This window comes from Thermobia domestica, chromosome 11 (genome assembly GCF_964235325.1).
Source record: "Thermobia domestica chromosome 11, izTheDome1.hap1.1, whole genome shotgun sequence".
Taxonomy (NCBI): Eukaryota; Metazoa; Arthropoda; class Insecta; order Zygentoma; family Lepismatidae; genus Thermobia; species Thermobia domestica.
Genome location: NC_137464.1, coordinates 42,433,005 through 42,505,093, shown reverse-complemented (window position 1 = coordinate 42,505,093; position 72,089 = coordinate 42,433,005). Strand labels below are relative to the sequence as shown.

Sequence of the window (72,089 nt, the reverse complement as noted above, 5' to 3'; positions counted from 1 at the left end):
TATGAAGTAATTCAAAAAGTTAACAAACATGTCTTCTCTGGACCATCCTGACTGTGTTGCATTACCAAGGGAGCCAGAGAGAGCACCTTTCAGCATGTGGTATTTGAAATGCACTCTTAGAAATATAAACATAGGAGACATACTATTTCATATTGCACTTTCAGCTGCGATCATTGTTGCATTTCCCCCCCCTTTCTCCCGACGTCATCCCTCCGATACTCTTTACATCTTTTGGAGCGAGAACTTTTGGCGACACATGAATAGTTGATATGTTGCATTCATACGGGATTTCAAAAACAATCCGGATTTTGTTTCTTTACAAGCTTCTTGAAGTAAATAGCCCGATTCTCTTTGATCCTATCTTTATCGTTAAGTACCAATGTTTGGTCATCATTCATTTGCCTTATATGAGTAATATCAATTGTTGCATTGTCTCTAGTTTTTTGCTAAATCTTACAATACTTGCTACTCGAGTCACAGTTGCTATGTAACTAGATATCTTAGATTACAGTCTATAGCTAGTTCATTCCACTTGGTGTTTCAGGTTTGCTACATATTTCTTTCCAGGCTTGCGGTTTTGAACTAGTCACTGCCCTCTATGCTGCCTTATTAGCCATCTTGAACTTATACTAATCTTCTTCTGTCCCAGAAACATCATACTTTTCTGTGTTTATTGTTTCGCGTTAGTGGCACTTGCACTGTCTTGTTACACCAAACCGCCTCTTTTCCAGCAGGAAAACTATTTTCTCAAGTTCTGCACAAACTCTTGTCTGCGGCCATCAGTATGGTTCAAATGTTTATACTCCACAATTTCTACACATTCTCTTCCTGCAGGTGTACTCCTACCATAGCACTTTTTTTAAGCAATCCCTTTAATTTCTTCTCTTTCAGTCTTATCTATCTAATTTAATTTTCATGGTACAGGCATCGTGAACAGGATCTCCTATCATTCTTTTCAGAGTAAGACTATATGGTGTAATGTTCAAATGTAAATGGTTTAAATTATCACTTTGGAATAAGATACAATGTTCCTAATTAGAAATTGTTTATAGATTCCAATAAAACAAGTTTAAAAGGAATTATTCTTCAAACGGAAACACATTACCATTTATCCTTGTGGCATATTAGGTAGTAATGGAGGATAATATGAGAGTGTGCACTGTTTGTTGGAGAATGTGAAGTGAACACAAATTACTTTGTGTGGTTATTGGTCTATTGCTGGGCTACAGACTAGGCTACAGGGAGGATAGAAAATGCCTTGCTTCCTATGTGAATGGGACAGCAGGTCAAAATCCATTCACTACTGGGAGCAACATTTATGGCCAACCAGTACTACATTCTTCCCTGGCGAGAAAAATGTTCCCCATTTACCATTAGTGGAACTTTCTAGGGTCTTACTTCCGCCTTTACGTATAAAAGAGGCGATTATGAAACAACTCGTAAAAGCTTTGGGCAAAAATGATACAGTTCGCGGCATAGAAGTTGTTACACAAATTCTAAGACCAATATAATAACAAACTCTTGCCCCGTTTTCTTATGCATCTAGAAATACATGTCTCAATCGATTAGTTGCATCTAGTATTCAATCCAATTCCTCCCCCTCCTCCACCTCTCCTTGTCTAAAACAGTGTGTGTGACTTAGTGCACTCTGAAAAAGAAACAGGAATCAAGTTTACAACGTTATAGCTTTACAACAGTCTTTTCCATTCGTTTGTTCTGAAATATTTTAAGAGCCTATTTTTTTAAAAAAAAAAAGTCACACAATGTTCCCAGAGGTTCATAAAGACCTTTAGTTTCATTCTTTCCTTTCTTTAAAGACTGCAAGCAAGTAAGATGCTACCTAAGAAATCTATCTAAATTGCCAATACCGGCAGTAGGTTTTGTACTTCCTAAAGTCTGTAATGCACGCACAGAGCTCTAAAATATCTACTGACAGAAATGAGTGTTATTCAATGATTCATTTCATTTCTTTTCAGTAATTGGAATCAAATATTCCAGGGGCGTTTTTTGGGCAGGACAGGAGGGTGAAATTACCCTCTCTTGAGCTTCATAAATACGTATGGGAAATACCTACAAAAACAAGAATAACCGAATATAATAGAGATAAGTTACGGAGATACCTTTAGTCTTTTATAAAATTTAAACTTGAATTCTCTCGACTATAGTATTTTATCATGACCGAAATCAGTGTTTTATAGTTAATAAAATATTGGAATCGTAAACGTTTGCAAATTTGCTACTGAGACGAGTGTTTCTTGACTCTTACTTAAAAGAGCGGTCTTGGGGTAGTGTCTTCAGGAATAGTTTCTTGAGATAGATGTCTGCGGTTCGAGTCCCACCGAGGATATTCAGAAAAATTCTACAATTTAGAATGTAGATATTTCTGATGTATAATAACATGAAAAATAGTCAGTTTCTCTTATGCTTATAATTTAGAATTGAAACGACTTCATTCACAAGGACAAAACTAACAACATGACCTCACAGTCTACAATCTTCCTACTGCCTGAAAACTTCGCGTGTTTCGCAAACAATTCGTGAATACAAACGGGTCATCCTTCAGGCCTAGTATGAATCATAAATTTTTCTGAAACGTCATTGTGGAATTGGTATTAAATTCTTCTATTCTAACTAGAAATAATAATATTTTCGTTCGCCATTTTCAACACGTTCCATATATTAGTTCAACAAAAACTGGTAAATAGGAACTATTCCTTTTTATATTTGTATATTTTGTTAAAATATCAATATAACGCATACATAATCCAATGTTTTTTTTTACCCAAAGAAAGGGTGTTACTATGTATCGTGATGAAAACAAATCCTACTTAGTTTCTGTTAAGGCATCCGAAGGTTCGATTTTCATATTGTCCAGTAGCTGACACCTTCTTTTCTCCCTCTTTTCTTTTCAAAGTATCTCTTATAAAGCAATTAATCCTTATAGAGGATTCAAAAAATTTCTTTTTATTTTTCTAACCTTCAGTATGCTTATTGGCATTGGAATAGGTCGTAATATTGAAGTCTCAAATATACAATAATAATAATAATAATAATAATAATAATAATAATAATAATAATAATAATAATAATAATAATATCGAAAACAAATTCTGTGTGAGGACACATTGTATTAAAATCTGTAAAATCGCCCGTAGCGTTAGGCGTAAGTTACACAATACCATCAGGACATACCCTCTGCATACGTCCCCACAACTAACTAAATGTTAAAACGGAAAGTTTCGAGGCAAATTTCATATAGAAAGTAGGGATACAGAACTCACAAGAGCCGTAAGAAAATTTGTTTTTAAGTACCGGTAATGGTTGAGCCGGCTAAGCTACAGAATACGTCGATGATGAAAATGAAAGATATATTGGAATAAAGAAAGTGGGAGGAAGCGGAGCCCGGAGAAAAACTACACACAGCGTGTTTGTTCAGCACAATACCCACTAGGCGGGAGCTGGGTGGAACAGGGTGAACCATTAAACTACCCACATTTTAAACAAAAGCTTAGCACTATAGTTTCATGTAGAAAGTATTCTACTGTATGCTGTAAGGAAAAAAAAACTGTAATAAAAATAACTGAATATCAGTCATCAGTAAGGCATATAATAAACTAATTTTTAGGATATGTAGAGGTAATTATAAAGCGTCGCTACAAAAATAACTACACAGACCATAATTCAGTGAGCTCCGAAATACAAAGTAAAAAAAAAAAACCTATAAGATTCTGTCTACAGAGCAATTGTTACTTAAAGAATGGACATACAGTATTTCGAGAATTGAGACAAGACGAGAAATGTTTACGATACTTTTCGTCTCGTTTCGATTGTCATCTCCAAACCGAGACGATAATTTGAGTTAGCTTTGTCCCATCTCGAATGGAAAATGTTAATTCTCGTTTTTGGTTTGTTTTAGAAACGAGATGAGAAATTCCTCTTCTCGTGGGCAACATTAAACCAAACCGAAAAATTCTTTCCAAATGTCACGTTTCTGCTTGTAATTGTATGACCTGAGCGATAATTAGCTCCTAGCTTTTAATCTTCTACGAGATAATAACAATTATTATTAGATTATTACTATTACTATTTTTATTCATGAAGATTTGATAGTTCAAATATTGAAACATCCGAGTATTCAAATATCTGAATATAATAAAAATGTGTCATCATCGATCAATCGTCATCAAAAATCCTAAAGTAAAAAACATGCCCGACGTGGATTCGAACCTGAAGCTCCAGATTACTGGTCCAGCGCCTTGACCACTGAACTACGAACACTAGGCGCTAAATAATTTGTCTTTAGTCTCATAACTTTAGGTTTTCTTTTTTGCTTCCACTTGCAAAGTTGTATGTTATATTCTTTTCAGAACGTCTTTCGTATTTCCTGTATGGTGATATAAGTGAATATTAATAATTTGACGTTGTGTTCACAAGTTTGTTTCTTCTCCACACGAAACCACAGATATGACTGATTTAATTCTCATCCTCTGCATTTGTTTCAAAGCAGTCGCCATTACCTGATTAATGATTTATTTCCGCCACGATACATTGGAACTAAGTTACAACAGGTTTACGTCCTATCTGAATGGCGCATCCACCGAGTCCACTTTTGGAATATTCCCATTCAGTTAGCTTTCAACGTAGCTAAAGGAATTGTATGTGTAAACGTACATAGAGTTCTCCGTAGGAGAATGGATAAAGTCATGGTTCGATAACTACAAGGTTCGTGGTTCGAAACCCGTCTCGGTAGGTTCAGATTTTTTCAACTCTTAGTTCCTCAATTCTCAAGATCTGTCTCTGCCTTCGTAATCATCTGATACTCTAAAAGGTGTTCTCCATCTTAGTTCCACAACTGCCTAATGTGATCCTCGCAGTTCGAATAACTTAAGTAGGTAACAACAAGGCTAGAACTATGAAGAACTGGTCATTGATATATTACTACACTTCCGACGATTGGGATGTATCTTGATTGTGAAACTATACTTTCTGCATAGTCAATTGAGTTAATTCCTAAGTAACTTGGGACAGTTCAGTGGAGGAGTAAAAGTGGATCTGAAAAGGTAGGAGGATGGTAGGTAGCGGCATGGTAGGTAGCGGTGAATTCATGCCGTCCCCTTGCCTATACTTGCCCATTGTAATTTTTTAGGAACTCGGGGGAAGTCGCACATATTTTTCGGAGGTGGGAACAGCGTACCCCCGCGTTCCCCTCACTTTTACACCTTTTTCAGTGAGAAACCCGGAGAGTGATTTCACCAGATAAAAACACGGATAAAAGTACCAGGGAAGGTGAAATATTAACATCCTTGCTGATTTTTGTTGGGTTCTGAAAAGGGAATGACATTATGTATTCTTTTCTTTCTGAATTAGCTTCACTAATTGGTTTGTTTCATGTGTATGTTTAAGTAACCATTGCTATTGCTTTTCTAGGTGTTACAAGTCGCGGAACTACTTTCTTTTATGCATCTGTGTTACATGTCTATTTTCTACTATAGCAAATACCTAGATATTTAACGTTATTGGTATAGTAAGTATTTGGTGTTACGATTGGTACTGTAAATTTTACCAACAACAACAATGGTGATTAAAGCATTGCAGAAATATGTTTAGATATTTAACATAAAATATATTCATTGGTAAAATTGAAGTATTTATACATAGGGGTTGAAATTTTTGTATATTCAATATACAAATACAAGTATGTGTATGTAGATTTCAACACTTATATGCGTAGGTAAAAGTGGATCTGAAAAGGTGGGGGAACGGTAGGTAGCGGCATTACGCCACGCTGTTTCCCTGAGCTGGGGAGACGGTGTACGTAATTTTTTCGAGGTGGTGGGACGGCGTCCCTCTGCGCTCCTCTTCACTTTTACTCCTGTTTATATGTATAATTTAGCTGTAGGTTAGAAAACAAATGTGCTACGGTACCGAAACAGTAATTATATTTTGCAAATGTACGTAAATTTCTAATTTCAAATCACCCAGAACATTCGATTTATCTCGTATTTGAAATTTTCTATATATATATATATATATATATATATATATATATATATATATATATATATATATATATATATATATATATATATATATATATATATATATATATATATATATATATATTAAAATACACAAATTTCGTATTTTTCCGTGTTTAGGCACTCTTTCTGAAGAAACATAATATGTTAGCGTAAAACATAGTCCAGTTTCGTCATCAACCTCCTCAAAGTGAAGAAATATCTATCACCAGAACCTTTATCTCAAGATGTCGAATTAGAAGAAAACTCTATCACCAGCAGTGTTGCCACAGTTCTAGCTCTGGAGTGGGCTGAAAAATAGTACCAAAATTGAAACAAAAAGGGCTGAATTCATTATTTTATACCAGTAGCATAATGCATGACTTTATAACACGAAACTAAAAGAGGTCAAGTTCTAGAACACTCGCCCCCCTCTTCCAAGAGTCCAAATCAAGAAAGTGCTCTTTTTAAAAATATTTAAATAGGAGAACCCCGAACAACCGTGGAAGAGGAAATGGAACTTGGAACTTTTCTCGCACGTAGGAAGTATAACAGAGGCCGCATATTAATAGGGAAAACAGTTATCTTCTTTACGTATTGTAAGGAAAACAAACGCACCTCTATTTCAGTGACCAATAAACCAAAACCATTTGGTATTATGGCCATATATGAAAAAATATATAACGAGGCTATATATGAAACGAGGAACAAATGAATCATCTCCGAGTTCATGTGTAACCAGTGCGTTATAATAAAATATTACGAATTTTCCACACAAAATTCGTAGCGTTATGCGGTGCAACGTCACAGAATGAACGTTCAACATTTTATTAAAAGTTCAATGCACAGTGACAAGTATTTGTTAAATGGTGCTGAATTGGGTAGAATTGTACCAACTTTTTCACAAAAGGGGCCGATGAATGACAAAAAGAGCTGAATTTGGTACAATTGTACCAACTGTGGCAACACTGATCACCAGAAACTTCATATCAAAGTGTCGGATGGTGTTACATAACCGAACTTCATTAGTATTTGCATTCCATAATTTTAACATTTTTTTTTTTTCACAAGGCTTTCATTCCCATCCGTGGATGGGCGGGCCGCAGACGGTTATGCCGTCTCTCTGGCCAGTGATAGAAGAAAATGTTGGAATAAAAATATATTGAACTTAGTGCAATCTTTATTATCGCGAGCTGGATATATGTATTTTTCTTAGAAACACTGTCAAGTTTAAATCTTACTTTCCTGTTAAAACACAAGATAAAGAAATTACAATGCCTATTAACTAGAGTACAATGTTTAAGGTAGAAGTCAACAAAATAAGTAATGGTTGTAAAAACTGATTTGACTAATTGTCTGACATCTGTGGAAAACATTTTGAGTACAGTTTGGAGTTGACAAAACTCTCCCAAGTACACCAAATGACTAAGTTGTTAGCGTACGCGGTAAATGTTTAGCAGAAGGGGTCCAGAAGTACGTTAAAAAAATGCAAAATTTACGGGAGAAATTGAAGATGCAAGTACTTAGGTTTAACATAGCCTAACCAAATGTAATCTAAAGTAAACTAAACTAACTTAAACAAACTTGAACTAACCTAATATTAATAGAAATAAGCTAAATTCCATCATTTTTTTTCGAAAATTACGCTGGACTCCTACACTAATATAATCTAATACAAACTAACTTAATCTAACCAAAACTAACCTAACCTAACCTGAACTAACCTAAACTAACCTAATATGAACAGAAACTACTGAATTTGTAACACTTTTTAGAAAAAATAGCTGGACCCCTTCTGCCAAACATTTTCCGCGTACGCACCTTTGGTGTGGGATACCTGTGTTCGATTCCCGGCGGGAGCTAATGGTTCGGACTCCACGTTAATCATTAGGTTCCGTCTCATATAGCCTTGTTGCTGAAATGGACGTTAAACTCAAAATCAACTCAATGCAAGTAGGCTAAAGAAGATGTTATCATTATGATGTACTCTCGAGGGATCCACACGTGCGTTTACCATATATTTACATTATTTATGGCTAATATATTATTTATTGACATGAAAGTTTGGGAGTTTATTTATTTGAATTTATTTGAACTTCTCTTGCAAATAGTGCAATTGGGCTATCTATGTGTTCATTGTAAGAAATACAAGCAGCATCCTGACAAATTGCTTTTCCTTCCTAACATTCATATAGGGCCTATAACTTTGCTTCAGTCGAAGGTTCTGAGGTGTGAAAATGTTACTACAGATATTTAAATCTGGTATCTTGTTCATGGTTTTCGTAAGATCCTAACTAGTTAATCCTATTAATTGTCTTATTTGAATTGCTTACTTTACTTGTTAATACCATGTGTGACTGCTGCATGAGGTTTTATCACTGTGCAAAAACTCAATTTCTAACCTCAATGTATGCTTTTTAAGTGTATAAAAAGAAAGTTTGAGTACAACTTAAATAATAAGTACTTCGCTCCTTAGAGCAAAACAACCTTGACGATTTTTGCAACATTATATAAAGATACTTATCGATATAGCAAAGAAAAGTGTAACTTAATTGGATTAATATAGCATTCAACCAATTTTCGTCCTCAGAACAGTTTTGATACGACGTAGATTGCGATCGTTGTGGTCGTGAGTGATAGGAAATGAAATATTAAGGAATTCCGCGTGCAGAATATCATTCAGTTCTGTTAAAGAAGACAGAGACGAAAATCTGCGCCGGATTCATATCTCCAAAAAGATTCACAGATCTTCAGTTATGTACAGATCCGTGGATTGGATGTGGCAGAGATCCATATGTGTCTTTTCGCAACAGCTCGAGCTGTATGGATTAGCATCTTATCTTTCTGGAATATAAGATTATTGCTTTAAAAAAATCTGGACTATAGGATGTACATGGTTATCTAAAATTGCTATAAAATAACGCGCAGGAAAATAACCGGTAAGCATCTGCACTGGATCAATTGAAAAACAGGATATTTATGGCCAACAGTATTATAGAGTTGTAGACATATTTCAGGGTTGAACAGAGACGCTGCGAATCATGCGCTTCTTTCAAGCATCCGCCACAAAAACACGACAAGCGGTTTTAAATAAGGTGAACGATGATTCAGTGATCGGTGATAAGGTGATCAGCGATCCATGTCGCATATCCATGGAACCGTTTGTGTCATGCTAAAGCGTTATGGTTTCTCATCAGCGGTTTCTCCTGTGTAACCTGATCCCGTAGGTTTATGTTATGTAACTCGTAACGTATTATTACCCTCAACACAGGCCGTGGGAAATGGCGTCTCCATCATTTACACCACAGTCACACGACGGCTGTGACAGACAACCCATTTTTTAAGCTCAGTCGAACCTGTGATTGAGGGTTCTCTTCTGACCACTGTTCCTCATCGTTCATGTTATTTTACTGTGAATTTTGTAGATACTGTTCCTAGCGAAACACCTCAAACTCTTCTCACTTACGTCACGCCCGCCCCAGATAACCAAATGTCAACAATTCTTCCTTTTTGAAAATCAGAACTGTCGCCTATTTTACACTCTATCACTACCTGCTCATTTTGCTGCACATCGACGTTCTACTGCTCCTCATGTAGTACAGAGTTTGCTCTTGTACACCATCATCAAGAGCTCTGCGCTGCGGTTATATATAAAATGGACTCAGTAATACTGAACTAACCTTCTAACTTTTAAACTAATAGACAAAATACGATGAGTTTTTGTTACATGCAAATATCAATACATACAAAAAAAGAAACGTATATGGCAGGCCTGTCCATGAATTGGCTCCCGGAGCCGAAGCGTGAGCGAGCACGAGCGAAGACAAGAACAGGTGAGCACAGGTGTTGGTAGGTTCGCCCCTTCCACTGCATCCGATAAGTGTTGCCAACCACACATGATGCAAAAAACCTACGGCCAAGCCTGGTCAGAACTTCGCACGATGTTGAAGGATTGAGCAGACGCAAGCGTGAAATGTGCAGGTGTGCTCTCCCCCTTCCCATTTCGAAAGCAGTGACACGAAAACACCGCAGGAAATAAAATTGGTACGTTTTTTGGTCGAGGAAGACGCATGATAGAAGTTACAGTTAGCGTTGAAGTAACTAGCAAATGAACAAGAAAGAAAGAAACTAATATTAAACATGTGAGCTTACAGAAGTAAAAACGACTGCAAAAATCGGAAACAAATTGTTTCAGACCTTTTTAGCTTGCCTTACACAATTCGTGACGTTGTATTACATTAGCACTCAGTCTGTAACTTGTCACTCGCTTCACGTTTGCTGAGTTGTAAACGCCTTTCGTTGCTAGATTGATAGCAGAACGACGGGAGGTTGAAAATAATAATAATAATAATAATAATAATAATAATAATAATAATAATAATAATAATAATAATAATAATAATATCGTGTTCGAAATATGCATAATACCTGCTTGAGTTCTGCCGTAAATTGCCACTGGATGCTAATGTAGGCAAAGAAACAGAGATGAGGAACAACTCGAAAATCAGATTATTTGAGTATATTTTATTCGAAAATATATTATTCAATTAAAACTCATCCAAATAGTCTATACTTATTAGATTTCCGTAGCTACAAAATATAAACATTGTAATAGCTTTTATAACTTATTACAGAAATCCGAGATTGTAGACAAAGGTCCCAAAAGAAAAACACTTGTTGCGCATTCCCAAAAGTTCGAAAAATGCAATCACATTTGCCGAAGCGTACACAAGTATCTTAACGTCACAAGATACAAATGTCTGACAGTAGCAAATCAAAATTCAAACCAACAGAACACGAAAACTCACAAAGAGGCCGAATGTGTATAAGGTTAGAAACGCAGAAAAAAGAAAATACACTATAAACACTAGTAACTGACAAGTTTTTTTGCTTCAAATCTTGTTCTCTGAGGCAGATGTACCGCACAATTTCTTCGTAAGTGTCTCTATACGAGGTGATATTGTTTGCACACAGCTTAGACGTAACAAACATTCCAGGTGATGGTTGGACAACGAACTTCTCTGGTTTGATTTCGTCAGTCGCATTTTTGAAAATAATTGCTCACACAGATACGTCGAACCAAACATAGACATAATATTGGCAACATTTCTATGCAGTCGCGGAAATCGACATCGAGGGAAATTCCTATAGAACTCTTGTAAATTGCTTTTCTGATGGAATTTCTCTTTAAATTCCCTGTCGCACACTAAGTCTATAAGTTCCAACTGAACATCAGAAGGAGCGTCTTCAATGTTTGTAGAGAATGGGGTGGCAAATACCCTGAAGCTCATTTCCAAACATGTTATGTCCTGAAATCTGGTTTCAAACTCGTCTTTAAAGCTAAGCAGCAAACTGCGGTAATGAGTCAAGTCAAGAAGTTTACCGGACTCTTGTAAGGTGTCTAAGCTGGAAAAGTGAACCAAAATCTTGTTTTCAAATTGCTGCGCCCAAAGGGATAGCTTCATTTTGAACGCTTCGACGCGATCGCACATATTTGTAATTAGCAGATGTTGACCCTGCAATGAGAGGTTAAGAGCATTGAGATGAGTAGTTATGTCTGCCAAAAACGCAAGGTTGCATCTCCATTGGTTGTTTTTCAGTTCTGGCACGGAATGATCGTTCATATCGAGAAACATATCAATGTCGTTTAGTAACTGAAAGAACTTGTTTAACAAGTTCCCCCGGCTCAGCCAGCGCACCTCAGTATAATAAGGTATGTCTCCGTATGCACTATTTAGGTCTTCGAGGAAGGATTTAAATTGGCGATGTCTCAGTCCATGTTTTCTGAGGTAGCTGGTGGTACGAACTACAACGTTCATGACATCGTTCATTGTTACACTCTTTGCACACAACTGTTCCTGATGCAGCATACAATGAATTTCCCTGATATCGTGCGACACCCCAAGCTCTTGCAGTTTTTGTTTTAGTCGTGCCACGAACCCGGCTTGCTTCCCAACCATAGCAGGTGCCCCATCGGTCGCAACAGAAACCAGTGCATTCCACGCAAGGCCTGTATTTTCGACACTTTCTTCAACACACGCAAGAATGTCAGCACCCGTTGTGGTGCCCTTCATAGGTACTATGTGCAACAGTTCCTCTTGAATATCCAGATCACTATGTACACCACGAATAAAGATAGCAAGCTGCGCAGTATCTGTAACATCCGTACTTTCGTCGAGCGCCAGGGAAATCGCAATAAACGTTTTCGAAAGTTCCGATAGCTGATTCAAAACATCATCTGCAAGATGTTCTACGCGTCGCGTAATAGTTTGTCGGGAAAGTGGAACCGATTCGAACTGCTGTATTCGAGATGGACAAAAGTCTTCTGCTGATATTACTATACACTTCTTTATTATGTGTCAGTCTGTGAAAGGGCGCAACAATCTCGCAATATGCAACGCAATTTTGTAACTCACCAGCACAGAGGCTTCACAGGTTCTTTCCCCGTCTTCCTTTTCCGATGCGGCCTTATTCCCTTTCAACTTCTTCAATTCTTCTTTGCGAAGATGTCCCTCAAGTTCCCCGTATTGCTCCACGTGGTAAGTATTGTAGTGGCGTTGAAGGTTGAACTTTTTAAATCCGTGTAATGTTTTAAAGCACACTAAACATTTGGCTACACCGTCTTCTTCGACAAAGAGATATTCCTCCTCCCACTGCGTGTTGAACTTAAGTGTAGGTGTAGGGCAGCGTCGTTTCGCCATCTTACCGCTTTCAACTCTTTACAACGACTGTGCTCGATACTGGTCTCTATAAGCAGATGTACACAGGGGGAGTTGTTGCTAGATAACTAACGTATTATGTATGCAGGTGCCAAAACTGGAAGCACGGATGATAGTAGGCTGAGCATAAGTGGCACTAGTCGCAGTCTGCTATACACTAGTAAAGGTGTTTCGTCATGTACTTAATCTTTACTTTTGTTACTACTACTACTACTACTACTACTACTACTACTACTACTACTAATAATAATAATAATAATAATAATAATAATAATAATAATAATAATGCGTATTATTATTATTATTAGTAGTAGTAGTATTAGTATTAGTATTATTCGGACCAAAGAGAGATGAAAATGGAGATTGGAGGAAATTCATAACGAGGAATTGCATAGTTTATACCGCTCACCCGACATTGTTAGGATCATTGAGTGTAGAAGCTCAGGTGAGCAAGCCATGTAGCCAGAATGGAAGAAATTAGAAACGCTTTCATAATTTTAACTGAAAACCCAATTGGAAGAAGACCACTAGGAAGACCTAGGCGTAGATGGGAAGACAATATTAAGATGGATCTTGCAGAAATAAGAGTACAGAGTAGAAACTGGATCCAGTTGGCTAAGGACAGAAGTTAGTGGAAATATTTTGTAAACGCGGCATTGAACCTTCGGGTTCCATAGGCCATAGAGTTAGTTAGTTAGTTAGTTATTATTATCTAAAAGAAATGTTTAAATGTTGTTAAGAGACAATTACACAGAAGAACTGAGTTCCGACCAAACACTAATTTGCCGGAAGGAAATTCCAGTACAGTCCAGCCCACTTTAAGCGTTATCCGTGCAACCCACGTTTCATGTTCAAGACATTGGGAATAATTGTTCGTATCATTCAGTTGGAACGTTTCCTTCCGAGTTTACGCTGTTACAATAGGCCTACAACATTGTGACTTTCAAAATCAGTCAGTAACTATCGAAGAAAGACAAGCGTGTAGCTTCAGTCGTTGATATGATTTAACATTCTTTTTTACTTTTAACAAGCCACCGGCAAGCAACCAGCCAGGGACAATATATTTTTCATTATTAAAAAGACACTCCTTGTTTAAAAAAAAAAAAACACTAATGGTAGTCACTAATGGTCACTCTTAAAAATGGAATATCTCTTTGGCTCTCTTAATATTTTGTTTGATTCTTTGCGATCAAAGTAACTTTAAAAGTGGAGTAAGAAATACTATTCTTCCTATTGATAGTGTAATAGTGGCTTCTAATCTCCACAACCAACCCCTTGCTAAGCCAATTCGTACACACATACATGCATAAGCTAATATTCTGGAGATAATACTTACATAATTACAAACAAGTGCTACAGTATTTTTTTCGTATCAACAGATTATCTCTTTTCCTAAAAAGCGAAACAACTAATATAACAAACCCACACTCGGATTAAGAAATTGATTATATATATATTGAAAACTAGTTTTCCATTGGGCAAACTAGCAATTTTTTATAAATGTAAGAGATGGTTTGAAAATCTTTGAGTTTTACGTCCCACGATTATGCCGGTTAGGCTAAAGGAGACTATGACTATGAGAAATGAGTGAAGTGATAGAATGAAGAAAGTGGGAGGAAACAGGAGAACCCCGAGAAAATCCACGAGCTCGGTGAACGCTCTACCACTGAGCCACCGCGCTCCCCAAGCGATGGTTTGGTTCCACCACATCCTTCTTTAACAAAAGGAAAGAAGAAAGAAGAAAAGTAACGTACTCCCATGCGCAAAAAAATTGCGCGTATACTGTAACTCAAGATTTTTAGCATTTATTCCATTTTCCTTACGTTTATGGGTAAAATTCAGTTATTAGTACGTGGAGATAATAGAAAGCAATTCATCTAAGGAGATATTTCCAAAAAATATAATAAAATAATAAAAATATAAGCAAAAAACAAAATTATGCCCGGTTTTGTGTGTACTGGCAACGATGATTTCTAGGGATTTTTTCAGTAGCAGATCACAATTGCGGAGGGAATTCAGTAGGGGAATCGAGAAGTTGGAACAAGGAACTGGATACTGGACTAAAATGTTGCATTTATTGGTTAAAACCTAGTGTGTAGATTGCCTGCCAAATATAAATTAGCTTCTGTAACTAAGATGTCGTACGAAAATATAGAATTAAACAGAAAAACTCTTATCTTAAGGTTCGAAGCGATACGGACCATGGTTATGAAGATTATTTCTTTAAAAAAAGGAGCTAACACCATGTAGCCTCCGTGGTTCGGTGGGTCGAGTTCGCATCAAGCCGCCGTCGAGTCAACACGGGTGCTCTGGTGCTTCCACAGTGTACTATAGCCTATAGTATCGTAGACCATATATACGTTAAGTGTATTTCATAGCTCTGATTACTATATCAAAGCAAAACTACTGAAGTAGGAGTTATACTCCGTACTCTCAATTATTGCCGTTTCGGCGTAGTGTCGGTGTATCAGTGCAAACGTGAATATGGAATATAAAAAAGATCTTCAATTTAAACTAGAATTTGACAAGAAGTTCCGTGCAGTTCGACCAGTCCCCTTGGAAATCTACCATTGGATGAACTCCACTTTCCCAGGTATTTTTGATCACATCAGTGCCATGCAGTTAAATAGTGAAAATTTTTGTATTTTTCTAAAATTCAAAACGCAACAGGAATACGATGACTTTGCAGCTCATGCCCCTAGTGAGGTACCATTCACTCATTCAAATAAGGAAGTGAGTTTTGTTCGAATTATTTCCGCAGCAGATCCGACTACCCTCCTTCGTGTGTTTGAGTATCCTATCGAGGCACCGAACAACTTATTGAGTGAGGCTCTTAGTGCATATGGTTCAGTGATTAAAATAGAAGATCAGGAATGGGCCCCTCCTTATCCCCCTGGTATTAAAACTGGAACTCGCCATGTACATATTAAACTGACATCTCATGTGCCATCCCGACTTCTAGTCCATGGTTATAAAGTAGGAGTATCATACAGTGGACAACCGATTACATGTTTCCGATGCCAAAGCTCTATGCATACCGTAGCGAACTGTGTACTGAAACGGGGGGCTCAACCCCGAGGGGCAACGAGTGTAATCCCGACCACTTCTCCGTCAATTCCTCGCATGACAGAACTCGGAAAAGTGACTCCTAAGACATCCTACAAATTAGCCCCACCTGTCATTTCTACGAAATCTGGTAACCAAGAAGATGATCTTGAGCATCGACCCTCGGTTCCGGACCCAAAGGAGTTCCCTGCACTTTCAATAACGTCTCTTGAGAAAGCAAAGGACGATACCCAACTTCCCAGTAAACGAGTGCCTTTATCGCCTACATCGGAGGCCTCCGGCATACGAGTAGAGCAGCATATCACCTCACACAACATGGAGGTTGAACTACATCCCTCACCAGTTGAGGATAGCGAGATCCCGAAAGAGACACAGGAAGAGCATCTTGAACCCTTTGAAAGCGAGTTTCTCCAGCATGAGACACAAGGAATTAAATTTAGCGATGTTATTTCTAAACAAAAAAGACGCAAACTATCCCGGAAGGAAGAACTGAATTCTCACTTGGAAGGCAGCCAAGTCTCTCTGTCTTGCGATCGAGACCCACGGACTCGCCCACAGCAGGTGTTTGAAACAGGTACATAAGGTATTGGTCTTCAAGGTCAATGGATACGAATTCACCTCAAGTAGTGTGGTGTGTGCCTCCGTTGGTTTGTTTTTTTTTCTCTACGTCACGTGTGTACAACACAAGTGCCCTCCGATTCTAATAGTGCAAGAGTGCAGAGTGGAACAGCGGTATTTATCACGTATACAAACAGGAAATCCTTGAGTGTTAGTTGTGTTTAAATCTACCATAGCCGTATGGTTATAATTTCACCTGCAGCACTTATATTCATAAACATCTATCATGGATTTTGTAAGTTATTTTTTGCTTCACTTCTTAGTTTTAAGACTCATATTAACTTTGAGTAGCGTAAACTTACGTAGATATCGACATTGCACAGAAGTGTTATACTACGAAATTTTCCTCTATATGACTGTGATAAACTCTTTATCCTTTCTCACGATAAATTTAAATCGCGCAAGTAGTGACGATAAAAAAGCATATTTAAACCAATTTCTCGTATGTCATAAACCGGATGTAGTTTGTGTGCAAGAACTTATACATGATTCATTTCACAATATGATGGACTATGATGTGTTTGCTAATTTAGGACCCACCACTGGAGTAGGGATGTTTATCCGAAAAGGATTGGGGCATACCAATCTTACTCTCTCCCCTGACGGACGTATTATTCATTGTGTCATACAGGGGCACCTGGTCGTCGGACTATATGCTCCTTCTGGCTATACAGCTAAGAAGGAACGGGCTGAATTTTATGGCCAAAGTTTGCCACAATTCCTGCCTCCTAATATTTCTCGTATGGTAATCATGGCTGATTGGAATACCACTGAAACCAGTGCAGATTCAATTCCGCCCACCCCCCCTTGTCCCGCATTTTTGGAATTTTTGCGGGCTTATCACTTACGGGATGTAGTCATTGTTTCCAATTCACCGAGGACCTATACCCATTGTACTTCACATTCGAAAAGTAGGATTGACAAAATATACGTCACTCCTGACTTATTTCACACTATTATTGACGTACAGACTATTATACCATCTTTCAGCGATCATGCAGCGATCAAGCTCCACATAAAAACAGATCAACCCTTGCCAGCCCTTAGCAGGCGAGGATACTGGAAGTTAAATACATCCTTACTTCACCACGACGGTTATCGGGAGGAACTGAAACAACAATATTCATATTGGGAAAGGATGCAACAATATTTTCCAGATCTCGCCTCTTGGTGGACGACATTTCTTAAACCTAAAATCGCTCGGTTCTTCCAAGGTAAAGGACACGAAACACGACACGATCGGCAGTTGATGTTTGAATTCCTCTATGAAGCATTGCGTCAGGCATGGTGTGCGGCCCCCTCACTACAGAATAAACGCACAGTGCAACAGCTCAAACTACGACTCCAAAATCTCCAGGCTCCCACACTCATGCCTTCTTTTATTAATGAGACCACATATTATAGGCTTGCCCAGGAAACTGTCACTATTTACGACGTTGCACGTCTATTGCACCGGCGGAAACAGGCTACAATAGTAGCTTTCCGACTCCCGAATGGTGATATGACTAGTGATTCGATTCAGATCCTAAATGTTTTCCGTGAGCATTACCATAAATTAGTACAACCCCGACCTTCTGACACCAGTGTTACAACTCAGTTTTTGTCGATTATTCCCAAACTGATTACGGAGGAAGAGGGTCGTGATCTCATGCGCCCCATAACTTCTCAGGAAATATGGATGGCCCTCCAGGCAACAAAAGGAAAGGGCGCGCCAGGATATGAAGGTCTGCCGTACGCGTTCTATAAACAATACTGGACTTTTCTTTCCGATACCCTAGTCAAGTTATTTAATACATATTTACAGGGAGGCCCCATCCGCGGTAACGTCGGAATCACAATCTTTATCCCGAAATCCGCCACTTCCCAGACTGTACAGGAGTACCGACCCATCACTTTACTGCCTACCGATTTGAAACTTTTTACCAAAATTCTGACGGCACGTTTAAAACCCATATTGCAAAAGTATATTAGTCCATATCAGGCAGCCACCCACCCCAAATATAACATCTATTATGTGTTACGTTCGTTACGGGATTTTATAGCGTACGTGCAAACTCGGCGCATTAAAGCGGGGGTTCTTGGCATAGATTTTTCTTCCGCATATGACTGCGTTGATCACGGGTTTCTTCTTCAAACTTTAGACGCTTGGGGATTTCCTCCTGCATTTCAACAAGTCATAAGACAACTATACCAATCGGCCCAATGTCGAGTACAGATCAACGGTCATCTTTCTGACATATTTGCTCTGCAACGCGGATTACGGCAAGGTGATAGCATCTCGACGAGCCTCTTTGTGATAGTTCTAGATACCTATCTCCGGGCTCTGGCTAACATTACCTCTCCCGGTATACCGGAATACCATCAATTACACGTCTTCGGATTTGCGGATGACGTAACCTTAATAGGAACTACGCCCAAAGATATGCTCACCGCCATCCGCATAACTGACGAGTTCACCCAGTGCTCCGGCTTGGCATACAATAAACACAAGACCAAACTCCTGTCATTTCACGGATTCTCCCTACCCTCTTTACCTGATTCACGCTCTCACATTCCCACGGTTGATGTTTTAACAGTACTCGGCATAACTTTTCATAGCGATGTACGCAAACAAATGGATGCTGTCTGGCGTCCTATAGTTCTTCAGATTAAGCAGCTGCTATACTTACAACGGTTCCGAGGTCTGCATATCATACATAAGGTCCAATATCTTAACCAGTATGTTGCTGCTAAACTTTGGTACTACGCGCGTATCTTTCCCCTCCCTTCTGTTTACGCTCGCCAAATTGAATCTGTATTTATGTGGTTTCTTTGGCGGGGCTACTACTTCCGCCTCCGCCACAACACTATTTATCTTCCTCGCAGCGAAGGGGGCCTTGGACTCGTAAACATTCGTCTTAAAAGTCAAGTTTTATACATGCTAGATGCGTATCAAGACGTTGAGCCCCACATGGACTATACACGGGTGTGGATCGAATGTTTCTGGCCCGAATACTCCCAACCAAGGAATCCACCTTTCTGCAGATTTGGCAAATTATGTCCTACCTATGTCACCAATCTTGTTCAAGCATGGACATATTCTGGTGCGCTTGCTTCCCCTACTACATATACTCACCAAACCTTATACCAGCAATTGTGGAGAGCGTCACTTGTAGATGTGAGAGTCCGGGTACAGGATATGTTCCCCAATAAACAATGGCGCCATATTTGGCAAAATCTAAGAACCAATGTCCTCCCTTTGCACACACAAGCGGTATGGACGACCATCGTTCATCAACTGCCTGCCACACAAGAACGACTTCTGCGCATTGGACGTACCACAACCCTCACCTGCAAATATTGTGGCCACTCCGACACACTATCTCATCGCTACATGTCATGTTCAGGTGCCGATATTATTTGGAACCTCCTCCTTCGTATGTTGAGCTTGATCTGCCGTACACCTGTTTCTTTATTTACAGTCGATCTCCTATTCTTTCCTGCATTTCAGTATTACCCAAAAACCAAACATAATACGGTCCTCTGGTTAGTTGGTACCACATTGTTATATGTTCATCATTCCATGCCGTGGAATGATGAATGCTTATATTTCGACTTTCTACAACGGGAACGCCGAAAATATTTTTCAGTCGATCTTGAAAGACAATATTTCAGTGGTTTTTTGCAAGCAGCTCTGTCCCACCTGTCGGGAAAGACCCTGAGGACATGAATTGTGCTTGTGAACATTTTCCTTGTTATGCATAACCATTATCATCGTACAGCGGAGTAGGTTTGCTCAGAATCACATCTTGGACTCTCTTCCCAGTGGTCGGTCCTAGATTACGCCTATATTGTCTCCATGTAATTTTGCTATGTAATATTAGTGACAGAGTACAATAAATATTCAGTGGGTAGAGTGGCGAAGTTGTAGTTATTTTATAATTTTGACACCACATCGAATCCCATCCCATCCCATCCCATTTTTTTTTTACAAAACATTATAATTTTGATGTTAATAAGAACCGAAGCAATATAATAAGGACAACTTACTGATATTTTGCTGTAATGACGTATTTATCCATGATTAGAGAACTATTGTTAATAGCTATTGTTTTCTGTTCATGCTGTTGTATAGTTTCTCTCATCCTGTTTTCTTGGGGAAAAAAACAATTTTGTCTCCAACGAAGTGACGGATATATACGGACAGAAAAAGACATCTTAGTACCAAACGTGATTTATCGTGATGAAGTGGACTAGTTTGCCATTATTAAAAAAAATTGAAGTTGGCTTTTCTTTAGGATTTAGCTTAAAAAAATATGTTTTTCTTTATAAGACTATACTTTATGAGGCAAGGTGTGTCATCATACCCACAAATTTAGCTAGGGAGTGAAAGATAATTGTTTATACAAACATTTTACAGGTTTAGGTGCGTGAAACACCAATACACCATGGTCTCGCTTATCCGACCATCCTTTGTTCCACATACCATATGATCCGATATATCATTGCAAATAGCACCAATCGGCAAGAAAATCTGCAAGTTGTGGTCTTAATCTATTTTTCATGCTGTGGAGTCTATCGCCTAGCGCGCCCGTCTACACCTTGACTCATACGTCTATCATTCAGTGCAGACACATATCCAGGTTTTCTATTCGGAGGGGGCCCAACACGAATCCTCGTAAGCACGTAATTCTAATGTTTTTAAATATCAATAATAATAATAATAATAATAATAATAATAATAATAATAATAATAATGCAACAGTTCTGTACCTCTCTTAAAGTTTTTCCTACTTTTCATTTATAAACCGGTTTATTTTGGAAACTGCATTATAGCACAAACAAAATGAAACATATTTTCGAGAGAAATGTAACTAAAGAAAACTGTCTGCTACGTATATCACATAACAAAAGTAGCAAGAAGACGTGGAGTGTATCGTTCTAATATATTAAAGTTAAAAACAGAACGGAAACGAAATGTTAATCCTATTTAAAACTGTTCTTTAATTCCACCTGCTGGTATAATGGCATTATGGTATGTTCTTAGAATTATAACAAGACAACAGCACATTGCCCAAAGTTTGGACACTGACTACTAGTAAACTGATATAAAAGAACCTCAAAAGGGTAAAGGAAAGTTTATTAAAAAGTGATTGGGTTTCGGAGAGAGACAGCTCTCAGGCCCTCACGCTGGATACGTCCCTGATTCAGTGCAGTGCAGTTATTTGTTATAAAACATTATTATTAGATGCGTAATATGTAAAATTATATCATAAGTTTTACTTTTAATAGGTCTTTTCTTAACACATCTATATTATCCAGCGTTCTGCCTGCCTGTTTATGTCGGATAAGCGAAACTCTACTGTATTTCCAAAGCTAGCATGTACATGAACTAGAATTGTATCGTCCTAGAACAGACAATAGTCTGAAATGCTTATATTAAAAGGCTGGAATAAAAAAAAGCATAAGTACTGATTTGGAAGCGTGAGAACAAATTAAAAACAATTCAATATATTTCCTAGGTATCAGATTATCATCTTATTATGTTGATGTGTATTCTTTTTTAAACGTAGTTTTAAAAGTTATACCATTCGCAATATTCCTGAGGAAATCGAAAGAAAAACTCCTTGTGCCTCTTATGGCAAAGCGGCTTAAGTGCATGGTCCGAAACCGATTCCCTCGTTAAGGTATAGATAAAGTTCCCGTACTGCAAAAATGCAAATCCGGGACGCTACTAAATTACGAGAATCTTTGAAATGCTTAAAACTGAAAGAAGTGTTGAATACTAATTTACTTTCCTCCATTAGATAGAGTTGTTCAAGTATTACGTTATCACATTTTTATTCATTTCACTAGATCTTCCAAGGACGCCAATTTCTCTTTAAATTTGGAGGGGGGGGCATTCAAATGCAGAAGATATATATATGAGGATTTTAAGACAAATTAGAATCAAATAATGCCAAATATTGTATATTCATAAATATAAAGGAGGCCTACATGAGCTTTGAGCAGGCTCGGCCCCCCAGGATCGGCGCCCTTGCCTTCTTCCTAGTTAAGCAAACTTAAGCAGATGATTTACTCCCTCCCCCTGGTAAGCAAAATTGTTTTTTTTTTCCCTCAAGATCTGTTGTGTTTCGTGAAATAACAGTAGGAATTTCCTGATTACTTAACCATCTAAAAGAATGTTTTCACTTAGAGCCATCCCGTCGATTCGCGTTGCCTAGGACTAAAATAAATTAAGGGTCAATAATGAAGATGAGACTTCCATATCAAACATGAAGAGACATGTGGATCGGAGATCTTTCTTTGCTCCAACTTTGATTTTTTTCAAATCCATGATGGGAAATTATATTATGAGTACAATTTTCGAAATTAATAGTATACAATCGTAAAAATATCTTACAAAACGATGGTTTATTGCAAAATACTTTGACTCAAAGAATAAATTACAAGTAATAAACTTGTTACTTTTCCTGAAGAGTCTAAGTCGTGAATGAGACGGAAGCTGTCGAGCGTAGTGCTTGGAACGATTGCCTCACTTGTTCTACCTTCCCGTGGCGCAGCCTTGATTCGACTTGATCCTAAACGGATTATTCAGAAGTCGAAGTCGAAAGATGTTTCCCATTTTTCCAAAACACTCTTGGTCGATTACAATCTGCCTCACTCGTGAGGGGACAATCCCATGCCGTAATCGTCGGTGGACCACCGATAGGCAACTAGTGACATGTCCCCAAAAATTGGCGGTCCCGCAGCCAAAAATTGGTCCCACTTCCGTTTTGAAAATTATACCACCACTGGCAGAGAAGCGACGGAACGCCAACGAACCACAAAAATATTCCTCTAAAATAATAATATCAAAATGAAGTCCTCGTTCTTACGTTGTGGTAACTTCAATACCCCGATTCTAGATATCTGCTTCGAATCGACGAATCTCTGCCACTAGTGGCACGTTAGCGGCAATCCTTCGACGCGTCGCTATATCGACGATCGCCATTTACCGGCAAGTGAGCCACTAGGAGTTGGCGACGTTTACGGCATGGGGAAGCTAATAAACAAACAAAAAATAATAATAATAAATCTAAAGCCTTATAAGAAAGTTTTCTGAAAAGTTACATCTAGCAAAATCATTTGTTGGTATTCCAGAACTGTGAATTCACCTTTATTCATAATTTACTTCTATCGTAGTTTTGATATGAGAGTGATATGTCTGAAACTAACACAGGTCATTAATACCTTGTTTTTGCTTTACTCAGATTTAGCAGTATTACTTAACAGTCAGTCAATTTGGATCTGTGATATCAGAGTTTTAGAGATTTCCTTAATTTTTTCATTTCTAAAAAAGTTTGCAACTAACACCATTAACGTATCTCTTTCGATATTTCCATATGTAATGGCTTGGTCACTCCCAGTATATTTCAAACAATAAAATATTTACGGTGTCTTACTCCATTAATCCGAACTACATTTTATATCCAACAACTCTGTGCATTTTCCCTTAAATCTGCAAACTTTCTACTAGGTTAAAACTCAGTATTTTCTATTTTCTTCCTTTCTTGCTAAAACGAAAGTGTTCTTTAGACAACCTGGAATGATGACTCTATACTACATTATGTTGCATAGGGCATTTTATGTAGCATATCATTTGACAGTTGGACACTTTCTTTTTATATTGAAAGCAATAGGGATTAAGTCCTTCTACACTTATATGATAAGTAAACACATTCTTTTTGATTCGTGGAATTGTGCCAATGCACTAGGTCCAGAGAGTTTTTAAGTTAAGATAATAGACCTAATAATAATAATAATAATAATAATAATAATAACTATTATTATTATTATTATTATTATTATTATTATTATTATTATTATTATTATTATTTTATTGACTTAGATTTTTCTGAATATTAAGCAATATTTCACAGCTGGTATTTTTAAACAAATGTGTTCGATATCAAGTTTTCATAAAAGTAGTCACTCTCTCCTATAAATAATTTCAGAGGGGCCGCGGTGGCTCAGTGATAAAGCGTTCACCTTTGGTGCATGAGATCCTTGGTTCGACCCCAGCTCGCACCAAGTGAATTTTGTGATGGAGAAACACCATGTGCATTGGTTTTCTCGGGGTTCTTCCGTTTTCTCCCACTTTTTTCATTCCACCATTGCATTCATTTCTCATCATCACCGTGTCCTTTAGCCTAGCCGGTATAACCGTGGGTCGTAAAACTTAAAGATTTGATTTCAAATAATTCCAACCGAAACAGTTGCAGGAAGTATGTCATTTCGAATAAAACAAACCACTCTATAAAATTCTGAGTATTATTATTTTTATATATACAATTCTAGCGGACCTTATTTCTAAATCGAAGGGTAAGAAGACTAAATTCACTCTCTTATTATTATAAATTCATTTCAATTGAAGCAGTTAAAATAGTTGGGAAAAATTAGAAAGCCATACCCTATATTCCAGTGTGCCACAATCGGATAACGTGGCACACTGGCGTGCCCAGCAAAATGAACAGTGTGACGCAAACTTTTACCTATTATTTACAAGAATATTTGTCGAGTTTATTTTATTTATTATTATGAACGATTTTTCCACGGATCAGCTCTCTGTATACAATTAAACAAACAAGTATCACATTGAGGGAATGAGTGTAATTATTTACTTTAATAGTAATAGAAATGTTTTTTTTTTATTTTCTACCGGGAATAACTGCATCCAGTCTAGAAAGCTGGGACTAACAACAAAGGAACCCGATGTGCTAAACACACACCACCTACGCACTTCAATACACCAACGAAGGTGCAGACTATTCATGAATTAAAGTCTCTCACCCAATGTATTCTCCTAACATGTCTCCCAGCGATTACAATATTTTTTGGTATCTCAATCACTTCCTAGTAGAATAGATTTACCTAGAGACCACTGATTAACCTGGTATTGGATGTTTCACTTTCTTACCTTTGGAGTTGACAGTCATCGGTTGGACAATCTCACACGCAAATATCTAATATTAACAACGTTTCTTCTATAATTTCGTAATATTGTATTATTTCTTTGTATTATTTATTAGGTTGGTTAGGCTTGTTTCAACACTTTTCTCTTTGCACCTACTTACTACCTATACCTTAACGTTGGATAAAAATACACTAGCTCTCACCGGAAATCAAATCCAGAACCAATGGACTTGAACCATTTGGCAACAACAAGGCACATTTAAATAGAAGTTTCGATTTTGTTAGGAAAATTGAGATTAGGTGTAACATTTAAAAATATATTTAAGAATGGGTACGGATGAAACGCACTGAATTTTCTCGCTCGAATTTCTTAAACTGACTCGTGTTAGGCTGCAGCTATTACTGAGACATTTATTTGGGAAATGCGAATAAAATAATGTGTTTTGGAAAACTTTGTTCGAAGCAACTTATGTCCAAAAGTAAAGTACCCATTGGTCATATTTCTGTTAGAAATAACTTATGCCATATATTAGAATTATGAAGGAAATAATTGTATGGGAACTATGAGCGAAAGCGTCTGAGTACTTTCTGAGAAATCGTCAAAAAAAGTCATCCCCAAGAATAAAATATCCCTTGTGTATCTTTTCAGGACAAACGAGTTATGCTATTTATGAAATACGAACAAAATTGCCTGAGTCGTTCTCCACAAAATCGTAGGGTAAATCTTACTCCGAAAAGTATTATACCACTTCTAGCTTTTTAGGATGATGGAATTATGCCGTATCGTTAGGTTATTTATGTGACATTTATTTATGAAATATGAACAAAATTGGGTCAGGCGCTAATGGGAAAATCGTCGAAGAGTAGGCTAAACTACCCTTCTGAATGTTTACAGGACGAACGAGTTGTGTCATATTGTTAGGTTATTAATGATACATTTATTTATAAAATGTGATTGAGAAAATTGTTCGAAAAAACGCATCCCATACAGTAAATTACACCTTACGTATTTTTTCAGAGCAATGATTCAAACTATATTTGTAAAAAAAATAAGCAAAATCTTTACAGCTATTTTTGAAACAATTTAATTATTTTAAATTTTCATCCTTCAGGAAACTACACTTATTTTTATGTGTCGGAGAATATAAATTCGAAACGATAAAGTGTTATAAAAACTTCATGTCTAGACTTAGGTCCAGATACGTCGAACAGTATGGCCTCTATTTGAATGCATGTAAAAGCGTGACGAACCAACAAACGAACAGATGGACAGACATCAAAATCACTTTTTCGATATGTGGGGGCGTGAAACTTGAATTCATTGAAATCTCGAATTCGATTTTTATCACTATTACTACAATTTCTTCTTTCGTCGCTTGAACGTGAAAAAGAATAGGAATACAACGACACGTAAAGTGATAATTTGTAATTCCCAAAATTTAATGTGTTGCCATGCTAGAAAAAAAAGCTTATGCCTGTTTGTTATATCATTTTAATATCAGTTTTTCACGCTACTATATAATGTAGAAATATGGTATGATTATCGTTCATATTCATTCTATATTTGGATATATTCGTGTTCCGTATACATAGATCTGTATAATTTAGTTAGTTCAACGAAAGCATTCTTGCACTAGTGGATATGAAAAAAAAGAGAGAGAAAGTCAATACTCTAAAAAGCAAAAAACAAGCACACACACACACACACACACACATAAACGATCGTTTAACATCAGGTCGATGTAACAAGGGGTAAGACTGGGCAGACTGTCAAGGTCGCGTATGTTCTTCCTGACACACAAACCCGAAGTGAGTTGTCTGCTGTTCAAGAACGGGAAGTAACATGCAAGACTATAAACTGAAAACAATAACTGTTTCCAATAGTACACGTATTCTAATACTGAATAAATACGTCGATTAAAGGATACTACCAATAAATTATTTCCTTATTATATTGTTTCGGTTCTTATTAACATCAAAATTAAACACTTCCTATAATGTTTTGTAAAAAAAAAAAGGACGGGATGGGATGGGATTCGATGTGGTGTCAAAATAATGAAATAACTACGACTCCGCCACTCTATCCACCTAACCACGGAGGCTACGTTGTGTTGGCTCTTTTTTTTTTAAAGAAATTATCTTCATAACCATGGTGCGTATCGCTTCGAACCTTAAGATAAGAGTTTTTCTGTTTAATTCTATATTTTCGTACGACATCTTAGTTACAGAAGCTAATTTATATTTGGCAGGCAATCTACACACTAGGTTTTAACCAATAAATGCAACATTTTAGTCCAGTATCCAGTTCCTTGATCCAACTTCTCGATTCCCCTACTGAATTCCCTCCGCAATTGTGATCTGCTACTGAAAAAATCCCTAGAAATCATCGTTGCCAGTATACACAAAACCGAGCATAATTTTGTTTTTTGCTTATATTTTTATTATTTTATTATATTTTTTGGAAATATCTCCTTAGATGAATTGCTTTCTATTATCTTCACATACTAATAACTGAATTTTACCCATAAACGTAAGGAAAATGGAATAAATGCGAAAAATCTTGAGTTACAGTATACGCGCAATTTTTTTTTTTTTTTTTTTGCGCATGGGAGTACATAGTTTATCATTTGATTGCTGTTACAAGTTTGTGGTGTCTATAGTTAACGGTTACCACATTGTAAAAAACACTTTACACTAAATGGCAATCAGTTACCATACATACTTTTTTTATTTAGTAAGCTAGTGATTACCGCCAGGGTTGACAACACTTCCGCTCCTCTAAGAACGAAACCCGAAGATGCACGAAGCACGAACAACGGTATTTGCACGTAGAATGCTCGTGAGCGTTCACGAGGAGAGTTTCCACTATCTGCTCGCCGTGGCCAGGGTTGGTATATGGTGTATGAAAAAATGTAGGTTACATACGTAAATCCTGCAGTTTGTGGACTCACTCTCTATATAACATCCTGCACCAAACGTATAACTGAAAAGGTGTTTCATACGTACTTTCCATATAAATGTTCGGAATAAGAGTTGTGACAATTATTACATTGAAATGTATATACATACTCGAGAGTTACGAGACATCAAATTTCCACGTAGAGATATCAAATTTCTATATCAGCTCCTGATTCAAAACAAATACATATTTCAGGCATTTTTTAAATATTTGACCTCGAAGGGAAGAAAAGGGCGAGGAAAAGGGGCGGCGATTACAATTATATTATAATAAGATGGGCATATCTTAGAATCCCTTATGGTTGGAGACATGAAATTTATTCAAAACAATTTAGTTGTTTTTATTGAAAACAATTTATTACATGTCTCAGTTTTTCTTCAAATGATTGTGTTAGGAGTAAAGTTTTCGGAAGAAATAGCAGTGGGAATTGCAATTATAATAATAAAATGTACGTATTCCGAAACCTTTTATGCTTAAAGTCATTTAAATTTAGTGTTTGGAACCTTTAGTTTAAATTATTAAATATATGTTTCATTGTCTTTCATATTTGTCCAAGGAGGGAAGAAAGAGGACTGTGGTGGTTTCCTGACATGCCCATACAAGGTGTTTGAATTCCGTGCGAGACGGAATTTAAAGGAATTCCAAATGAAAGACGCAGGAGAAGGATCACAAAATATTGCCATATTAACACTTTTTAATATCAGTACGGAACATACGTTATCCGTATGCTACATTGGTAGTGTCCTTATATGTTACATCATGCCGTTGCAAGACGTCTGATATCTAACAGTCTTCCTTAGGCTATATTACATACATACACTATGTGATCAAAAGTATCTGGACACCCCCAAAAACATACGTTTTTAATATTAGGTACATTGTGCTGGCATCTACTGCCAGGTACTCATTACCAACGACCTCAGTAGTCATTAGACATCGTGAGAAAGCAGAATGGGGTACTCCGCGGAACTCACGGACTTTGAACGTGGTCAGGTGATTGGGTGACACTTGTGTCAGAAGTCTGTACGCGAGATTTCCACAATCTTAAACATCCTTAGGTCCACTGTGTCTGATGTGATACTGAAGTGGAAACGTGAAGGGACACGTACAACACAAAAGCGTACAGCCGACCTCGTCTGCTGACTGACAGAAACCTCCGACAATTGAAGAGGGTCGTTAAGTGTAATAGGCAGACGTCAATCCACACAATCAGACAGGAATTCCAAACTGCATCAGGATCCACTCCAAATACTATGACAATTAGCCGTGAGGTGAGAAAGCTTGGATTTCATGGTCGAGCGGCTGCTCATAAGCCACACATCACGCAGGTAAATAGCAAACGACTCCTCGCTTGATGTAAGGAGTGTAAACATTGGACGACTGAACAGTGGAAAAACGTTGTGTGAAGTGACGAATCACGGTACACAATGTGGCGATCCGATGACAGGGTGTGGGTATGGCGAATCACCGGTGAACGTCATCTGTCAGCCTGTATAGTGCCAACAGCAAAATTCGGAGGTGGTGGTGTTATGGTGTGGTCGCGTTTTTCTTGGAGGGGGCTTGCACCCCTTGTTGTTTTGCGTAGCACTCTCACAGCACAGGCCTACTTTGATGTTTTAAGCACCTTCTTGCTTCCCACTGTTGAAGAGCAATTCGGGGATGGCGATTGCATCTTTCAACACGATCGAGCACCTGTTCATAATGCACGTCCTGTGGCGGAGTAGTTACACGACCATAACATCCCTGTAATGGACTGTCCTGCAAAGAGTAATGACAGGAATCCTATAGAACACCTTTGGGATGTTTTGGAACGCTGACTTCGTGCCAGGCCTCACACTCTAAAAACGGTATTGTTATATTCAACCATAATTGAAGGGTAGGGGGAAAAAACAAGGAATGTCACAAAACTGCATTTTCGAGATAACGGCGTTTTAATATTGAAAACCGCGTACAAAGAATAGGATTATGAAATCTTTTGCCACTTTTTACATGAACATTTCTACATCTACGAATGCATGGCATAGATAGTCAAATAGTGCCAAGAGTCACCAACAGATAGGACGAAGGACCCGAAAAAGCACATACATGGACATTCCTTGTTTTTTCCCCGTACCCTTCAATTATGGTTGAATGTAACTATACAGTATTGTTAATATAGCGCCAGCAAGAATTATGACTGGGAGTACAATATTATATTGTTAAAAAAATTTAGCTGGGTCAACAATAATTATGGTTGTCCTAGACATATTTATGATATTAACAACTATGCCAATTATTGTACTTGCAACTATACAGCTGCTATATAGTTGGAAATACTATATGATATGGTCATCGGAACTATCCAAAAATGTATTGTGTTTGTCCCTACCATACAATATATGTTGTGACACCAACTTGTATAGTTGTTGTAACCATACTCGAAGCGCTAAAATAGTTGGTGTGACGTATCCTGATGCTTTCACAACTATACTTTATGGTCAGTATAAATATCTGCGTTGTTAGTAAAAATATATTGTTGTGCTGCACTTACCATAAATATTGTTGTCCAAGAAATGTGGTATTGTTATCGCAGCTATAGTTTTAGGCTGTCTGTACTATGCATATCATGTTAATAACTATACCAGTATTGCTAAGGCAACAATACTGGTATGGTTATGGCCATACTATTATTGTTGCCCTAACAATACTGGTATAGTTGCCCTAACGATACTGTTATGTTGTCTTAGCAATACGGGTGTAGTGAGTGCTGCCATACTGTGAGTGTTATACGCGCCGAAAAAACCTACGAACTTAATGCAATTTTTGCTAAGAAAATTATCTGACTTGGTAGACAGTGTTGTTTAATTTTGAAGACGGAAATATTTACGCATAGGCATATGTGGGTTCTGATATTTACTGTTGGATCGCTTCCCAGCAATAAAGACGAAACCAAACAACGCTGTCTACCAAGCCAATAATTTTCTCAGCCAAAATTGCATGAGGTCCGGAGTTTTTTTTTTTTCGACGGGTTTATATTGCATGGGATTGTTATTATGTAACATGTTTTAAGGAAGGATGTTGACACACACAACTATGCACAAGTATTAAACTAGTTTAATGATAGTTAGCATTTTAGATTAAAATTAGATGGCTTACGAGCAAATATTAAAGTTGAAAGTGCAACAGCGATTTTTAAACAAGAAAATCATTGTACAATAATATAATCGAACAACAGACTGAAAATTTAAAAATGGAAGCAACTGCTATTATAGTAATTCGAACTCAGAAAGCGTTTAGAATATGGACTCAGCATTTAAAAGAATTCATTCTTAACCTACGAATTATTTTGCTGTAAATGTGAACAGAGGGCCACGAACGCGGAAGTTCGTCAATCATTCAAATTCTTTACTGAACTGTTAAAATCAGTGTTTCTTTCTTAACAAAATAGTGAAAAAATACCATTGTGAGAGACCTTAACACTTACTGACGATAAGAACTTGTCAAAATGTATATGATTAAATTAACACAAAACGTGCTTAATTGAAATTCAAAGAAAGCGTTTCAATATAAGCTATATAGTCAAGTTACACTTACCTTCTTACCTTCATTTTTTTTTTTTTTTGCACTCATGCTTTTTATTTTTGGTTAATAGCCCATTAAAAGACCCATACTACCTATAGTCTTCTTCATCCAAACTGGCGTGTGGCATCAGCCAATAAGCTCATAGTGTGCTGTTAGTAAGCCTTCAGGGAGGAATCTAATCATTCTTAATTGTCCACAATTACAAATAAAATCAATTATGAATGATTCCTCCCTGAAGGCTTAGTAACAGCACACTATGAGCTTATTGGCTGATGCCACACGCCAGTTTGGATGAAGAAGACTATAGGTAGTATGGGTCTTTATAGGGTGTTGTTACAAAGGGAATGGATGTTCAAGATCTTTTGTACATGATTGTATGTCCACATGCTGATATAATTCTTTTTCCTTTCCTGTATCGTTACATTGAAAGAACAAACCCTTTAAATTATTGAGTATTATTATAGTGATTGTAGATAAGTATAATAGAGCTTTTAGATAATAATGGAAAAACTAACTTACTTTAGAACAGACTAATCCTTCTATAGGTACGAATTCAAGTACATTCGAGGGATAACAAAAGTATACGACTAGACCGGGAGACTTGGTTGTTCTCGGAGAGCTGGGTTCGAGTCTCGAACCAGTTATTTCATATTTTTCATTCTTTGAATATGATGGAATTTGCACTCTGCATGGTAAGTCAGAGACCCAGGTTGGATTCCTGTCATAATATGTTGTAAGATAACTCAGATTAAGCAAACAGGAACCCCCAGAGGAAGTTAACAGAAATCTCGTAGTAACGAAAATTAAAAAAAAAAAATCGTCTCATATATCATACATAAAAGTACGCAAATATGAAGTTGTTAAGATACTTTGAATAAAAATTACTACGATCCATCAGAAGCTATTAAACAAAATGTCATGAGGAAACTTTGCCTTCAGTGTACATCAAAACAATAATTTGTTATTTATTGTAATTCCTAGTTCTTTTAGAATAGTAAGTAATGGCTAATGAATGCACAAAGCAGACTTTATCAGAATTCATTTAATTGTATTTATTTTTTCATAACCAACACAACATATTTTATATTAAATTACAACTTAATATAAGTAACGTATACATTATATATCCAAAATATATTTGTCTTGAAACAAAGTAATCTTTTTAATAAGGATTAACAAGTTATACTTCTTTTCTTTAACAAGTTATACTAGTAACAACACCATCCGTATATCAACAATACCACCATTCTTGTGCAAGTTAGCTTTAAATCACCTAAATATCTTCTTCTCCGCTTTCGTTTTTTCCACAAGTTGTAACCTGTAGCAAATATCGACGGAGAAAAATACTGCTTTCGTGATTTTCTAAATATTAAGTCGCTTAGAAAACATCTCCAGAAACACGAACAGCCTAACAGGTGTTTACTGCAAATGTTTCTCACCATAACCTCGTTGAAAGTGTTCCAAAACCCGTTGCTTCAGCTGTGACTTATGAATTGGTGTACACGTTGTTCCAAATTTTAATGTAGAAACTTATGAAGGATCAACCAATGATCAGCCTTTCCAAGATTTGATGTAGAAGTTTATGAAAGAACAGTTGGAAAAGACGTTATGCAAGTTTTATTCTTTTTAAAACCAAACTTGAATAGCAGGCCAGATATACAAGAGTGCATGATCAGAATATTGTCGATTACATAAGGAACTTGTTGGTTGTGGATAGATGGATATTCTGAAGGAAAATGTATTACAAAAATTGTAGCCTTTACATTTACCCTTTGAGAATATTCTCATCTTCTATGTCCTTCCACTCAGGCACCAACTCATCTATAGCCTGAAACCAAATATACTCAATAAGAAATTGTCCATAAATTGTAAAGGAAGTCAAAACCAATCTTAAAGCTACAAACTCACTCACTCACTCACACACACACACACACACACACACACACATATATATATATATATATATATATATATATATATATATAATGTAAGATGTCTCGAAAGTCCCCTGACATAGGGTAACACTATTATTATCAGAGTTTTAACAAAACGTAAGAGGGAAAACTATTTCCAAATATGATATTTTCAATCTACAGTGAAAAGATCTTTTAAATGGGACGAGCCGTTTGGGCTGTACACTCTTTATGCACCCAACGTTAAACGTTGGCATTTACCTGGACCCACAACATAAGTGAATGAAGTTACTGTCTTTTACGCTAACATGTCGACGGAGAGACAACCTTTCAAACAGTAAATTCATTCACTTATGTTGTGGGTCTAGGTTAATGCCAACGTTGCATTTTCGTTTAACATTGGGCGCATAAAGAGTGTACAGCCAAAACGGCTCGTCCAATTAAAAAAAAAAAATCCTTCACTTTAGAGTGAAAACATCATATTTGTAGATGTTTTTTACTCTTACATTTTGTTGTAACTCTGATAATAACAGTGTTACCCTATGTCAGGGGACTTTTGAGACACCATATATATATATATAAAGTGTTAATGAACAGGTGACTCCTCACATGAAAGTAAGTGTGGTCGAAAGAGCATAGTTTCGGAGTTATAAGCTACCGAAAACGCGAAAAAATTAACTTCAAAGTTCCGCAGCTCCACTCCTATGGAGCATATTTCAATTGGATGCAAACCAACAATACTACAATATAGCAAACATGAAAAAGTAACAAAATTTGAAGGTTTTCACAATCCGAATATCTGTTTCAGAATCTTCCGGTACTTGTGCGACAATTTTTAGAGAAGCAGTTTGGGACTAGTTAAAATTTTATGAGTACTCCCAAACTGCCTGTCTAAAAATCGTTATGCAACAACTGGAGAATTCTCAAAAATGGATATTTGGATAGGGCACATACTAATGGAGCTATGGACCTTTAAAATTAATCTGGTCACTTCTTCGGCAGTCTTAACTCCGAAACTATGCACTTTTAACCGCAGATTCATTTTTTTTAATTATAATGTGAGGAATCACTTGTTACAGTTTGTGGTCTAGTTCATTCACACGCTGTACAATGTACTGTATATATATATATATATATATATATATATATATATATATATGGTGCGTCATTTATAAACTCCAATGATTACAACGGGAAGACCAAAAGAGAGGAAGAGGAGCGAAACTTCGTAGGATGCAAGTAGGGGGAGGAGGACACATTAATCTGTATTAGGCATCAACATCCAGTGAACAGTGATGGCAACCCCATATAAAATTAGTTTTTTTTAAATAACACCACATTAGGTTATTACAAATTTAAAATCTGCATTTAAAGAGAAAACAAACAATGCCAAACTTATTGTTCAATGTTGCAAACCAACAATACTACAATATAGCAAACATGAAAAAGTAACAAAATTTGAAGGTTTTCACAATAGTAATAACGCAAATAAGACAGACGGGGCAAGGCATATCGAATGTACCTTTTGGTAAAATACTACCATGAAGATTTGACGTATTTCGAAGAGATAGGAACAAAATTATAACAAACTGAAAATTTGACTTTTCAAAGGCTTTATTTTGGAAAGTTTAATATGTAACTATCACATTTAATTACGTACATTGCTTTCGAAAAACATTAAAACCATAATAACTTTATTGTTCTTTGATATCTCAAACCGTTCGAGAGATAATTTTCGAGAACAACATTTTGAAAAAGTTCAATTTTTAATTTGTTACAATTTTGTACGTATCAATATGTCAAGTATTGAGTGTACTGTTTGACACTAAGGTACATTCGATAAGCTTGCCTCGTATCATTTCTATTGTAGAAGCCTTCCAAGTTTTTTCTTCTTTCCATGAAAATGAAATCTTAAGTTTTACGTCCCACGTTTATGCCAGTTAGGCTAAAGGAGATGGTGATGATGAGAAATGAATGAAATGGTGGAATGAAGAAAGTGGGAGGAAACGGGAGAACCCCGAGAAAACCTATGAGTACGATGTTTGTCCACCACAAAGTCCACACGGCGCGAGGTGGGATCGAACAAGGGACCCTAAGCACCGGAGGTGAACGCTCTACCACTGAGCAACCGCGCCCTCTTTTTTCTTTTCATGTTTGAGAAACTAGGGTTGTTAGTTTCCACCACTGAACATCAATTGTGGTATTGTTTGTTTTCTCTTTAAGCGTAGATTTGCAATTTGTAATAAGATAGTATGCAATTTGCTTTCTGAAAAACCTAACTTTATATTACACTAGCAAGACTGTTCTCCGGGTGTTGATGCTTAATATGTGTGTACCCTTATCTTCTAGTTGCTTTGTCACAGTTTCGCTTCTCTCACTTTTTTGGTTTTCCGTTTTAAGGTTGAATATTATAAATGACTCACCGTATATATAAACTAGCAATTAAAAAAGTAACTGTGCAATTGTAATTAGTAATATTAGATTTGTTCTTGCTGTTATTTATAATTCGTGACAAACTACACAATTTATGAATAGTGTCTTATAATTTCTTAAATTACCTATTGATGGGATATATTGTATGTACAAACAAGTAGTACTGCCACGTGTACACCACGTGAAGGAGTTTGGTTTGTATGCTATAATATTTTTTTTCAATATTACAATCGAAAATTATTGTAATTTCTACCTCTCCTTTTCTTCGTATATATTAGAAATAGAAAATACTATTGAGACGCTAAATTTATTGCAGAAAACCGCTTCCTGCCATCTATTACCGTTTCAATTCTATAGCGATCAACGTTAAAACCGGAAGTGGTTGATCTTTGCAACTTCCGGTTTGAATACGGTTTCAAGATAAAAAATGGGTTCTTATTCTTGCAATACTAAATTGATTGTGTAAAGCTGCTTCTCGATATACCTAAGTGTTTGCTCTACGTAGATTAATATTAAAACCGGAAGTAGTAAATTTCCCCCACCTCCGGTTATAGTAAGGAAGTACAGTTAAGGATGCTATATTTTAGTTATTAAAATACTCGCCTCCTAGTGTTAATGACTTCACCGATATTTCGTAATCACTATCAGGATTCCTTCAACGGGGCTGTGGCTCGTTATTATGAATATAAGACCACATGGTCCGTTTCTTAGAACAGTAAAATAAAAGTTTTTTCCAAGTTTTATATCAAATAAGGAGTGAATAATTGGTTTGTACACGCCAGTAATATAACTATGTACATTTATTGAAATAAAAATATTAACTCATTACTTATACTATTTCTTATTGATAAAATTAGATGATACCATCTCATCCTTATCCAAATTCCCTTTATCTGTGTTAAACCTGGATTTTTTTGTTCAGATGAAGCAGAATACATTCTCCCACTTCTTACTTTTCAAGGCCTGGAAACTAGCTAATTATACAAATTTGTAATTTCATAAATGAAAGTAAATATTATTATTTTTACCTTTACGTGAAAAAAGGAGAATCTTTGTTGGCTTTCGTATTTTATGAGTCTCCACGTTCCAGCTGTGTCTTTCTTCCTCGCAGTTGATGTTACTACAGGAAAATGTCTTCTCAATAAAGTAAAAAGGACTGTGCTTCTTGTATCTGGAAGAAAAGAATAAGCATTCAGCATCCCTTTCAAACTTAAGAAAATAAACTGTGAAACATTCATTATCGTTCTCTTTTAGTATAAGGCATCACCTTGGAAATACTTGTTACGTTACATAATCAAATTTACAGCCACTGTGTCACTATTTTAAACCATAAGTTATTCGGTAGTATGTGTTATCATGCTAATAAAAAAAAAAAGCGAAGACTTCCCACGAATAAACTTTATTTTCAAGGCATATTCACAAGTAGTAAGACACTGTAAATATATATTTTGAACATATGTCACCATGCTCGTCAAGGCAATTATTCCAGGGGTACAAAGCATGGTAACTACATTAAAAAAAAAAAAAAAAAAAAAAAAAAAAAAAAAAAAAAAAAAAAAAAACACCTGGGTCAAGTCACTGAAGCAATGTCACGATTGCCTGCTCCATTTCCGAGACAAAGCATGCTCTTCTGACCCTAAAAGGCCCAGTTATTTTCCATTTTAAACTAGAACTATGACAGTTTAACACTGCTCAGCTAAAAAGGATTGACTCGTAACCTGTTTTGTAATCAATAATAAGTCAATGACCTATAAAACATGTCCTGAGGTCTTGTATTTACTTTCTTAGCAGTTGAGTTACCATGAGAAAAGTGCTACCTTGAACTACTGTAACTGAGCTTCTCCCGCTGAAGGTACTACCTTGAGAAACTATGGTGGAAAATAGCAAACTCTATACCAAAAATGTACACCTTGTCTCGAAAAGGTTGAGCGCATTCTTTACTGGTGTTTTGAGGCAATAATTTTCTAAGTCCAGCTTCGGGTATCTTCGGGAAAAAGTAAGCCAGGTTCGAACCTCCAAGCCAGCCTTTGCAATCGGGAAAAAGTTTGCAGATGTGTTTTTCTTCTTTTAAATATAATAAGACTTGTTACCAAGTGTTAAAGAAAAGCAACATTGATTGAAATACTTAATGATACAATATTTCGAAACCTTTTTTTTTCAATCTCAGCACATGCTTGTTTGTCATTTAGCTCTCCATACGTAATGGAACATTTAAATACGTTAACGAATCTTTCCATATGTAAAAGAATGCTCAAAGTTAAGAAATAGAACATAATTATCGCCTGAGTACTAAAATAAAAGTCAAAGTAGAACAGAAACGGCGTTTGTAATGGATATGAATGTCATAATTATCTTGAGATCCGTTATACATCGCTAGAAGGTTGTGTTAGCTCATTGGTAAGCTGTCGGGTTTCAAATCATAAGGTTGAGGGTTCGAATCCCGTCTAGGCTAATCCTTTTTTTAAAATTATATTTTCCGCAATGCATGAAAAATTATATAAAATAATTACATTAGAATACATAAGTTGTGTATATATAACATAATCATTGCAGAACATAGTAATTATTATGTTTAAAATATAACATCTAAGATAATTTTCACAGTAGGTCGGTATTATATATGAGGATGTAAATACAAGTTAAGAAACTCGTTCAATAGCAATAAATAAATCATGTAGTGTATTTATTTGCAGCTATTTGTCATATAGAGGGTAATTCTCAACATTCATAATACAGAATGTCATTTATGTTCTTGAAAAGTTATTGGATGCATAAACAGAAGGTATAAACAGAGAATCCAAAGTCGGAACGCTCGCAAAAAAAATTCATGAACCCCAAAGGTCACGTGAGCAGACTGGAATTGTCCTTATGAAGCATGCCACAGCAGAAAGTCTACATAGATTTTCAATTCAATTCCTGATATATGCTTTTGCAATGTGGAGGTGATGCCTTGAGTCGCCCTCTCTCGCTCGCTCGCTCGCTCACTCTCTATTTATACAGAATATAAAAGTGGATTTATGTGTGTATTTCAACATAATTCTGATATATCTAGAGCAATTTTAACTATATTTCTTACAGTCTGGAAAAAGAGTACTGTCGGGATACATATCAAAAATGCTAGAAACGGGTCGATATTAGTATCGAATCTATAGTTTCGTGGTCGCTTAGGTGAATAGTTCTACTTTCAATTCAAGTCCAATTAAGCTTCCATTAGCACCCAGGGTGGTTACGTAGCGACATAAAGATATCGAAATCATTCGATATTAGAATCGAATCGTAAGTTTTCAGCGCCGCTAACAGTGCAGCATTTCCCATTAGTCCACATTAGTCCACATTTCACATTAGTCCCATTGCCTAGAGGGCAACATATTTGCAGAGTGCAAAGTTTAAAACTTGAATAATATTTTAATTTTTTCCGTATGAAAAAGTTATAAATCAAGAGCAAATATACTATTTCACGAACAATCCTCTTTTACTATTTTAATATGTTTAATAATAGCATAAGAAATCTAATAGTAATTCAGAACATGTTTCACAGTTGTTATTTTTTGTTACATAGTTGTAGCTGTAGCATGTAGTGAGTGGAATTTAACTGTAATAAATTCACTAATTAACCATATTCGAATTAAGTTTTATTTTTAAGTTCGGGATGAAGGGGTGGAGAAATATGTAGTTATTGGGGGCACCGAGCTTTTCTACATTTTACTTTCAAGATCTCCATTTTTCTTTTGTCATTTGTTTCTAATAAAAAAAAGTTCAGTCACTTTTGGATTGTCATAGGATAGTAGGAGTTGGATTTTGGGATGCAGCCTGTGAGATTCTAGAGGAGCTAACTGCTTGAAAAAATATTTTTGAATCATCTGTAACATATGAAATAAGGATATGTATCATTAAAAATTGAAAGTAACTATGTCTGCGTAATCATCACGGTCAAATTGCAAAGTCAAATGAATTGACGTTTGTTATATAATCAGGCTCCATTCCCAACTGGGAAGTTACCATACGCGTGTCACTTTCATTATAATACATATCCTTAGGGGGAATAGAAGTCCGAATTTTTGCGAAAAATTTAGTATCTTACAAGCCGTTCAACTGAGAGCTGAAATTCAACATATAACTCTTTATTAAAAATAAAGAAAATATGTCCTGGCATTTTTTAAAATTATCTTTTATGAGCGGGGGGACGGGGGTGCATTTTCTATATATTGGAAATTGGTAGTGGGTTGATTTGTAAAAATAATCGAAAAACGATTAATATTAGTAGAGAAACAAATTGAGTAATGCAAACTAAAGTTCTTTTTGAATTTTATACCCACTGCTTTCTATTTATAATTGCTGAAGCTGGTGCCATAAAGTTAGAGAAAAATGGCCATAAAATTTGTATTCTAAACTTAATTACATGGGCATTTTCAATTAGTACGGCATGCTTAATGATATAGAAAATTAGTTTTTCTCTCTCTCTCTCTCTCTTTTTTTTTTTTACGTTGGTCTACTTTTCCTTGATTTGAAACTTTCAAATTTCACCCTATTTTCTACTGAAATGTGTCTGTAAGGCAACAAAGAAATAATTATATATGATAAATTTAAATTCATTTTAATTTGGAAGATGAGAAACACTTTGCCATTATATATCGTAAAGGTCAGACCCACCAGTATTGTAACAGAGAGGTGCTTGAGCCATTGACGGTAGAAATTCAAACTCCGATAAGTGATAATTTCACAGTCTTGTTTTATTACAAGTGTAACCTCTTTAGTCAATGGAGAGGAGGACGTGGGCCATCGGTCAGAGTTGATGTCGATGGGTTTTGGTGGTTCGGAGTTGGTCGCAATGGTTCAGAGTGGTTCATAGTTGGTGGTGGGTCAGAGTGGATCACGATGGTTGATGGGTCAGAGTGGGCCCATGGGGCATTTGGGTGGTGGGTGATAGTGGGTCATGGTGGGTCGTGGATCAAATTTTCATTGACCCACACCATCTCTGGTTAAAATTGTACTAAAGATAAGAGGCACCGAAGATGTATGTCGGCTATTATGCTCAAATTTTGCTCATGGATAGTACTCCATCAGGAAGCAATAAATCTGAAACGGTTCACGGTATCACTTTCTAGAACTCGAGATGTAGGGGTTTGTCTGATTGGCTAAATTAAGACGTCAATGATTTATCCTTCAACAACCAAGCTTTTTATGATCGTTTCCGTGGGGAAGTCAGGAGAACACGTGCCTAGTAATCGTAATATTGATAGTTTGCGTCCACCCCGGGTATTTGTTTTGTGTTTTTTGATTCACCTAAATATAAACAAATCACACATATAGGCATTTTGACATATTTTGGGAGAGTAATTTTGTGGTTCGTTGGCGTTTCATCGCGTCTCTGCTGCTGGTGGTAAAGTTTTCAAAATGGAACTTGGGCCACCACGGATCGTCGCTGCGGGGCCACCAATTTCTGGCGAGAGGTCAATAGTTGACCATCTGTAGTCCACCGACGCTTACAGCTTAGAGTAATGAACGATGTCTTTGCCTTGTTGAGTTCATGACTACCGACGTCGGCAGTCAACTAGCTTTTAGTATTCCTTTACTAACCATCTATTGTTCATGTTTGTACACGGTGTTGTCATAATAATAATAATAATAATAATAATAATAATAATAATAATAATAATAATAATAATAATAATTATTATTATTATTATTATTATTATTATTATTATTATTATTATTATTATTATTATTATTATTATTATTATTTGTAGTAATAGTAGTATAATTGATGATAGAATAATTATTGTCTATGTATTGTCTAGGTAGGACTACACACAGGATTTGGCTCGTTTTGGTTCGACTTGACTCTAATCCGAGTCGAGTTGGAAGATATTTTTCGCGCCGAGTCCAAGAGTAGACCTCAAAGATGTCTGTTTCGAGTCGAGTCGAGTTTCAAAGGAAAGTCGTTCGTGCCCATCCCTACTAATGAGAGCCTAATCGGAGTTAAGCGAAATTGAAAGTCTCACTATTTATCTAAGCGACCCCGAAAACTATGAATCTAATATCGGTCATTTTCTAGCAATCTTTTATATGTATCCCCCTCCCATTCACCATAGGTAACCCGACAGCAATCTTTTTGAAACTATAAGAAATGTGGTTAAAATTACTCTAGACCAGTGGTTCTCAATCTAATTCCTATCACGATCCCCTTTTATCACACGCTCTTGCCAGCGACCCTTTTATAATTTGTTTTATAATAAGCTTGTGTGAGATTTTTAACATACCTATCTCTATAATGGTAGAATACATTTTATTGTTTATAGTGAACAGTGCCATGGAAAATCAGTGCCCGGGGCGAGAGTATAGTACGATGTCACCGTATATATGAGTGACGTCGACAAACTAGCTACGAAGCGCCACCATGGTTGGCACGAAGCTCAATAACATTTTCAAAATAAACCCTACCTTTCCTTAATTTTGAGCACATTTTATTACGTTTTTCCTTCTATTTTACACATGTGCACATGTACTTTCCTAACATGAGTAACACACTTCTTCCGAAATGTGTGGCCCCTTTTTTCGGCGCCCGGCACTGACAGTGGATACAGTAACTGTAATATCTATATTCCCAATGTCGAAGGTGTTGGTTCAAGATGGATGTTAAACTCCTTCATTGAAGAGGCCATTAACGTATCCGATCTAAGCCCACAACTTCTTGACCAAATAATAGAATGATCATGCGACAAGTCTTTGCAACTGTAACGAGGACTTGGACTTTTTTGTAACGAAGACTTGGACAAGTTCTGCCTGATGAGGAGAGAAGAATATCCTGGTCTGGGGATTGCTGCTTTAAAAGTAATAATTCCATTTGCTATATCGTACTTGTGCGAAAGTGTGTTTTTTTATGGTAAACATTAAAACAAAGATAAGAAATCGCTTATCAGTTGAAAATGGCTTGATAATGTTCGTCATGAAGATTGAACCGGACATTGCTGCACTAGTGAAATTACACCATGCTTAGGTATCTCATTAGGTTTTAATTTTAATTGTATTTCAATGTGCAGGTTTTGTTGCATGTGTATTTTTCTAGTATTTCTATATACAGTTCTCATTAGTTTTATATCATACCTCTTTGATTTAAATTCATTTTTAAACAACTCTACTAACTAACTAACTCTATGGCCTATGGAACCCGGAGGATCAATGCCGCGTTCACAAAAGCTCTGCACTGACTTCTATCCTTAGCCAATTGGATCCAGTTTCTACTTTGTATTCTTATCTCAGCGAGATCCATCTTAATATTGTCCTCCCATCTGCGCCTAGGTCTTCCTAATGGTCGTTTTCCGATTGGTCTTCCAGTCAAGATTTTGAAAGCGTTTCTACTTTCTTCCATTCTAGCTACATGACCTGCCCACCTAAGCCTTCTAGACTTGACGACGCTAACAATGTTGGGTAAACCGTATAAATTATGTAGTTCCTCGTTATGAAGTTTCCGCCATTCCCCATTCCCGTTCCACTTGGGTCCGAATATTCGTCTAAGGATCTTGTTCTCAAATACTTTCAGTCTATGTTCTTCCCTCAGAGTAAGCGACCATGTTTCGCAACCATACAGAACAACAGGCATGATTATCGTTTTTATATTTTAAGCTTCAAATTTCTCGACAGAATTCGCGACGACAAGAGACTTTGAACCGAATAGTAACACGAATTCTACACCCTTTGAAAATGTTCAGTAGACTTATTTTTTATTGTTCTTTACAGTGTGTATAAAAAAATAAAAGTATGCTTATCAGAACAAAATTAAAAATAATATTTAAAAATAATATTTAAAAATAATTTCTGGTATTAGATTCTAACTATATTTATCTCTTCCGCCTATCTTCGCGATCCCCTAGGGGCCGCGACTCCCAGGCTGAGATACCCTGCTCTAGGCATACATGAGTTATGTTGGAACATACATACATACACTTTTATGTGTATAAATGCAGATAAGAGAGAGATGAGAGAGAGCGATTAAGGAATTGCCGCTTTACTTTTGCGATTCGCTAATTTCTTGCGTGACAGTTTGGGGCTAGCTAGTTTTTTGTCTTGGACCACGATCCGATTTTCGATATGCTCTACCTAAATGCTGTAATGCGAATATTGAGAAGTTATCTGCGATGAAAGTAGCTGCAAATAAATACATTACATAACTTATTTATTGCTATTACACGATTTTTTAAATTTCTATTCAATATTCACACATAACACACCGACGTTCTGTCAATACCTCTGATGTTATATTTTAAAGGTAAGAATTACTTATGTCGTGAAATGATATGAATATATATATTCAACTGATAGATACAACTGATGATATGAATATATATATTCAACTGATATATATAGAACTGATGAATTGTAATGTAACTATTTTACATAATTTTCATGCATTGAGGAAAGTAGAATATCATAAAAGAATTTCACCGGAACGGGTATCGAACTCACGATTTAAGCGCTCGGTGGTGTACCACTGAGCTAACATGACTGCTTTTCGGAAGCTGCTTCTGAAATATAACTGAGCTCATACGTAAATGCTCTTTTCCGTATGGAAATCACAATGACGAAACGAGAGTGTGAATACATAGTCTCGAAATATTGTATCATTAAGTATTTCAATGTTACTTTTTTCTACACTTAATACCATTTCAACATGTCTTATTATATTTAACAGAAGGAAAAACATATCTGTACATCGTTTCCCGATTACTAAGGTTGGCTTTGGAGGTTCGAACCAGTAGCTTTAGTTTACTGTTTTCCGAAGATACCCGAAGTTGGTCAAAACAGCTATCATCATATCGCTCAATCTGTTTGGTATATGGTATATGTTTTTATACGTGTAAATTCAGTATAACAATTCATTCTTTAAACAGCTTTTCGTATGTATTAATATTTCTTTATAAAAACTGTTTTTAATATTATTATTACGGCGCACCATTTTCAGATTTCTTTCGCGAGTCGTTGACCAAGTCGTTCCCCACCAGCGTTGCCAAACTCACAGCTCGGAATTATTCCAAAACCTGATCGAACTTATGCTAGATTCGGTCAAATTATGCTAGATCCTCATAATTACTAATTCAGGAGTTTAAAAAAACGAAGTTGAGATACGATAACGTAACTTAAAATACACAGAGAGCAAGAATGCATAGATAGAACTCAATACTTCACGCACCAAAATTTTAACTCAACTAAATTAATGCAGTCGTTGCCAGATTCAATGGCGTATATGTCGTATAAATGAATGCAAAGTTTTTGTTTACATATTTTGAAAGAAAATTACTTCGCAGCATAAGCGGAGTTGGGAATCGTCTGCTGGGGGGGGGGCAGATTTTTGGTCGGTCTCGGAGCTGTCATTTCAGGAATAAATATGATCATGAAGTCAGAAATAAAGATGGTGAAGTTGTCAAAAAGTTGGGGGGAGAATGGCCCCCATAGCTCCGCCCATGCGTCGGAGTTAAAGGATTAGAAAACCCTGGGTGGAGCCACAAAAAAGCCCAAAGACGTTTCGAACTTACTTCGAAAAATAAGACTGCCTGTATGGTTTACCGACTGTATGAATCAATGGAAGAGGATACATTTCTGCCGTTCTTTTTCTTCCCACGACCAACTTCTTTCTCATCTCCAGGTTTTACGGCTTTTCGATAAACTTGCTGAAATTGTGCTAGATTTGGGCAGGATGCTAAAAGCAAAATGCTAGATGCTAGAGACATGCAAATTATGCTAGATCTAGCATCATTATGCTAGATCTGGCAACGCTATTCCCCACAATAGGCGTGTCGTGCAAGTAACCAATCACACGTCAGGTACTAGCTTTTACCTATTGCTTCCTTCTCACAGCTCAGAACATTGGTAACTATGGATAGACGTACAGCAGTAATTACTTTATGGAGTTGGAAGGTTATTCTGCAACTGCAGCTAGCAAGCGAGTAGGTGTCCCGGCCTCTACAGGAAGGCGATGGATTCGGAAATATGGTGCTACAGGTCAGACTGATAATTTACGATCTCCTGGTCGTCCGCATGTGTCAACCGAAGCCCAAGATGCGAGATTAGTAAACGAAGCCCGGTTAGACCCACTAAGGACGTCTAGACAGCTAAGGGAAGTTTCTCTCTTTCCTGGTAGTAAGCATACAGCTCTGCGAAGGCTTCGTCATGCTGGGTTACGTGGCCGTGTTGCTGCCGTGAAGGAAAAACTCTCAGGCGACCACAAAATTTATCGTCTCGCGTTTACACAGGCGAATGTGGGTCTCAATTGGGAAAACGTAGTTTTCTCAGATGAATCCATATTCACAACATCAAAGGAGGGACGCCGTTTTGTTTATCGTCCGAGAGGCACCCGATATGACCATGGATATGTGGCTGCTTGCAATCGCAGTGGCCATGTATCTATTTTATGTTGGGGTTGGATTTCCAGTCGCGGAGCAGGACAGCTTCATAGAATTGAAGGACATCTGGACAATGCTCAGTACTTAGACATTATCAGTAATATCATGGTGCTATCTGTACGAGTATTTCAGCCTGATGGTGTAATTCAGTTCCAGGAATACCAGTCGCCAATACATACTTCCCGTGTGATTCAGGAATGGTTCGCAGGGCACCCTGAGATTGATTTAATCGACTGGCCGCTCGTGGAGCAGACCTCAATCTCATGCAAAATATGTGGGCAGAAGTGAAGCGTACTCTAAGGGAAAGTTGGCCTGAGGCAGATCCACCAAGAACTCAGGATGACCTGTGGCATCTTGTTTCCGAAGCATGGCTGGAGGTAGGGGAAGGAGATAGATTTGTCACCCATGTAATAGATTCCATGCCCAGAAGAATGGAGCGTGTAATAAATTCAGAAGGGTCTTGGACACAATATTAATGTCCCCGCCTTAACTCCAGAAAACAGCCCTTTTCAGGGCTACCTAAACGCTTCTGAAAATATTTCTAGAAGTAAACCACTCCTTGTATCCGATTTCTGTGCAATCCTACCAACAAAAGAATGATAATTAGCTGTAGGCTTTGAACTCAAGACCTCTTTATTGGCGAGTCCGTACTCTACCAGTGAGCTAACATGAATACGCAAACCCAATCTGAAGAAACACGATTTTCAATTTCTGGTATTCGATGACAATGGGTGATATCAATAAAAATAAGTAACTACTCCTGAGAAGTCCTGCTCGAGAATCGGAGTAACTACAGCTGGAGTAATCTCCTCCCTCAATTTCGTATCAATAAAACAAGCCACTACTCAGGTCTAGTCTGCTCCAGATTTATGAACGTTTACTCGCGCTTCCTCTGCACGTAGCACTGAGTCGTATCAATAAAAGAAGTTATTACTCATTTCTCCCATTCATCGCGCAGTCATTTCGTTGTTTTTAATCTATGGCGTAGTATCTTAAAAGCCATGGAAGGGGCAAGTAGCAACGATAGCTTCAATCAAAGTGTATTTGTGGATATTGTAAAAGAGTTTCCAGTGGTACTTTCAAAGTCACAGCTACCAGAAAGTAAACGAAGGAAAGCCGAAACTTTGAAGGTAATTACAGTGAAATGCACCGAAATATCAAATACATCTACGACTGAGACACAAATTCAAAAGAAAATCTTTAATATTCGAGCGAGAATAAAAGAAAAATAAAAAAGAAGAAAACAATTTAAAAAAACGGGAAAGAAGAAAGTAATACTAAAACCATGGGAATGAACCTATTTGAGCTGATGGATGTTGATTGGAATCCAGCAATATCAAGATTAACACGACAAGCGCATATCACGTGTTATCCAAGGTCTTTGTAGATTGTTTGGCTTTAAGAACGAATTCAGACACTTGGCTCCTTTGTTTTCTTTTTTAAAAAGTCCAGCCACCCACGTCATAAATCACGTCCATCTGATTGCGTTTTCCAGATCATACGTGTCCCCTTTCGCCTTGACATAAACTAAATACATTCTCATGTATACACCCTTTCTATCAACGTTGAGTTGAGTTGATTATTAGTTTAACGTCCTTTTCAGTAGCGTGCCTATATGAGACAGAACCCACTGATTAACGTGGAATCCAAACCACATGAGCTCCTGCCGGGAATCGAACGCGGGTCTCCTATGCCAAAGGCATGTACGCTAACCGCTTAGCCACGAAATAGCTCTTCCTATTAACGTATTACTCTTCAAAATACTAGGTTTCTTTAATGCCACTTGTGTGTAGTCAAGTGCTCCGATAGCACCCGGAAATGTATATTGTTCTTGCCACTCTGCCTTTGCTGTTTGTATATTACGCACACTTCCGGAAACAATCCATTTTCAGGTAGTCATAGACAGTACTTTGAGCCATACCAGAATTCCCTGACATTCCGACCTGGAATCCCGGATCACTCACGTAACGCAAGAAAACCCAGGGCACCGATTTCTCTGTAAATTTGGGGGGGAGGGCATTCAGATGCAGAAGGTATATATATCAGGATTTTAAGACAAATTGCACTCTAATTATATCAAATATTGTATATTCATAAATACAATAGGGAGCCCACATGAGTTTTGGGGAGCCCGGGCCCCCTCAGGATCGGCGCCCTTGAAGAAAACCCTCATCTTTTAATCATTACGTAGTCCATCACCCCGAATTTCGGTTGATTCTCCTTTAAAATTGTTGTGCTAATCACTACATTTTTTTTTCATAAACTTATAATGCTTTTTGTAATCTCCATTTCCAACATTTCTATGCAGTTTATAAGTTTTTCTACGTAGTAAAACAATCATACACTCTGCCATATTTCGCACGGAGTCACCTATTTAGCTTGCTCCACAAATTTGGAGAAGTTACTAGCATCACAGAGGAGTGTTTGATTTTTATTAATATCAAACGCGGAGTAGTTACTCGGCTCGAGAATAGAGGTGTGGTTACTTCAAAAGGGCGGGGCTTCTCCGAGGTCAGCCGAGGTGACTAGTGCTCAGTTCTCTTTTTATTGATACCAATGCGAGTAACTACTTTAAAATTGGGCGTAATGAGTAACTTCTCCATTTTATTGATATCACCCATATGATGCTGATATACTTGGCAAATGTTGTATTCAACTTGGGATATTCCGCAACACACACACACACACATAAACAAAGCGAAAGAGAGAGAGAGAGAGAGAGAGAGAGAGAGAGATGAATATACAAAAGCATATTCAACGTATTCGAATGAGACTCTAAGTAACGACATTCCGTTCTAAAGAGAATTTGTGTTTCTTCCCGTGACGTTAAGGGGATCGGGAAAAGTTATGTGTCTTGAAGCAGGATACGACTTTGGATACTCTGTTTATACACTTTCTATATCCGTAGGAATATATTGTATTTCACGAATGTAAATGACATGCTGTAATGAGAATATTGATATCATTCATGAGAATATTTGTCATACATCTGTATGACAAATAGATGCAAATAAATACACTACATAACTTATTTGTTGCTATTAAATGATTTTCCTAACTTGTATTTACATCCTCATATATAATACCGACCTACTGTGAAAATTATCTCAGATGTTATATTTTAAACATAATAATTACTATGTTCTGCAATGATTATGTTATATATACACAACTTATGTATTCTAATGTAATTATTTTATATAATTTTTCATGCATTGCGGAAAGTATAATTTTAAAAAAAGGATTAGCCTAGACGGGATTCAAACCCTCAACCTTATGATTTGAAATCCGACAGCTTACCAATGAGCTAACACAACCTTCTAGCGATGTATAACGGATCTCAAGATAATTATGACATTCATATCCATTACAAACGCTGTTTCTGTTCTACTTTGACTTTTATTTTAGTACTCAGGCGATAATTATGTTCTATTTCTTAACTTTGAGCATTCTTTTACATATGGAAAGATTCGTTAACGTATTTAAATGTTCCATTACGTATGGAGAGCTAAATGACAAACAAGCATGTGCTGAGATTGAAAAAGAAGGTTTCGAAATATTGTATCATTAAGTATTTCAATCAATGTTGCTTTTTTAAACACTTGGTAACAAGTCTTATTATATTTAAAAGAAGAAAAACACATCTGCAAACTTTTTCCCGATTGCAAAGGCTGGCTTGGAGGTTCGAACCTGGCTTACTTTTTCCCGAAGATACCCGAAGCTGGACTTAGAAAATTTTTGCCTCAAAACACCAATAAAGAATGCGCTCAACCTTTTTGAGACAAGGTGTACATACTTGCAAATCCACGCTATTAGATACATTCTAAATAAAAATTACATACTGCTCTTGGAATAATAAACATTTCTGACCAGTGTATATACACTTATTTATTAAAAACTAAATTAACTTAACGTTGTCTTCATCAAACACTAACTGAAAGAGATATTCAGAGCATAGACATTTATATTATAGAAACTGTTACATTGTATTTTAGTTTTAATAAATAAGTGTATATACTCTGGTCAGAAGTGTTAATTATTCATTGAGTTCCAGAATCACGAAGGATAGAGATACTGCTCTTGATGGCGCATAGTTTTTTTTTTTTTTTTTTTTTTTTAATTATTTTGATATTTCAAAAGAAATGAAATCTGAGTTTTACGTTCCATGGAACTGCGTATAGGCTAAAGCAGAAATCGATTATGGAAATGAATGAAAAAAATGAAATGAAATCTTTGAGTTTTACGTCCCACGGTTATGCCGGTTAGGCTAAAGGAGACGGTGATGATGAGTAATGAATGAAATGGTGGAATGAAGAAAGTGGGAGGAAACGGGAGAACCCCGAGAAAACCCACGCACACGGTGTTTGTCCACCACAAAGTTCACTTGGCGGGGGCTGGGATCGAACCCGGGACCCCAAGCACCAGAGGTGAACGCTTTACCACTGAGCCACCGCGGCCCCCCTGGAAATGAATGAAGAGGAGGAATGAAGAAAGTGGAGGGAAATAGAATAACCCCGAGAAAACCTCTTCACACAGTGTTAGTCCACCACAATTTTCAATAGGCGCGTACTGGTATCGGAACAACGGCCCCACGCACCACAGATGAACGCTCTAATACTGATCAACCGTAGTCCCTTTTTGATATTTTAAGAATGTCTTATAACAAGAAAGAAGAAAACAAGAAAAGCAGCAGCGACAGAAAGCTATTTACGAAGATACCAAAGAGGGTGGAAATAATTTCAAATAAAACTAAACTGATGTGACTTTCTTCAAGATAGACTGCAGCTTAGTATAAAGAGAAACAAACTTTGTCCTAGGCTTTTGAGTAGGAGATGAAGAAATCGAACCTTCTATCGATAAATAACATTAAATTCAAATAAGCCACAATAAAAGAAACAACTGAGCAATGGTAGTTCTCGAGGAAAGTCACAATGTTAAAAATAAACGTTTTATTGGTATAAACTAAGGAAGTTGATCGACATTTCATTGTTAGCGTATTATACAAAGATTAGTAAGATACATTAAGTTTTCTTCTATTAGACGGTAGTGATAAAATGGCAATTCTTTCCGATGTGACTTTCCTCAAGAGATGATATGGATATCTAAAGATTAACGTGGAATATTTCAGTCACACCTCACAAATGCCGGAATGGAATCTTCTGTACAGCCAGTGAATATTCTATATTCTCTACACTTCGACTTACCCAAATGACGCAGCACAGAATATAATATTAACAATAGTAATTAACACTATTGTATCAAACACACTGAAATAAATCAATTTGTATTCCTGCAATTCTGCTATTACAACAATATATTACATTTATTTGCTGAAAACGAAGCAAAGGCAAACACATTCTCCTTATGGGGAAAAAATATCAACACTAACCTGAATTAAGATTTTCTCTTTTCAGTACTGTTGTTAAATATAGTGTCTCTGGCAAACTTCTAGGTTTCTTTACCAAAATTTCCTCCACTTTTGTGTTCAGGTTTAGCCACTTCTCTAAGAGACGTAATACTTTGTATTAATGTGTGAAATCAATCTCAATCTATCAGAAAAATGAAGGAGTAAATACATATGTTTATTTCAAGAACCATTATTTTTCGTAGCAAAATATTTAAATTTCAGTGGGCTAGGTAACAAATAGGCTTCGAATAGTTATGCATTTTCCATGTTTCTTATGCAAATGCATATTTATCGTATTTTACGAGACTGCATATTTTATAGCATCTGTTTTTCTTCCAATGCACATTCAATGGTATCTGCTGCAAAGACCATAATTTGTAAGTGAACATGGAAATATAACTCATTTATCGATGATTTTTTTAACAAAATTGCCCCTGCTAGGACGGAAATTCTATTTTTGCACAGATTTTCTATCTTATTGAGTGATCAGAAATCTGCTACGAAATGTCACTGACCAAATTCCTTGAAATGGAATCCAGTTGAAACAGGGGTCACCTTTATCTATTGATGATAACACTTCAGCAGTTTTGAAGAGACAAGTAAGCTGGTTATGTGTTATCTATGATTGCAGTTCGGCATACCAAACAGAAAAGAGGACATATTTGCATGCATATTTTGAGGTTTTTAGTGCATGACTATCCGAAGCCTTGTAATAAAACATTTTGTATTATGTATTACTAATCTAACATTTTTCCACATCTTTTCTTTCAATATCCCTGTTCTGCGCCTAAACAGTTTTTAAAATATTATACAACCTTTTTAATTTTGCACTCTAATCACGCATAGAGCCGGATTTTATGACGAAAACGGAAATGTTAGCTTTTTTGACTATTATATGTTTTCAAGTACGACCTTCATTTTCCTGTACTAAATTGTGAAACGAAAGAAGTACCTTTAGAACATACACTACTTTTTAATCCTAAGTACCTTTACAACATACACTACTTTCGAATCCTATTCCGTCTGCCGCTGGTTGTCTTTATTGGCTATTGAACCGGTGTCTTAGTATACTAGAGCCGCTACCTCTCTGGCTCCGACAGTTCTGCACGTGGCCAAAACAATGTTGCCAATTTGTCGTGGGTTTAACCGTATACAGGTACACTAAGAATAAACAGAAAAAGCAAGCGAATTTAATCGAAATGAATTGCTTAAGAAATCCTGAATTTTCATGGCTTTTTTAAACTTTCCGTGTAAGAAAACTATACAAAAGTTTTTTTTTTTCCTGGAGTAACCAAAACTGCAGGAGAATTAAGTTCTTCGGAACATTTTTAGTTTATGTTCTAAACAGTGGATGTTCCCACACGCAAGACATCAGCAACTCTGTTCACCACACTGGTCACAGGAAGAAGAGGACCTCCATTATCGCGCTAGTTCTCGAAATATTCACGAAGTCTGCATATAAATTCTCGGTTTTGTCCTTTATACACTCCTATTTTCTTTGGCTTCGGTTCTGAAGAACTAACCATTGTCACCAATTAAATACAACAATATTCTTAAGAGCACACCCAAAACGGAAAGGAAACAACTCAAAGTTGCAATAATCGAATACAATCTCAAAGTACTTTTCACTCAACTATGCACAAACGAAAGGAAGAAGAAAGAGTGGCAACAACGTCTGCTTTCCGTGTCAACGCGGTGACAGCTCGGTCACTCATTGGGCCTTGTAGGGGGGGGGGGAGTGTCAGTGTAGTATAAACCCTCGATTTCTTTTTCGCATAGCCGTCAGAGCCAGGGATACAGCGGCTACAGTATAGTGGCCAGCATGTGCAAGTTGTGCAATATTCGTTGCCTAACCAATATCAAGTTCCTGCAAAACCTGTCATGTGTAGTACGGATTCAAGAAATTCAAAAAGGCAGACAAAAAAGCATTATCTCCAATCAAGAAATACTTTATTATCAATTTCAGATACTTTATTAAATTCTAATATAAGTTTATTACTCAATGTTAGAGCCATTAACGGCCATGTACATAACGTTATTTTAACAGTAGTAGCATTCGAAAATGTAAAACTATGCAATATTAGGAGTTATACCGCTGAACACTAGTTCACCGATTAAATTACACATGAAAATGAAATCATTAAGCGTTACATCGCATGGTTATGCCAGTTAGGTTAAAGGACACTACGATGATGAGAAATGAATGGAATGATGGGAAGAATAGTGGGAGGAAACGGGAGAACCATGAGAAAACCCACACATGGTGCTTCTCCACCACAAAGTTCACATGGTGCGAGTTGGGACCGAACCAGGGACTCAATGCACCAGAAGTGAATGCTCTATTACTGATCAACGGTAGCCCTTTTGATATTTTAAGAATGTCCTTTAACAAGAAAGAAAAAAACAAGAAGAAAATGAAATGAAATCTTTGAGTTTTACGTCCCGCGGTTATGCCGGTTAGGCTAAAGGAGACGGTGGTGATGAGAGATGAATGAAATGGTGGAATGAAGAAAGTGGGAGGAAACGGGAGAACCCCGAGAAAACCCACGAGCACGGTGTTTGTCCACCACAAAGTTCACTTGGGGGGCTGGGATCGAACCCGGGACCCCAAGCACCAGAGGTGAACGCCCTACCACTGAGCCACCGCGCCCAAAAAAAAAAAGTGACGAGAGAAAATTACGTACAAAGATACCACACAGGGTCGAAATAATTTCAAATAAAACTAAACTGATGTGTCCTTAGTATAAAGAAAAACAAACTTTTTCCCAGGCTTCTGAGTAGGAGGTAAAGAAATCGAACTTTCTATCGATAAATAACATTAAATTCAAATAAGCTACAATAAAAGAGACAATTGAGCATTGGTTGTTCTCGAGGGAAGTCAGAATATTAAAAATAAACGTTTCATTGGCATAAGTTGATAGAGAATTCATTGTTAATGTATTATACTAAGACTAGTACGGTACATTAAGTTTTCATCTATTGGACGGTGGTGATAAAATGGCAATTCCTTCCGATGCGACTTCGCTCAAGAGCGGCCACTGGAGTTTTAAATTCCTCTTGTACAATCCGCGGCAAAAAACCTGCAACATGAAGATGTAAGTTTTTTGTTAAACTACGCCTAAAAGCACAGGGAATGAACATAATGTCTAAGTGGAACGAATCACGCCAGGATAAACCTCGGCCTCCTCCCGTGCACACTTATTTTGGAGCAAAAGACTTCGTCATTTCACAATAAACTTATATGCTCATGTTGCAGGTTTTTTGCCGCGAATTGTACATGTAAAAAATGAAAAGAAATCTTTAAGTTTAACGTCCCACGATTATGCCGGGTAGGCTAAAGGAGACGGTGATAATGAGAAATGAGTGGATAGGGTGGAATGAAGAAAGTGGGAGGAAACGGGAGAACCCCGAGAAAACCCACGAGCACGGTGTGTCCACCACAAAGTCCACATGGCGCGAGCTGGGATCGAACCAGGGACCCCAAGCACCGGAGGTGAACGCTCTACCACTGAGCCAGCGCGCCCCCTCTTGTACATGTAAGTTCACGATCCTCGTTTATTTGTATACCTACCATCGCTGACGCGCCTGCTCCCTACGGATACACCCCTCTCAACTGCTCGAATATCCCTCTACCCTTCTGCCCTGAATCGGTTAAATAGAGGTCGTGCTTTTTAGTGGCCACCTAGCACAATTTGGTTCATCTTTTATTTACGGAAGTTTTTTTATGTCCTACTATATTTATACTGAGCCTTCCTCAAGTCATCTGCATTCAGGGGTATAGGCAGAAGTTTTATCTTGGAGGGGCCCATCGCTTTTTAAGCGGGAGCAGCTACAATGTACAAAGCCAAAAAAAAAAAAAAAAAAAAAAGTGTTACAGGTAGTGATTTGAAACCTGAAGAAACAGGAAAATTTGGTTTCCGTCCACAAAAATAAAACACTGCTCATTTATTTATTTGCTTTTATCACCATAAATATTATGTACAAGTTAGTTTTAATTATGCGTAACCAAGAACTACTGCCAGGACCAAACGTTATACCTTTGTGCATAACTATTTCAATTTAGGCTCTTTTACACAGAATCTATCTACAGAAGACGGGAGGGTTCTAGAACGCATGTTCCCCTATATGGATTAGTAGCTAGATTGATTCCTTTCTGTACACCAAAGTTTGATGTTTAATCCACATAGTATTGACGAACGAGCGTTAGCGTGTGAAGGCGGGTTAGATCCCCGCTGGGGCACGTTCTTTTCTGTCTTTATTATAGCTAAATGAGAGCGAGGACCTGTGTTCTAGAATCTTGCCCATAAACTGATTTTTTTTTTTATTTCACTTAATTTCCTGACAAAAATATTTATTCATTATTCGTGACCAAAATAAAAACACCATAATTATTTTACTAACAGTTATATCTCGCTTCCTGTTTTACATCAAGTTGCGCAAAAAAAAAAAAAAAAAAAAAAAAAAAACGAATGAGATCCGAACTGAGAAACGGAATAAAAACATCGTTTTTCACCAAATTTTCCAGTTGATAAAAATGTATTCTTAACCACTAGTTACAGCATATAAAAAATATAATGTACTTACAAATCAGTTTAGCACCATTATTTAGGCCTAATGATAGTATTTACAGAAGCTTTTTAAAATGGTGATATTTTTCCATCAGTAAGAATCGGTAAACTTTGTTATTTTTAAATGACTGAAACGAAGTAATCTAATGGCAATGTTTTAAAAGTTTGGTGTTTGGATGCTCAGGAAATCATCTGGGGGACTGGCCCCGACGGAACTCCTATGACTACACCCTTGCTGCATGCACTATCTAGTAAGCTCCTCATTTAGTGCATGCTCTGTTAAAAGAAATACAAAACTTTATTCTGACCTGAAAATGTAAGAAATGTGTCAAAATTTGGTAGAACCGTGTGCTCGAGTAATGCTGAGTATCAAGTTTTCTTTTATTAGACACTAGTAATAAAATGGTAATCCTTTCCGGTGTGACTTCCCTCAAGAACCGCCACTGGAGCTTTAATCCCTCCTGCACTCTGGTGATGAGACGGGGTCCTGAAAATTAACGTGGACTCATTGTTCGTAGTTTCAGTGAAATTTTCCTAATCTAGGAAAATTTCAAAAGTAAATTTAGCGAAAAGGGAAATTTTATGATAAAACGTCAAAATCTACGGAAATTCTCGCACTGACTTATTAAACAATATAAATGTTTAGTTGTTGACTTGAGTTTATCGTCCCTTTGCGTAGCGAGGCTATATGAGACGGGACCTACTGATTAACGGGGAAGGTTCTAGATTACTGGTCCCCCATGTAGGTTAGTAGCTGGGTTGGTTTCTTTCTCTACTAAAGTTTACACATTCAATCTACACAGTATTGCCGAGCGAGCGTTAGCGAGTGAAGGCGGGTTAGAGCCCCGCAGGGTACGTTGTTTTCTGTCTTTATTATTGCTCAATGGGAAGGGGGACCAGTAATCTAGAACGTTGCCGATTAACGTGGAATCCGAACCACATGAGCTCCCGCCGGGAATCGAACCCGGGTCTCCCACGCCAAAGGCACGTACGAAAACAGTTTAGCCAAGAAGGAGCTCAATATAAATGTTCCATTTTATCTTTGTTCTTCAGAAATAAACCAATGCAATAGCCAGAGTTTAGTGTGTACTCAAAGTAGCATAATTTGCGTCAATTGATGACTGGATGTTTTTTTTCTTTTTTGTTTAAAAAAGTTAGAAACGAAAAGGAAATGAACAAAATAAATGTAGTTCATACTTCCTTCAATATATTGTCTAACTAAATTAATCTTACAACATACCGTGCATCATAGGAATTAAACACTCAACAAACTAGGGAAAGAGCGCTTCATGGCTAACGGTTAGCGTATTCGCCCTTGGCGTGGGAGACCTGGGATCGATTTCCGGCGCATGCTGATGTGGTTCCATGTTAATGAGTAGGTCCACGTCTCATATAACCTCGCTGCTAAACGGGACGTTAAACTTAAAATCAACTCAATCCACAAACTAGGGAAAATTTGACACGAAAAGGGAAAATTCTGTTTCAGCCAAGGAAAATTTTCTTAAGAGAACCTACGAACACTATGTGGGATACGAACTATGTGAGCTCCAACCTGAGTTACCCACAAAAAAAGTTACATACGCTAAACACACACCCACGAAGGAACATTTTGAGTTCCTTGGGGCATTACTCGAGCAGACAGTTCTACCAAATTTTCACACATTTCTTACATCTTCAGGTTAGGTTAGAGGTTTGTGTTTCTTTTAGCAGAGAATGCACTAAATGAGTAGCTCCATTACTACTTGCAGACTCACTTTACGGTGTCTGACTGTAAATAGTGTGGATGTATCGCATAAAAACTAAAGTGCATAAACCATGAACCAAAAACCAGGCGCTCACTAAAAACCAAGAATGTTATCTAACCGAGTCAGAGCAGGAGCGCAGCACCAGGCCCGACGGTAGCGAAGGGTGCGTCAGCGAATGGGGTATACGCATAAACGAAGGTAGTAGAAGAGCACACTTACACATACAAAACTTACACCATCACTCAAAATTCAACTCAATACGCTGTACACTAATAGTAATTACTTCTATTCACACTCTCATTCCTTTATGAAAAATATTTCACACTGTATTTTACATATGAATTTTCTATTTGGTATAGGGCTAACCCGTTTGCTCGAGCAATCCTTTCACTGGGGCTATATAGCTAGAATAACCCGGATTCTACGTAGAGTCGCTCGAACGTGAGATTCTTAGCTCGAACCTGTAGTCTTCCCGTACCCGTCTCACAGCAACATTTAGGCAAGAGCCCAGATATCTACATTTAGTTATAATAATAGAAGATAACATGCCCTGAGAAGTTTTAACCTGCCTTCACTCGCTATCGCTCGCTCAGCAATACCATGTGAATTGAGTATTGATAAAGGTAACTCTTTACTTTGGGCAAGACAGTGATATACTGTCAGTACATACTATTGCCAAGCGAGCGTCAGCGAATGAAGGCGTGTTAGCGCCCCGCTGGGCACGTTGTTTTACGTCTTTCCTTCTTGGAAACTGTAATTATAATTGCGGGAACCGGTTCAGATTCATTGCTTATTGTCACTGCCTTGCCCAAAGTAAATACTTGCCCTGATAAAGAAAGGAACCAAACTGGATACTAACCTGCCATGGGGGTGAGCATTCTATAACCTTCCCCAATATTTATTCTGTGAAATTTACTTCGTATCGTATAATGAGTTGCTATAGTAACATTTTCCAACTTTTATCTCCTAATATGCAATTACCCAAAAGCCCAACCTTCACCACAAATTTTCCTGTCAGTTAACTCTAAATGCATCCCTGAACCTTTATTCCATTATATAACTTAGGCAGATGTTGAGGCTGGAAATGGTAAAAACCTATGCCTGCTCCGTTCATTATAGGGTGCACAATACAGCTTCCCCACTAAAAAACACTTTCTAAAGCACTAAGAGTGTACTTGGCACATGAATATAAGTATGTTCTCCTAAAACAGGAGAGTACGACAAGCTGTACTTTAATATACGGCTGAGATAATATGAATTATTTTCACTGTTTTAGAAATTGAATTACTCCATTACATAAAACTCTATCATAATTTCGTTTAAGTTGTAAAATATTAAACCTACCTTTAAATAAATCTATCATACCTTCGAGTTCCTATTTCGCAGGAAATTAGCTCTCGAAAACGAAAAACAAACTCTCTTCATAAACACTTATACGAAAAAATAAATAAAAATGGCGGACGAAGTTTATGCTGATTCTAATGTGATTGTGCGCATGCGTAAACATGGAATAGCTGAAACAACTATACTTTTCTTTTAATGGAACTATAAAGATGATACTTATGACAATAAAATCGTTAACTATATAATATTTTTCATACAGCACATATGAAATTTCTCGTATCATTCTGGTAACATAGCAAATAAGATTAATATTTTTTATGTCACCACAATTATATTTCCAACGACAATGCCAATTTTAACTATATTTTTATGGTTCTCAAAACCTTACTCGTTTTTAGAGTGCACCAACCTACATTGATATCTCTCCTTAGTTCAGCACTCCGTGAAGAATGGGCTTCCATTCCCCGAGAAACCTTCCAGCACCTGAATGAAAGTATGCCTGCGAGAGTGGAAGCTGTCATAAAGGCTAAGGGTGGGCCAACACCATATTGAATTCCAGCAGAACTGATGGAGGGCGCCACGAACTTGTAAGTCATTTTCGGCCAGGTGTCCGGATACTTTTGATCACATAGTGTATATATATGTTACCTTCGTCAACTATATGTTGTATACGTCAATTTGTATTTGAGATCCTGACCACCTATATTGTTTCATACGGAAAGTACGTACAGATGGAACACGTATACAGAAAGTACCGTATTATAAAACATGAGTTTTCAGTTATACGTTGTTGTACGTTAAGTGCAAAACTACATGATTTATAAATGTAACATACGATTTTACTATGCTACATACATTTTTTTTCAGTGTATGAGTAAAATTAGTATAATTTTTTAGATTTTCTACTATGTTAAAAGTGAGTTCGTAGTTCTGACGAGTGGTAAATATCTTTCGGCCAGAGAGAGGAAAACATTAAATCCTCCACTGGGTAGAGTGCTTCTATTTCTTAATATGGAAAATAGCATTTATACTTATTTTCCTCGTACTGAACCGTCATTCTACACCCTTAATAGTTGAAAATCCCTCCACTTAGTAAATCTTAATTCAACTTTTAAAGAAACTTCTCAAGTCAATCTGCATACTTAATAATTGTTAATCCCTCCACTTAGCAGAGTTCTATTCACCATGTTTAGTAACTTGTTGGTAAATGACGGAGGGATGGTTTCAACAACTTGAAAGAATAGCCTAAATGAAGCAAATAATACTAGCATGATGGTAGTGTATAAAATTAAACTCGAGGTATGTCCAAGAATATAGTGTATGTTATTTGAAATGATCATTATTGTTTATTAATAATGTAGTACAGCTTTTGTTTCTAATTTTGTAAATGAAATGAAACGCAAGTAATTATTTACAATATGATACCATCATTTATTAGTGTAGAATAAAATTGAGATATAAGTTTTGTATAGGAATGACCTTTCCACACTAATTGAACACTAATTATTCAGCATGCTCCATAGGAAATAACAAACAACCAGTGGCGTATTTACGATTTTGTTTCGGGGGGCTTTGCTAACTTTCGGGGGGGGATTTGCCTGAAAATGTGAAAATTCTGCAAGATATTTTATGTACTTTACTATAGTAAGTAAGATTTCGGGGGGAGGCTTAAGCCCGGAAGCCCCCCCCTAAATACACCAGTGCAAACAACTATTATAAAAATAATAGCAAATATAAACTTAAATTATTAAGTTTGAAATTAGAGGAATAAGTAATATTTCCACCAGTGTTTTCTAAATTTTGAAGTAATACTCGGAAGAAAGATCATCCAAGTGCGCACACATGCCTTTAATTTGCAACAGATGCTTTCACAGTCAAACAACCGCTGCTGGTTAGTACTCGTCTAATGATCAGAGTAAGATTTTAGGTAATTGTCGTGTTATACAGGATAAATTCATGGCTAGGACGCATTCAAGAATATCCAATTTGTTACTCTCCCAAATCAAGACGCTATTTTCTACGAAACACAGATGACACTACTTGCAGGTTACTTATCTTTTCAACTAGCCAGACAAAGGCCTTGCTTCAGTAGCAGTTCTGTAGTTCCGGTGCTGAATAAAATTTGATAAATGCTAGAGAAATATTACAATATTACGATAATCGCCTCTATTACCGATGTATCTATCATTGTCTTCGTTTTACGTAGGCTTCTAAGAAAATGTAATATAGTTATTCCTATCGTTTAATATCTTTTCCGTAATAAACAAGGTGACCAGAACTTTTACTTTTAAAAACGGGACGCATACGAATCGGCGATAGGGGGCGTGACTACTACATTTCATTTTGGGACTCAGCAGTGTTTACAATTTACAAAATACACAAGTAAGAATGATAACACAGCGTTTCTAACTTAAGTACTACCCAAAAATACTTTTAACTACTTCAACACTCAAAATTGCCACTCAGTTCCTACTTGAACCACAGAACACTCAATTCTCATTTGAATATTCAGAAGTTCTAGGCACGGCTGAACCTTCCCAATGAGTACGGAAGAGTGTAGAATTAACATTGACCATTTATAGTTTGAAGAATAATTACGGGACACCTGGGTAATGTTTGCTTAAAAACGGGACATTTAGGCGTCCCGTTTGAGAATCAAAAAAACGGGACAACGGTTGAAAAGAAGGGACTGTCCCGGCTAAAACGGGACGTCTGGTCACCTTGGTAATAAACAAATCGGAGATAATTATAAATGCTTCAACAAGAAATTATTAATTTATTGATGGGGAGAGTTGGTCTTATAAAATTATCAGTCCTTTTAAAGATAATCGTTAAAATCTGACGGTATTCCAAACTAAAGAAAAGGGAATTAGGGATTTATTTTTTTTTAAATATTAGAGAGGTTTGATACTAACTTAAAAGCCATTTTGTCCTCATTTTAATAACGAACGTCTCAGTTTGCCTATAAAGCACATTAATAATAGTTAACAGTCGCTTTAGTAAATATCTCTATCTGAGCTACCTGCCTCAGTCACCAATAGATGGCGCTAGCGTGTGGACATTTTTGTATATTTAAATGCGGCATTAGTGCTGTATCGATGGCTCACACGAAACTTTGAAAAATGGAGTATAATCTAGTTTGTTCCACAAATCACTAGATAGTCGGTCACTTGATAGTGATTATTGTTCCAAATATAGTATGAATGTATGGGAAAAAAACTAGTGCATAAAACACGAACCAACTTGTGCTAGGAGATCACTAAAAGACAAGAATGCTATCTAATCGAGTCAGATTAGGACCGCAGCAGAGGGGCCCGAGTGGCAGCGGCGGGAAGCTTCCGTACGAAGCAGACACCTCAGCGGCAGTCGATATACACACAAACGAGGATGGTGGAAAAATAATTTAAATGGCATAAAATGCATGTCCTATTCTATGTGTTGAGTAGTTTTAGAGGAGATACTAAATTCCATGCAAAATAGTACCAAAATGTATGAAATTTGGTTAGGTTAGATGCTCTTCTTTTCTGTAGCTTCGTTTCCACACTTACGACAAACTGTTTGCCTGTTAATACACCATGCCTTTCACACGATTTCAACAACTAACGATCGTTATTTTTGTATAACTCAAAACTGAAACACGATATGCCACAATCCTGTCATTTACGCACCACTTCCAGACTTCCTTTCCCATCTGTAAATCATAACAACTGTACCTTTCCGCTAAATATTCCCTTCCACCTTTACATATAGTGTCGCTTACAACAGCAACAACAACCATTATCGTAACTGTAACTTTTCCCCACACCTGTCTTTCACTTACACTTCCTCAAAAAGCAAAATAAATTCTCCAATTCACCCGATAAATTTCCTAAAATTAATACAACGATACATGTGGTCCAAAGCACTTAACCCTTAAACATAACTTAAATATTTGATCAATTTAATTGCAACTCAAAATTAGGTCAACGCACGATTTTTACCTATAGTGGTTAGAGAGGCAAAGGACGATGGATAACTAGTCTAAGTTTGAGAATTTCCTTCAGGAAGTTGAGTACAATATTTTTTCTCGGTTATCATCTAATTCTTTAAATACTTCATGTTGTATGCTTTTAATTATGGTTTGTTCCACTTAGAACATTTCTTTCCCTCTTGAGGACACTTACTTTACGTACACTAATATATACCAGCAATCGGGGCACACCCAAAAAAGTTTTGTTGGGGGGGGGGCTCAAGTTTTGAGGGGCCCTATGTAGTATTCAACGCAGGGGCCGATCCAGGACCGACTTCTAGGGGGGATGGTAAGTCGCAATACTGCTACTTAGAGCTACTTTTAAGAGCTCTCGGATGGGTTTTATTTATATATAAGATAAGAAAGTTTCCTCTTCTGAGGGGGACAATTACCCCGAACAACCCCCCTTGGATCCGCCCCTGATTCAAGGGATATTATTTTGTGCTTGATATGGAAATAAGTAATTGTAAAATACTTCCACTTACATTTTCAAAAACAAAATGATATAACTAGATTGTTTTTTATAAGAGAAAGAGTGCAGAAGAAGTGTAAGATCAAATTTCCGTGCTACATCAATCATTTCCATGTTAAACAAGGATAGTTTTATAGAGAAAGTGTACAATCATATGTTGAGTTAGGAAGTTTCCGGGGGGTACGGTTCCGGTGCATACTTCCCCGTGGGTGCATTCCTGCCATCCATTCACAGTTCTACACACGTATGGTATATACTAGTTGGGATACGCCAAGCCTTTGGACAGCACTGCTCTACACTATATGTTAACCATAGAACATACAGGCCTCTGTCCTGTCAGAAGGCCCTTCCGGAAGGACTTCTGTACACGAGCCATCGTCCTGCCGGTAGGCATGTCCTCAATGGAAAGAATGTGAGTTTGTCCTTCCGGAAGGACGGAAACCTTCCAGCAGTACGCATTTTAAAATATACAATAAACAATATAAGAGTAAGTTTAGTGTTTCCCAGTTATCACCGAAATTCGCTCTACTCCACACATGATTCGTGTTTCATGGATCAAAAGCGGAGCTTAAACACACACACGGTCACCTTTAGAAAATATCCCGCCATTACTGAACTAACAGTCATACCAGCATGATTCTTTTTTGAGCTAATACTAGAGTTTATGCTATTTCCTCCAGGAGAACTTTCTGTCCTGCTGGACGTATACAAAGTACTCTAATTTATTGATAAAAATGGTAGGACTTTTAGGGCGTTACGTCCTGCCGGAAGGACGTTGTACGTTCTAGGATTAAAGGCGTGTTTAATTAGAAGTTCTAATTGGTAACATTTAACAATTTTTTTCTGAGTTTACGCACGAACCACTCCAAATTCCATAGCACACTTATTTAATTGTTCAAAGATGTCGTTAAAAAGAATACATCAGCATAAGTGAAAGCCCAAATAATAAACTTAACTGTTATTTTTGCCCTGGATCCGCGAATATAGTGAGTGAGATCGGTTGAAGTAACAAAACCGTATGTGTTCCAAATTTATGAAATTATACAATGCAGTAGACAAATATGTGCTTACAAAAATATTAGTACTCAAATCTAAATGTGATTATTGGTAGGGTTATGAAACATCCCGTTTTGACCGAAATAGTTTTTGTTTGAAGGCTCTTGCCTTGCTGCTTTGACACGGTTTTCAGTGATGATAATGTCGTCACCCCTTTTTGTGTGCTAAAATACGTATACTCTAATATTTGCATGTGTAATCTTAATTTACAGTATAATTGTGTATTGGTAGAGTGCGCTGTGTTATGGCATACAATTTATTTACTACTTTTGATTCTATGATGCATATAGTTTCCTGATCATCGCTGTTGATACATCTAACAGGAGTGAAGAAAAATATATATTTTGTGTTGGTTACATTTTTTTGTACCGAGGGAAGAAGTGAAAATAAAATAAACCTCCCACTGAAATGTTCTGGTTAATAATAGTAAAAATAAATCGTAATTCTTGTTGTATTGTGAAGTCATTAAGTTGAATAAGCAGTCATTTAGTAGCAGGGCTATGCCGTGGAAAATCAGCGCCCGGGGCGAAAGTATACGACGGTGCCCCCATACATATATTCCAAGCAATTTTTCCTTTTTTCCTCCGAATGTTTCGCCCCCCCCCCCCCACAGCACGGCCCTGTTTAGTAGCAAAAGAATTATCATATTCATGAACGGCTAATTTCATCTCAGCATGATAGTCGATAACTCAGCTATAGTATTATTATATTATACTATATATTTTTTTTAAATACAAGCTTTACATGTATTATAATTAAATACAAAATAAATGCAAGCTTAATATTATACACTTGTAGCTTTACATCTTTCATGAAGTCCATAACTAATTTCAAGAAGTTTCATAACGTTTTTACTTCAATATCCGGAAAAAAATGGATAGTATTCCCATAATCGACACTTTCAATTATTTAAAAACTCTACAGATACTTCCTACGGAACGAGACACCATATCTTTTGTTTATGGAACTATCTTGTATATATTTCACAAAAAATGTCGATCAACGATATTTTGTCGTAAAAATATGTGTTAATGAATACGTACACTACACTATACTCGTATAACTACACTAATAATTCTTCATCCTCAGTGTCCCCTACAACTATTTAAGATACAAAACTTGTTCCATAATAGGATCAGAGGGGAATGATTTAAAAATACAAGTTGCGTTTCCCCGCTGTATTGCTAAACTAAGTCTCTGTATTAAAAATTGTTTGCTCCGCGGATCTCCTGTTTTCGTAAGCAGCTGTGAACCAATTTGTTTCACTAGATTCTTTGCCTCTTTGCTAAAAATACCCATTGTTTCAACAGCAAAAGGAATAAAAATATGGTCCTCTTTTAAGCATGTATATTTTAAATGTTTTCATTTGCACGCTATCTCTGCCGCACTTCCAGCTTCCTTAGATGTTGATACGATATGAGAAGCTGCAAAAGTATCAACACAGGTGACATCCCATACTAGACATTGCCCATTTTCCCAGGGGATTAACGTGATGCCATCTGGTCTTTTCCTATCATACCTTGATAAACCTGATGGTTCTAAAATTGAAGGCACTTCAATGCTGGCCAAAGCACGCTTTAGGATGCCATTTAATTCAGTGTGACGGGACACTCTGCCTGCGCTTTTGGGACAGCTCAATGGATGCAAACACTTTTCATTGACTTGCGCCCGACAAATGCATATAAATTGTTTACATATGTTCATGCCGAGGCGTAGAGCAATACTAAGACGAAAAGAATTGTTATCATGAAAGTTCCAATATTCCTCGATGGAATTGATTGCAACCATGCGCCAGATTATTTTTCTTGTAAGGCCTTAAAGCGAGCTATATCAAATACATTATCCAAAAATAACTCTTGTTTAATAATTGATTTTAAGATTATTTTGTCCCAACTTTTCTGTACTTCCAATGTGGATGGTATGTCATTTCCAAAGAAGAACTTCCATAAGTCAATTGCCTCTGTCAAGTGATGAATGATCACATCATCAACAGGAATGCTAGGAATGTTGGAGATGAGTGATTTCACCCCATAACAAGAGGAAACAAAACCTGGAAGACTGAGGTCGGAGACTCTGCGGATGTTCAAATCTCCGACTTGAATTGGAAGACTCGCTTGTGTCCATTGTATTTGATTCATGGATATATTTACAATAGACTCTAATGCTTTTTTCGGGCAGGCATCCATTTGGAAAAGTAGTGACGACATATACCATGTTGCAGTAGTTCGAAGAAAATATTGTAACTTTGGTATCCCCATGCAATTTTTTAGAAGGAAATATGCCAAGTGAGATGGTAAAATTTTTAAACGTTCAATAACATTTTACAACTGATTTAGGTGCTCATTGAAAGCTATTGCGTGTCCTGTTTCATGCAGTGGAGCACCTAGAAGAAATAACTGGTTCGTAATAATTGTTCGAATACCAGGAATAAGCTGTTAAAATTGTGTTACAATAGTGGGGTCCATTTTTCCAGATGTGAAAAACAGTTCACATTTAGAGGGATTAACTTCTAAACCAATGCGTTTAGACTCCGCTAATAAAAGATTCACATCCTAAAAAACGGATTGTGGGGAATCACCCAAAGTACCATCATCCAAATAAAATAAGTTTAGTTCAGATGGTAATTTGCGAACTATAGGATGGATTGATAAGCTGAAAAGCATTGGGCCAGCGGGATCCTCTTGTTGACAACCGACCTTGGACAGTATTTTTTCTCTCCAAAAAAAAAACAAAAAAAAAACGCATTGATGGACAAGCATAGCTTTGCCAGAAAAAGGGATAGGCGGCAGGAAGCTGTTGCTTTATTTCACTTCGCATGATATTACATTTCACTGTATTAAAGGCATTTTTATAGTCTATTTTGAGAATGACGTGCTGTAAATTTTCAACGTTATTGATAAAAGTTCGAGTTAACCCTCTTTTGGTTGCGAACCCTAATTGGTTGGGCTGGAAATAGGAAGAGCATTGCTGATAAACACTGGAGCATGCGAGCTTAGAAGCCAATCTTCTTAAGGTGCAACCTACAGCTATTGGACGAATTCCTCCTTCTTTCTTACGGAGTGCACAAAGTGTGGCTCCAAAGAAATATTTTCGTATATCTTGAGGCACTATTCCACACACACATTAATTAACCTTGTTAGGTTTTCCAATAATGTTTCAGCTGCTTCCCCTGCCGATTTGGATAACAGATCCTTTAGATGTTGTGTTATATCGATATATATATTTAATCGATAAAGCAATTTTTATTATTTTTTTCTTCTATTTTATATATGTACACACTCATTTTACTTCTGAATTTTGCATCTCCTTACTTTGGCGCCCGGGGTAGTTGTCCCGCTCTCCCCCTCCTTTGACACGGCACTGCAGAAAGATAAAAATTTGTTTGGCCTCGTTTCTATCTGCTTGGAACATGCTATTCGATTAAGTAACAGATTTTTTCCGTACATCGTTCTAGGGACTTTGTAAGCTTATTTCTCATCCTGTTAAAATTTGTTGAACATTAATATTTTTTAACTTTTATGCCACGTCAGATCGTCAAAAATGTCCACTGTGCGACATCCCTATCTCAAGACAGCACAATACTCAGCCGCGACCGTAAATTGCAAAATTTACATCTGGTAAAAAGCATAAGGGATTGAGTTCATATCAAAGATGTTATAAAATAGAGGATCCGCTCATACGTATCTACACCATATGAACCCAGTGAAGCCAAGAAACAACCGAGTACCGTCTGAGTCGGGACGTCTGATTGGCTACTCTCTTTTTCGCCATAATTGTTGGCTCGAAACACTGCGATCTTAGTGGTGCGGAGTGGGCTGAGTAGGCGTGGCGAAGCTGTGACGTATGGCTTCACGATTTTGTTGTATGGGCAGACCCTCTATTTTATAACATCCTTGGTTCATATGCTTTTTTCCTCACCAGTCACGGAGAGGAATATAGATAGTAGAAAGCTGTACGAAAGGCATATTGCAGGGAACAGGAGAAACGTTATGCTGACTGGACGAGGAATGGATGTATCTGTCGGAATGTAAAAAGAGGTATATCTTCTATGATCCACGTAATTCCAAAGGTCGTTCTTATTGAACATGTGAATGTGCAAAACGTTTATCACGGGCGTCATAATCGTTGTTGATTACTGATGTAGTGGTAAACTTACGGTACACAGAGTGGGGGAAAAAAGGCTAAAATCAATGCAGTTTATTTCTTGGTTAATATTTCGGAGCATCTATACTGCCACACACACTCGACGGACTTTGAAAAGTTTATCAAGATGAACGGACTTGATCAAAGTTTGCAATCTGCTTCAATGGAAACTGAAATGTAGAGTAATAGCTAACATGCAGGGCTGGCATGCTGAGAAAAGTACCAAATTTGTTACAATAGAATAAACGGCCTTCTGTAGAATACATAAAATTTATTTTTAAAATAAAAATGACAATTAATAAGCATTAATATTTTAATTGTTTTCATACGATTGATATAGTATAACGAAAACACACTTTTGCGTAAGCGTTTGAGTTGCGTAAGTGTTTTAGTAAGAGTTTGTCACTACATCAGTAACCAGCAACAATTATGAAGCCCTGCTTACCTGTTTGCAAGTTCATGTATTCTGTAAGAACGATCTCTGGAATCACGTGGAGCATAGAAGATATCCCTCTTTTTAGATTTCGACAGATACACCCATTCCTTATACATAGTCAGTACAAACTTCCACTTATTCCCTGAAAATACGGCGTTCGTACAGCTTTCAACTGTCTGTCTTCCTCTTCTCGATAGTGAGGAGCAGAGCATATGAATTCAATCTTTTACCCTTCTTTGACAGGTGTAAATTTTACGGTCACGGCTGAACATTGTGCTGTTCTTGTTATTCTTTTGAGACAAGGACGCCTTACAGTGGATAGTTGTTACGACCTGGCGTGGCAACCCTCCTTCTGCAAGAAAATAGTATTTCATGCTATACAATACATGCGACAAAATTATATTCTGATTTAATGCACACATTCCAATCAGTGTTTTATTCAGACAACTTCATAACGAAGTTCTTGAATAAAATTGCATAAATGTGGTATGGAGTTTGGGGTGGTTGATGGAAAATTCAAATAAATAAATAAATAAATTTCTTAAATGTAAACAATTAGAGAATTACAATTTTAACCTATAGTATATAGCGGGCTGCAAACTGGGGCAGAATAACTAGAGTTAATACGAAGTGTAGAATATAACACTACCATACAAGGTGTGATCAAATCATACGGTGAATGAATTTTTTTTTTCATTGCTGATGCTGCAGCCATTTAATGTAATTTGTCCGATAGTCTGATACCTTGAGACAGGCAGCGTCAAGATGGAACACGTTCTGACTTGTCAGCAGTGTTGCCAACCGTAACAGAATTCCGCTACGCGTAGCGACTTTTCGTTACCCTGGTGACAAAGCGGAAATGGATGAAAAATACAGAAAATGTAGCAACTTTTGAAAACATATCTTAAAACTTCCAACTTTTTCCCATAGCTTGAAAGAAGTGAAAAATTAGGTACAACATTTATTTCTGTCCAAAAAGCTTAATATAGTTTTGCAGACGGAAAATACACAATTTCAATAAACGGAATTGTCGCGTTTTCGAGAACGCTGTATGTAGGAGGAGAGGAGAATTGCACAAGTGTTCATGCCTTCTCATGATGCTGTTGACTTCATTCAAAATAGGAATTGTAATTGAGTCATAAGATGCATCTTTTGTTACTCTAACTGGCAGCCAGCATCTACAAAAAGCCATATAACCGACGGGTAAACTAAAGTTCCTTATAGTTTGCTAATTTAAACCATAAGTTATTTAAGTAAAATGTCATAATTTTGAAGTAACGGAACGCATTGTACAAACAGGTACGTACGAAGGGGTGAGAGTATGACGACGAGAGATGACCTGGAATTTGAAGTAGCTTCATGAGTATTTTACAGAGTTAATATACAATTTATATTCAGGCTGAATTTAGAGTCTGAAAAAAAAACTTAGAGATCACTCCCAATAAAATTGTTGGATACGTGCCTGTACGGGAATGACGATATTTCGCAACCTATATTATTTACATTTAAATCCATAAAATAATTTTCCAAAAGCGTACATGTATTTGAGGAAAAAGTACTAACATTTGTTTCCAAGAAATGTGCTTCTTAAAGTAAAATTATATGTTGAGAAGTGTATTGACAACAGGTTCGTAGCCATGTTTAAGAATTGTCTTTAGGTTAACTGCAATTATGAGATATCTCTAATCATAATCAAAGATTCTACTTAGATTAAATCTAATAAATATTTTCCGTCATAAAAATTTTAATAAATATTTCTCGTCATGGAAATTTTAAAATGTAACGACCAATCATAAAATTTCACCATAACTCATTGATTACTAAGGGCTAATCGTAAAAAGCCCTCATATCTCTCTGATTAACTGAAGATTAGTCCTACAATGTCCTGATATCCTCGTCGCCTTTTAATCAAGGGATCCCGTGTTTCCGGTGTTGGCACAAGAAGTATTTTGCAGTCTTGTTAACAGCGTTTTTTGTACCATTTATCTTTAATTTTATAATGTAGCGGAAAATGGCGGAATTTCAGTAAGGGTAGCGAAATGTGGAGGAATTTTGACGGCATAGTAGCGACTTTTCGAGCTGGGGACCTGGCAACACTGCTTATCAGTCAGCGTCCAGAGCCGCTAGAGTGAGGTTGTGTTTACCGTGTATGTCGCGCATCATGGATTTCGAACATATCGTGAACATTAAGTTCTGTTTCAAGTTACAAAAAAGTACAAAAGAAACTCTTGAAATGTTGAAATTGGTGTTGAGCGATAATGATGCGAGTCTGAAGACTGTTTACAAGTTACA

General features: G+C 37.0%; 1 long non-coding RNA gene and 1 pseudogene across 5 annotated transcripts; both read right to left on the bottom strand.

Moving 5' to 3' along the window:
- Positions 1-10,909: 10,909 nt before the first annotated feature.
- Positions 10,910-12,091, bottom strand: LOC145665126 (general transcription factor II-I repeat domain-containing protein 2A pseudogene; annotated as a pseudogene).
- Positions 12,092-33,476: 21,385 nt separating this feature from the next.
- LOC145664065 (uncharacterized) lies at positions 33,477-59,788 on the bottom strand. Of its 5 annotated transcripts, none has more exons than XR_014127316.1 (3): positions 59,682-59,788; positions 37,249-37,391; positions 33,477-33,702 (listed from the first exon to the last, which is right to left on the bottom strand). It is a non-coding gene; the product is annotated as an uncharacterized LOC145664065 (long non-coding RNA). The 5 variants fall into 5 exon arrangements; XR_014127319.1 differs by having other exon boundaries at positions 59,703-59,766; XR_014127318.1 differs by lacking the exon at positions 59,682-59,788 and adding an exon at positions 53,012-53,293.
- Positions 59,789-72,089: the final 12,301 nt, after the last annotated feature.